This window comes from Carassius auratus, chromosome 7 (genome assembly GCF_003368295.1).
Source record: "Carassius auratus strain Wakin chromosome 7, ASM336829v1, whole genome shotgun sequence".
NCBI classification, from domain to species: Eukaryota; Metazoa; Chordata; class Actinopteri; order Cypriniformes; family Cyprinidae; genus Carassius; species Carassius auratus.
Window position 1 is genome coordinate 28,155,479 of NC_039249.1, and position 72,089 is coordinate 28,227,567.

At 36.8% G+C, this 72,089-nt stretch overlaps 2 protein-coding genes across 5 annotated transcripts; one reads left to right on the plus strand and one right to left on the minus strand.

Moving 5' to 3' along the window:
* Nucleotides 1-4,607: 4,607 nt before the first annotated feature.
* sod3a (superoxide dismutase 3, extracellular a) lies at nucleotides 4,608-8,812 on the minus strand. 3 transcript variants are annotated; one of them, XM_026268322.1, is made up of 3 exons: nucleotides 8,727-8,765; nucleotides 6,903-7,040; nucleotides 4,608-5,799 (listed from the first exon to the last, which is right to left on the minus strand). In XM_026268322.1, exons 1-3 carry the CDS (start codon nucleotides 8,748-8,750, stop codon nucleotides 5,125-5,127), a joined length of 837 nt encoding a protein of 278 aa, XP_026124107.1. In that variant the 5' UTR covers nucleotides 8,751-8,765; the 3' UTR covers nucleotides 4,608-5,124. The 3 variants fall into 3 exon arrangements, with proteins under 3 accessions (XP_026124107.1, XP_026124106.1, XP_026124108.1); XM_026268321.1 differs by having other exon boundaries at nucleotides 6,903-7,058; XM_026268323.1 differs by lacking the exon at nucleotides 6,903-7,040 and having other exon boundaries at nucleotides 8,727-8,812.
* A 4,800-nt stretch (nucleotides 8,813-13,612) lies between these two features.
* Nucleotides 13,613-51,328, plus strand: dhx15 (DEAH (Asp-Glu-Ala-His) box helicase 15). 2 transcript variants are annotated; one of them, XM_026268325.1, is made up of 14 exons: nucleotides 13,613-13,632; nucleotides 15,668-16,004; nucleotides 17,009-17,202; nucleotides 17,341-17,500; nucleotides 21,609-21,827; nucleotides 29,820-29,987; nucleotides 37,760-37,846; nucleotides 38,120-38,269; nucleotides 38,468-38,576; nucleotides 42,991-43,182; nucleotides 45,040-45,162; nucleotides 48,912-49,102; nucleotides 50,520-50,689; nucleotides 50,803-51,328. In XM_026268325.1, the coding sequence occupies exons 1-14, from the start codon at nucleotides 13,625-13,627 to the stop codon at nucleotides 50,918-50,920; spliced, it is 2,226 nt and encodes a 741-aa protein (XP_026124110.1). In that variant the 5' UTR covers nucleotides 13,613-13,624; the 3' UTR covers nucleotides 50,921-51,328. The 2 variants fall into 2 exon arrangements, with proteins under 2 accessions (XP_026124110.1, XP_026124109.1); XM_026268324.1 differs by lacking the exon at nucleotides 13,613-13,632 and adding an exon at nucleotides 13,648-13,820.
* The last annotated feature ends 20,761 nt before the right edge of the window (nucleotides 51,329-72,089 follow it).

Consider the following 72,089-nt stretch of genomic DNA (forward strand, 5'->3'; position numbering starts at 1 on the left):
AAAATCATAAACCAATTCAGATTAAACATAGTATGCAATAATGACGCAAATACGCTTGGTTTTCAATATTTTGGCTATCATTCAAAAATGATATATAGTTTAGTAGTTTTTTCTTGTTTTCCATTTCAAATATCAAATTATTCTTATAGACGAGAAGCAAAATTACTTAAAAATACTGACTTAATATTCTGAAATACACACACACGCAAATAAAAATCTTTCCACAGCGTCCCCTTGGAATTATAGGGTTCTATCTGACATTTTTGTCAAAATTTTGTCATAATCTTATTTACATTATGTGATAGATTTTGTTTATGTTGTATACATTATGGAATTTTAATTATCCATTCTGCACAGTCGAATGGAATGCAAAAACTTTGAATCTCAATATCTTAAAACTGCTCGGAATGCAGATAGAACCTAATAATTCAGGGTAAGAAAAATAAACAACTGTATTTCTGAAGTATCACTATCAAATAACAGTACTTTTAAAATTATAATCAAGTACGTCTTTAGTATGTTAGTCAACACATCAAAATAAATGTACTTAAGAATATAATTTAAAATGTACTTTGAAACAGAACTTGTAATTTGCTACTTAATGCAAAGTGCCCTTTTTATGTGTACTTAAGTGTGTTAAGAAACAGTCATGAAAGAGTCTTTAAGTACACCTTTCATATTATCTGCAAGTATAGTTAAGAAAATTAAATATTTATATAATTATATATATATCATATTTTAAGATGAAGTAGTGCACATTCAATACAACCACACTTCCTTTTGCTGCTCCTGACTGCAAACACGTCAGAAGACATAATCTCTTGTAATCTCCCTCAGTATTACAGGCCCACTGCGGGCAGCGTTAGGAAGGAAGGAGTGGTTTTTGGAAAACAGATGTACTGTAGTCAGAGCTCATGGACTCTTGAGGCTCTCTGCAGGGTGAGGTCAGGCCAGCTCAAGAATTTATTAAGCATATATTGATTTAAAAAGTTTTTGCCCTCTAGCTGTTAAAAATAGAACTGCATGGGAGAAGATATACAGCAGTTTGGTTGGGAAACAAAACCAACATGGAAACATGACATCAGGGGCCGGTTCCAAGTAAACCAAATAAGCCAGGTTTATTTCAGTTAGTCTGACTCATTGCGAGTTGATTTGGTTTAAAATAATTCAGACTGCTTATTTGGTAAACTTGTTTTATGGAACAGGCCCCCGATGAACAAATAGGCTAAATAATGTTTGTTGTTGTTGTTTTTCCACCCGCTGCTTCCCAGAGCTTTGCTTTTTAAATCACCCACATGGTAATTTCTCTCTCGTTCGTTCTGACAACAAACATGACGTAACACGCACGGGGGGATGACATACAAAACTGCAAGTATTATAGGCTTAGTGCATTTTAGTAAGTAAAGATGGATTCTTTGCATTTTTTTCTTAGCCACGACTAAAACATGCAAAAGTGTCCAATAAAATATTTATAATAAATATTTTTATTTAAATATTTTGATTTCTTAAGGGTTTAACATTTCTCTTTCATTCATATGTTTGTTTGTTTATTTATAAATGTTTATTATTTACACTGTAAATCAATAATTAAATTAGTTAAATCATTGTCTAGACAGAATAATTTTAATCACTTTAATTTACCAGATAGATAGATAGATAGATAGATAGATAGAGACAGACAGACAGACAGACAGACAGATATATTATTTGCATTACTTGGGACTTAGTCAATATTTGTGTATGTTCAGTGGACACTGAAAGCAAAATAGGTTTTGTAACACTGAAACTATTTTTACTCCATTTTCCCTCATTTTCCAGTCAGGAATTGCTTGTAAATTTCACAAATAATTGCATAGAAATGGTAAGCAATACGTTAAATAAAGCTTGGAATTTTGAAGCAGAAAGGCTAAAAAAGTATTTTCTTATAAAACATAATCCAAAAATCCAAAAATATATTTGGAAAAAGGTTTATCTACACTCTCAGGGGGAAATTATTTTTGGAAAAACTGGGGTAGTGCCTTTTCAAATGGTATAGTATTATATAAACTTTAGGTAATAGACCTAATATCTTTCTTTAAGGTATGAATATATTTATGTATGAATCCCTTAAGACTGTAAGGTACAGAGTTATACCTTTTGTAAAGGGTACTGCGCCAGTAACATATTTTGTACCATAAAAGTAAGATAAAGAGCATTAGTTACAGTGCAGCACGAGTTCAGTCATGAGTGGGTCTGTGCTGTAGGATCTCTACACAAGTAGATGGTGAAGTGCTGTCATCTCCAGCATCTCCTGTCACAGACGAGTCCCCTGCTGCCACTGACTGCCTTTCACTCCACCGCTGGAACACTTCTTAACTAGGACTAGATGTGACAGCGCTTGAGTCCTCTGCTTCGACAGCTCGTCAGTCACCGTCTGCACTCTCTTACACACATTCAACAGCTGCTTTCTCTTGCTCTTTGGTCCTATTAGACAAGAAACACTAGATTCGTACAGGAGGATGCATGCATAGACTGTTGAATTATTCAATGGGAAACAAAGATATTCAGAAACAGGTGAGAGCATGGTTGTGTGAAATCTTCAGGGATTTATTTGCACATGCAAATACATGCACATGCATTTTGAGAAGCCTGCGCGTGCTGTTAAGTTCATACTCATACATAATTAAAATAATGGATTTTGATGGAAGTATGATGATGGAAGTGTCATTTTTAAGTCACTTTTGTTTGTAAAGAAAAGAGAAATGATAAAGGCAAGCAATTATATTCTTAGTAAAATATATAATATTTTACTTTTAAAGCATATTTATTATAGCGTATTAAACTGAAATACAAAAATTAAGCCATTAATTTATTCATATTTGGCATAACTTTAACCTTAACTTCAAGATAACTTTATTGAAGAAGGAGGTGAAATGTGTAAGATGGAAAGAGATGGAAGTGAGTTTGTTTCTTCATCAGATTTGGAGAAATGTAGCATTGCATTGCTAGCTCACCAGTGGATGCTCTGCAGTGAATGGGTGCCGTCAGAATGAGAGTCCAAACAGCTGATGAAAACATCACAATAATCCACAAGTAATCCACACCACTCCAGTCCATCAGTTAACATCTCGTGAAGTGAAAAGCTGTGTTTTTGTAAAAAAAAAAAAAAAATCCATTGTTAAGGCATTATCACTTTAAATCGTGAATATTAGCTGTTTGGACCCTCATTCTGATGGCACCCATTCACTGCAGAGGATTCATTGGTGAGCCAATGATGCAATGATGCTACATTTTTCCAAATCTGATGAAGAAACAAACTCATCTACATCTTGGATGGCCTGAGCATGAGAACATCTTCAGCAAAGTTAAATTTTTAAGTGAACTATTCCTTTAAGAAATGTACTACAGACACAACTCAAAGTTCTGTGTTTGGCCCTAAGCTGTGAGCAATGGAAATAGCAGTTTTGCTTGTAAGCTTATATCTTCCAATATTTAGGGCCTCCGGTGGAGTCAGTCTCTCATCAGGCTTGTGCAGCGTACATGAATCAGAAAGAGTATACAGCTCACAGCTTTGAATACATCAGCTCACAGTAAAATATTATAATTCTGTTTTAGTTGACGATATATCTGGCAAACACAAGAGCAATCCCGATTCAGACTTTATGCATAAACATTTTTAGTTCAAGCACAGCACTAATCCTAAACTCAAATCTGTTCTCTTAGCCCATGGCGTCCTCTCACAGCAGACATCACATCTCCCTTCTGAAAGTAATTCATTGCATCCAATTATTTCAGCGCTTCTCCGTTCAAGAGCACTGTCCCAAATAAACCTTAAGAGGAAGCGCACGGCACATTGCATTTTATGCCCTTATTTATATTCTGTTTGATTTGTTTATGCCTTGAGAATGGAGGCAGCTTGTCTGTCGGTGGTTGTTCAGCACAAATCATGAAACGGGGGCCGGGAAAACTTCTTGACTGGTTTTAAGATATTATGTGCAAGTGTACGGAAGTCATGGCATTTCTGTTGGCTGGTTCTGAATACATGCATACATACATCAGTATAACAGGTTTGGAAACAATGGAAGTTAAATATATAATAATAACAAATTTGAAGCTTTTTTTAAATACCAGTATGACATGCTTAAACAAAAGAGCATTGTAGTCTTATTGAATGAATTGTGCATTGATGTCGATCAGGTGGTAAAAGTTATGCAATGTGATATTTGGCCCAGTTTCACATCATCTGCTCAAAATACTTTTGCAGAATGGGAACAGAGACAGCTTTTGTCACAGTGGTACAGCAGTCTAGACTGCATCTTGAGACTGTTCATTTTAAGAATGCATTTATAACCACTTACAGCCCTCGTTCTGATCATGTTGTACTTGGTGAAATCATGCTCACTGTGAACTGCAAACTTGGTAAGACTTAAACCCATTAATATTTCATATCACTGAAAACACTACAACTATTGCATTTAAGGTCTAAAAATACCCCATTGTTGGATGAGGTTTAGGTAAAAATGTCTGAAGAGCACTCAAATGTAAATAATATTGTTTTTTATGGCAATGAATCCAGGAATTTTCCAGGTATTTTTAAATATTATATTAATGCAGGACCCAGACAAAAAAAAAATACAACATTTACAACTTTATTGGTTTCAGTGGTTCCATGAAGAACATTTATCTAATGGAGACTTTCCATTAAACAAAAGTTCTTTATATTGTTCTTTTATGAAACGTTCTCTGGGGAACCAGAATGGTTCTTCTGTTGTATCGCTACAAAACTCTTTTGGAAGATTTAACAGGATAGTTCAGCCAAAAACATGCCATCATTTACTGACCTTGTTCCAAACCTTTCTTCTGTTATTTTGAACAATGTTGGTTTTGAACAATCGGTTGGAAACAGCCATTGACTTACATAGCATTTTGTTCCATACTAAGGAAATCAGTGACTGTTTGGTTGCCAACATCTTCAAAATGTCTTTTGTATTCTACAGAAGTTTTTTTTTTTTTTTGCCTAAACGATCTCTTTTTAAAGTTAATAATGGACCTTATTTCAAATATATAGCTTATTTCATCAAATTTAAACAGAATCAAGTATCAATCTAAAACACGATGCATTATTTCTTCTGCTCCTCTCATCTTTCACTCGTTTCCCTCCTCCAACTCTTCCCTAGGGAGCCCTTCAGTCTTCTGCCACAGACTTGGAGTAGTAATGCCAATCACACAGCCAGCGATTCTCTTCCCAGCATTCCCACTGCGTTTGCTTTCCTCATCTGACCCCATTCCCAGATCGTCCTCCTTCTCATGAACCACCACGGCGCGTCCCAGAATGGACTCCCCTCCAAACAGCTTGGCGTCTGGGAGCTTCTGGAACTGCTTTATGAGTCCTTGCTCAGAAACAAAGTTGCCCAGGTCTCCGGGATGACCGGGATGGTCGACCGCCCGTGGATTGTAATGAGGACCAGCAGTGACGCACCCTTGACTGAGGTCTCCATACTGATGGATGTGGATGGCACGCGCTCGCTGATCATCGCCAGGCAAACCACGGAGGTTGATTTTCACTTCTAGAGTTCCATTGGGAAAGACCTGCTTGAAAAGCACCTGCCCGAAGATCTGGGGCTGGCTGGCTGGTAAATTCGGGACGGGGGTTACTTCACAAGTGGCGTAGATTGTGTTGTTGAACTCCACGACTTCTGGCTTTGGAGCTTCGGCGATCTCAAGAACAGGACTGTCAGAAAACTCTCCACTTTGTATATACAGCGTCAGCAATATCAGAGGGAATTTTAGGATGATTTTCTCCATGTTGCCGTTTAAAGCCTAGAATGAAGAGTGGAATCAGTGAAATCATGCAATTTTAGCAATGTAGTGTTTTTGATAGAGGAGCAATTCAGGGAAATAGTTTCAATGAGTGCACATTCAAGTTCTCAGATTTGTTCTTCTATTCTCTGCATTAGGCACATTTCAAAGCTTTCTTGCAGGGAGCTTTGTGAGGGGACATTGCATTAGCTTGAAATAGCACAGCCAGATTATAGATTGCATTAATGGCAAAACAGCACAACTGTTAAAAAAATGTTTAATTGCTGAACAACAAATGTCCTTTGTATTGAATGTGCACTTGTAGTGTGCTTCAAATCTTGAAAGCATATAAAAAATAAAAAATAAACATTTACTTGCACTTAAAGAGAGACACTTTTCTGACTGTGTTTCTTAACACACTTAAACATACTTTCAAAAAGTGAGCCAAAAATGTCAAATTAAAAGTTACTTTTTAGTAGATTTTAAATTAGATCATATTTTAATTATCTTTTGTAGTGCTTTAAAGAAGTACAGTTCACACACTAAAGCACATTACGGTAAAAGTGTTATTCAATATTACATTTAAAGTTGAGATATTTTAAATGCACTGAATTACAGCTCCTTCATTATAAATGTGTTATTCACATTTATTTGCTATAATTTCTTGTCAGGACATACAGCAGTACTTTAACCATATTTCTAAAACAACTGAAGTAATTATAAAATTACATATAAAGAAGTCCTACAAAAGCACTTTAATGTTCAGATAATCACATTTAATATAAATTTAAACTGTAATGGGTTTCATTCAATAGCAGTTATTTTCATAACATACTCTTTTTATGTGGAAGTCTACTTTTTAACAAGAGAAAAGCTAAAAAGAACACTCTATGATATTTTATTTATATAGTAAAATCTTGACAGTTTTTTTGTACATTCTGTCTGGTATTATTAGCTATGCAACCAAAAAAATAAGAAAAGCAAAGGAAAGTTCATACCACCAAAAGCTACACTGCTGATTTGTCAACACCAAATCGATATTTGCATCAGCTATTCATGAAAAAAAACGAAACTAAACAAAACAAATAAAAGAAGAACATTGAAGAACAGTGAGGATACATTACCGTATTGAAATGTTGTCCTGAAACAGTGTGCAGACTGAATATTGCAGTCACAAGGTTTATGGAAAGTTTAATCCGTGTGCTGGCGTCCAGAAAACATCCGCTTGTGATCAAACTTTGTATTATTGATTGGCTGCTCTTCTGAGAACTCATGTAGAGCTTACAAGTTAACCATGATAACACTCCTAGTAATGTTTGCTTACAGTTATTGTTCAGACAGTATCAAAGTTTTAATGTAAATGAGGCATATTAACCCTCATGTTGTGTTCCAATCGTTTTGACCCAGAGAGGATTTTCTTTTTGCCAAAAATGTACATTTATATTTACTCATTTAGCAGACGCTTTTATCCAAAGCGACTTACAAATGAGGACAGTGGAAGCAATCAAAAACAACAAAAAGAGCAACGATATATAAATGCTATAACAAGTCTCAGTTAGCTTAACACAGTACACGTAGCAAATTATATCATTTTAAATAATATAATAAATAAAAATTAAACAGATAGAATAGAAAAAAATAGAGCAAGCTAGTTAGAGAGGTCTTATACACACACACACACACACACACACACACACACACACACACACACACACACACACATGTTTGTTTTTGTGAAAAGTGGGGACATCCCATAGGCGTAATGGTTTTTATACTGTAGAAACTGTATATTCTATCGCCCTTCACCAACCCTACACCTAACCCTAACCCTCACAGGAAACTTTCTGCATTTTTACTTTCTCAAAAAAACTCATTCTGTATGATTTATAAGTGTTTTGAAAAATGGGGACATGGGTTATGTCCTCATAAGTCACCCTCTCCTTGTAATACCTGTGTCATACCCATGCCATTATACAGAGTTGAGTCCTGATATGATACAAAAACATGCCCACACACACACACACACACACTGTAAGGTCCGCCCACTGGTCCAAGGACGGTAGCCAATGGCAAGGTCGAAGGGTTCCTGTCACTGTCTTCCCTTATGCAACGCAACAAATTTAAATTAAATACATCTCTGTATGTGTGTTTTCATCTGAAAAAGGGTTTAACCATATTTGGTTATTTATAAAGTTCACTACATGTTTGATTATTCTATTTAACCCTTAGTTTGAATATACTTGTTGATTCGGAAACCTATAACTTTTTTGAGTCTCGCACAAATCGGGAATACGGTCTCTTCATCACAAACTCGTCAGTCTTGGTCATTAGACAGAGGCAATTGACTGATACTTTTATAAGCCGCACCATGCTTGCTTATTTCTAAAAGTATGTTATTCAGTCCCCATAGATCTGTACACACTTAATTAAAGTAAGACTATATCTATCCAGAGGTCATGACCATTACCATAGAACCAAGCTGATCAATTTAACTTCCTCTAATGGTAACTTTACATAATCATGCCGTGGTTTCCCACGTACACTTAGTTAGAATAATTTTACAATAATCAGAGGTTGAGGCTCACCCTACTCAGATTGATCTAACAACACTCTGTTGCTCTGAAAGGAAAACCCACTATTAGCCTCTACAGTCTAAGTACACTTGACTAATGCCAATGTGTTAGTCGGAGCTCTAAAACTTCAGTCAACGTGCCCCGATGTTCCACAAACTGAGTTTTAGTCCGTTTCTAACCTGAGCACAGATTTGTGATATCATTGGCTTAATATAATTCACTAGAGTTAATCATTTCAGAGTCAATCAGAATAAATTCAAACATAACAATTTATTAACCAGGCAATAAAACAATAATTCAAATCAAATTCCAAGAATAAAACATAAATCCATTGTATACATCAATTCAGAAATCAAAGAATATCAAAGTATTTACCTGGCAATGAAAAGGACTACACATAGCAGTTGTGCGGGAGATCTGTCTACAGATTCCTTGAAACCTTCGCCATCCTTCCTTAAATACTCAGATAATTTAATCTTGTCAAATGGTGGTGTCTGTCATTATAATTAAGTTTTGGTCCCCTATTCAGGGGGTCACAAGTGGTTAATCAGAATTTGAATGGTTCATTGACAATTGTAGAAGAGGACACTTATTTACATACAGGAGGTGGTTTGCATGAAGGACCTGGGGGAGGACACACCTGAAGTGACGCACAATATTTCTTGTTCTCTAGAACTTCTTGGGAGTTTGCACTATGTCAAGAGAATGAGACCATTTTACCAGGCATACTGAGACATTTCAAATGATACCAAACATATATAGTCACTTGTTGTATACACTTAGCATTGCATAGATTTAGAGTGAGTTTAAGGTGAGAGAGAAAGGATTGGGAACATGAGTGAGGAGGGAGTGTGATGGTGAGGTGTGAACTGCTAGGCGTGGTGCACTTCCGATGGCACTGTTACTTATGCAAGGAGGATGTTCAGGAGAGTGTTCAAATGTTGGTTATTAAGAAATTCATTTGTTTGTTGTCTTTGGGAGAAGTCGTCCCTCAGTCCAGACGGTCTGACTCCACACACACACACACACACACACACACACACAATTGCATAATAAATGAAAATAAAATAGAGCACAAAGAGATTAGAAAGGTAGTTAGATTTGTTTTAAGAATAGAATTAGAATGCTAGTTAATATTATCACATTGGACTAAAACTTACTGATTTTGTTCACACAGTGAATATTAACTTCTCTATTCTTTTTCTTTAGAATTGTTGTACTTTTTTGGGATATTTTGTCTCTATCGTTTTACAGTTCTGGTGTTCAGAGTAAAAAATTCACATATATTGTATTCACATACAATGCAATAAATATATATATATATATATATAAATATTGCATTTTGTTTTATCGTTAATAGAAATGTGCATAAAACGAATGGATAATGTTCTGGAAGAAAATTACCAATACATTTTCCTTTTTTTTAACAGGTGCAGGTTTGAATTTGTTTTGGAAATGATTGATCATAGGCTTCATTAATCTTTTTTTTTATTTTTATTTTTTTTTTATCAAAAAATATCCACAATTTTATTTTTTTATTTATTTAACTCAAAAATATAAGCTCAGATCAGTGAGGTCTACGACCAGTTGAGTCCAAAAAGAAATACAAAACCTGTGCTTACTGAAAGAAGTCAAGTCGACAAAAAGATTGATTTGGAAATATTATAAGATAATATTTGATTTACAAGCAGCTATTAAAAGGATGGTCATTTTTGACCAGAGACAACAGATTATGTCAAGGATTATAAGCACAACATTTGATACATCAGATGTACTTTTATTGTTAGTTGTGCTTCAACGGTTAGTTATCTTACAGAAAACTGATTTTACAAAGCAACCAACATGCTCTGTAAATGCATTTCCACTTGAAGTTCATTCTCAACCACACTTCATAAATTAATCTCACAGTTCTTCTGTTTCAAGAAAAACATTTCTACAGTCCTAAGCCACATGCAACTGGCCCATTATTTAATTGTCTGTGAAAGAAGAAATAAAAATGGTCTGTAATTCAGATTTATACAAAGAGCAGTACAAAGTCTTGTTAACGTTAACTTTGTTTTTCCCATCACCATCAATTCCCAGCCACGAGCAATGATCCAGTAGCTATTATGTAGCTTGTTAGCCATGCCTAGACTGTGTAATTACCGGTGTCGACGGCAATGATTGTCTTGTGCACTAGCTGATTCATTGCAGTAGATTATCACAGTCTGAATGTACAGGAGCTGTCTGAGATGTACAAGAGCTCAGTACATTCTGAGACTTCATTCAGGATACTCTCATGGGATGCCAGTTCAGGTTTTGATGATTTCTCAATTACATATTGGATAGAAATATACTAACTGTTGACTAAGCACATTATATGGGGATTGTACTGTAAAGTGATTTCTGAAAATCTTGACATAAATAATATGCATAGTAAAAATTGGATATTTGCTACAGGCAATAACATCAGACTTGTGATAATACATTATAGATCATTTATGTCTGAGATATCTTTTAGTTCATCCAGAAATAAACATTCAGTTATTTACTCACCTGCATGTCAAGTTTTCTGTTCATGTCTGTCTGCTTTCTAGTTTAATAAGTTTAGTTCTCCTCGGGTTCCCTTCTTGTTCATTTCCATGGTTACTGATTCATTCATTGTTTGGTTCATCCTTTGTTCTACTTTGTATTTAAGACTTCAGTTTTCCTTTCACTTTTGTCCTGCATTGATTCTGTTTCTGTTTGCATCGAGTTGGAGTGGTTGTGTTTTCTACTGCTTTATATTTTGAGCTATATTGAAAAGACTTCCAAGGATCTCCATCTCTGTGTGCTTTATTAGAGCCCTCAACCCAGGAGCCTTGAAAAAATAATTGTATTGAGCTTAATAAACTTATCACTTCATCCAAACCGACAATGTGTTTATTAGATCTAGTACCTACTAAATTACTGAAAGAGTTATGTAGCAGAAGAACTACTTCTCAATATTATTAACTCGTTATTATCTTTAGGTCACGTCCTAAAACCCTTCAAGCTGGCGGTTATTGAGCCTCTTATTAAGAAACCACAACTAGATCCTTGTGAACTGGCAAATTACTGACACATTTCAAATCTCCAGTTTTATCCTTCCAGAAAAAAAAATAATAATGAAAAAAGGATATCTATGAATAATTTCCATCAGGTTTCAGACACCATCATAACACAGAAACTGCACTTGTTAAAATTACAAATGACTTGCTTCTTTCATCAGATCAAGGCTGCATCTCATTGCTAGTTTTACTTGATCTTAGTGCTGCATTCGACACCATAAATTATGACTAAAATACTTATAAATCGATTACAAAACTATACAGCTATTCAAGGGCAGGCTTTAACATGGTTTAGATACTATACTTGTCAGATCATTATCACTTAAATGGGGAATCATCTCAATTAACACCAGTACATATGTAGTGCCACAAGGATCTGTCCTAGGTCCTCTGCTATTTTCAATATACATGTTGCCCCTTGGTAATATTATTTGAATATATAGGATTAGTTTCCACTGTTATGCTGATGATACTCAGCTATATATCTCAACAAGTCAAGATGAAACTTCTAAATTATCTAAGCTAACAGAGTGTGTTAAAAATTTAAATGATTGGATGACCAATAATTTTTTCCAATTAAATTCAGATAATACAAAAATATTATTGGTCCAAAAAAAAAAGAAGAAAAAAAAAGAAAGAAAACAGTACATGGAATCTCTTAGATCACAATTAACATCTAGACGGATGTACTGTTACTTCCTCTACAGTCAAAAATCTGGGTGTCATATTAGACAGCAACTTGTCTTTTGAAAATCAGATTTCCGATGTTTCAAAAACAACATTCTTCCATCTTAGAAAAAAAACTTATTCTATAGAGGACAATAAAGAATTTATATATCAATAATAAAATGATCTTAGAAACATTGGCGAGCTACGCAAGCTAAGCAACTGTTAACTATTTCTGATTCAGAAAAGCTAGTTCATGCATTCATGACCTCTAGACTGGACTATTGTGATGCACTTTTAGGTGGTTATCCTGCAACTTCAGTAAACAAGCTACAGGTAGTCCAAAATGCAGTTGCTAGTTCCTTATCAGTAAAAAATTATTATTATACCTATAAGCCCCTAAATGGTTTAGCTCCTGCGTACCTAACTAGTCTTCTACCACACTACAATCCATTGGTAGTTCCTAGGATAGCAAAGTCCACTAAAGGAGGTAGAGCTTTTTTGCATTTGGCTCCCAAACTCTGGAATAGTCTTCCTGATAATGTTCGGGGTTCAGACACACTCTCTCTGTTTAAATCTAGATTAAAGTCACATGATTTTAGCCAAGCATTCACATAATTTATCTCATATCCTAGTACTTCAGCTATACCTGATCAAATGCACACTATCATTCTTTTTCTTGGGTTGAACACATCAGTTTTGGCTTGGTTGAAACAGCAGCTACACTAATTCTGTCTCTATTTGCTGCTCTTTTTCTGCGTAACCAGGAATTACACAAACTTCAGTCTGGATCCAGACCCTACGGAGATCTGAGATGACCGAACACCTGAGAAGACATAATGCCAACACTGAAACATCATACAAAACTACCAAATAATGCTTAAAGTTTAATTGCAACATATACTCATTGCTGCTATAGTGTTGATGTCATTAAATAACTGCATGATTTGTACTGTATATTTCTGTCACATAGATATCACTTTGACAGTCACCGCTGATAAGCTACTGCTAAATATTATAATGTAGAAAGTTAAATTTTCTGTGAAGTTGCTTACGATTTTAATTAAAATTTTAACTCAATATCACATTTAAGGTAAATATATTTTAAATGTACATTTTTATGAAAATAATACAACTGGTTGTTACCTTTAACTACAGTTAATTACTTAAAAATAAAAATCCAGCAGTTACGATTTGCAAAGAAAATCCTAGGCACTAGGAAGAAGAAAAGTAAAAAAAAAACATCTCTAAGCTTGACGTTAAGTATCTCTGTATGTTTGTTTTGAAAGAGAGAGAGTAAACGGAAAAAGAAAAGAAAAAAGAAAATCCAAGGTCACAGACTCTGTGGCTCCTCATGCGGCGGATGCCGGAACTGTTATACAATTGCTTTATTTGGCGCTAGATATCCTCCGGTACAGGATGCAGACAACCCACAATGTGCATTATTTAGTATACATCTCTTGCGACCTAAACCAAAATATACTGCAACGAATACTATGCATAATCTGAGGAGTCTGCTGCAGTGTACCTAAAATAATAATGATGAGGTAAGTGCTTCCGGTCGCCATCTTGTCTTGTAGCCGCGCTCGAGAGCGAGAGAGCAGCGGCTGCGGTGGAGAAACCGACCAAACTCTTTTCTCTTTGGCCTTAATAATATTTATTTTACGATGTCAAAGCGGCATAGGTTGGATTTAGGCGATGATTATTCGTCGAGCAAGAAGAGGTCATCTGACGGGTGAGTTGAGCTGGAGGAGTGTTTTAGCAGTGAGCGGCTAGGCTGTGCTATCATGTCCACACTCTTGTGCTGGTGTGGGTTTAATACTGCAGATAGTGACATCGTTGCTAATACATATTGTGTATAAAAAGCTCTGTTGTGTTCCGGTAGAGGTTACTGTAGCTCGCAGGAAGCGCGTAGTTTGCTCAAAAGCGCGCGAGTCTTTGTGACTGACGGCTCTAGCACCGCACGTGCGCTGCTGCAGCTAGTGACGTAACGTTAGCTTTATTTACATTTCTCTCGTGTGTGTGTGTGTGTTGTGATGTTGTTGGATTAGTTACTTTACACTTCTGGTTTGCAGTGTGTAAAGAAGCAGATATGAAGCCTTGTGTGAGGCGGTTAGGCCGCTAAATGAGCAGCGGATGATGTGTGAATATGTTGTGTAACTTAATCGTGAGTTTACCGGTGTCGGAATGTGACACACAACTAGACTCTGAAACTCTGTCCTCAAAAAACTAACGTTAACTTTTAAAAAGTAAGATTAAAATGTTTAGTGTTTGGGATGTGAGCGAGTAATTACTGGGATATTATGTTAGTGAGGCTGAGTTTTGGCGGCCTGCTTTGTTTATCTCTGGTTTTCCGTGTCTATCTATTATATATATATATATATATATATTTTTTTTTTTTTTTTTAAATATAACGTTTTATTTTTTATTAATTTTTCATTGTTTGGGTTTAATTTTAGTTATGAGTAGTAGTTCTGAATTCTAAACGAGTTGTTCTGTTATGTCGGATCTTTTAAACGATTCGGTTGAATCGGTTCTCGGTTGTGTTGTGAACTATTCTTTAATCTGAGTGAATCGGTTCGGTCATCAACTTGTTGAACTGAAGTATGGATGGATAGTGTTAAGAGATTTAAACGTTGCGGTGCGGAGACTGTCGTAAATGTTACAGATAAATACCTTACGAATATGGTTTATTTGTATTTTATTTTTTTATGCAAAACGGGAGTTTTTAGTAAAATTTGGTTAAAACATCCAAAGATGATTATTATTTTATTTATTTTATTTACCAAAATATGTCATTTTATTAATTTATTTGTATTGCCAAAATGTTTTCGCACTTGGTTACGTGAGTTGATGACCAAACTGGTTTAATCAGGTTTGTGAGCGAATCATTCAGACTCTTTTGAGAGCCGACTCAACTGAATCATTTAAAGAAAAATCTGAAATTCTTTTCAGTTTCAGACATCGCTGTTCACCATTCAACCTAAACTACAAGCATTTACCAAAAAAATTCAAATGCACTTTTCTTTAAGTAATAAAACTAAAGATGCAGCAGAAGTAAAAAATCCCGTTCATTTGCTTCACAGGAGAATCGATTTAGAAAAATAACTTTAAACACTAAAACAGACCTACTTTCAGCTCTATTACATAAAGCCATTTGTCTGCATTATATCAACTTCAGTAGTTAGTTATGGTGCTTGTACTTTCAGAGATTGTTGTCTGAAATCAATTACTGGCCGGTCACTAAGTTGCTATTAAATGGGTCCTACACATTGATGGGGAAGTCGTGGCCTAATGGTTTTGGTGGTTTTGAGTCTTGGGCCGGCAATATCACGCCTGAGGTTTATATCATTATAGGGTGGTTGTGTACACACACTGCCAACACACATTTTTATTCAAACAACATGTAAAAGTGATGAAAAAAGATGACCCCTTTAATAAGATGTTATGGAACCGAGTCATGCAATCGCTTGCATAAATGCATAGTTTGAATATCAAGTTCTCATGAATGTTATCAGATTGAACATGAACTTTTTGCCAGGGAACTAAATCCTTATGTTGTTCTTGATGTCTTCCCATCAGTAAGGACCGTGACCGAGATCGGGACGAGCGGTCGAAGGATCGGGACCGAGATCGTGACCGAGATCGCGATCGAGACCGGGATCGAGACAGCAAGGCGTCCAGCGCGTCCCTCAGCTCCGTCGCGCCCATCGCCGGGATGCTCTCGCTCAAGCAGACGGCCATGCAGCAGCAGATCAACCCCTTCACCAACCTGCCTCACACGCCGCGCTTCTACGAGATCCTCAAGAAGAGGCTGCAGCTGCCCGTCTGGGAGTACAAGGAACGCTTTAACGACATCCTCAACCGCCATCAGAGCTTCGTGCTCGTTGGAGAGACCGGCTCTGGAAAGACCACACAGGTTAGTCCAAACAAGGGCTTTACAGCTTCTCACAGAAGACCTTGCTTTGTCCTCTGTAGCCAGAAGATCCTAGCATTCAGAGATCTGTGAGCGATGGGTATTAATTAGCGTGCTCTTCATTATCACAGAACCGTTTGTACCTTTGGTTAAAGCATAAGAGTTGCAGCATCTCTTGGTGCAGATTTTCTGATTCAATCATTTTTCTTCCATGACTGTGAGTTTGGGTCACTAATAACATGCTTTTAAAAAATGTCACATGCACCAACCATCTTCCCCAAATTTGTAATGATTCATTTTGTAAATCTGTTCTCAATAATATTCTGCAGTTTTCTACTAAAACAAAGCTCTGAACGATTTAAGTTGAACGTTGAACATTTTAAAACAAAGAAATTAAAATCGTCATAGTTTTGTGATCTTACTGTTATCTAAAATAATAATAATAATAATAATATTTCTTATGTTTTATAGTTTTTTCTATTATTATTTTATCTAAATTGTATATATGCTAATAGTATATTATTATAGTAATGATTCTTTGATTTAATTTTTCAAATAAAAACTATTTTTTTGAAAAATAAATGACCAAAACAGCAATGATAAAATAATAAAAAAGAATTTATTAATTTACTTAATTCAAGTATTCAGATAATAATTCAGTCAGTAGTAATTCAAGTATTTTATTAAATTATTAAAATAATGAAATGTATAACTATCGTGCTCTAAAAATTATTTAACAGTGTTTCTGTAGTTTTTTTTTGTCCTTCGTTTATCACAATTTTTAATATTAATCCTTTGCATATCTAATATTTCCCTGCTCTCCTTTCTTGTAATTTAAATTATGCTGTCTGCTAACAGGCTCCGGCAACCAAAGCTGGTGAACCCTCCCGAGAGGCATTCTGACGAGTTTAAGACTGACACCATGTTAACAAATGTTCTTCTTCATTTGTTCAAGGGAAGAGCAGAGAAACAGTGAAGCGCATTAATGAACCGGTGGTGTTTTCCAGATCCCTCAGTGGTGTGTGGACATGGTGAAGGCCCTCCCGGGGCCCAAGCGCGGCGTGGCTTGTACACAGCCTCGTAGGGTGGCAGCCATGAGCGTGGCTCAGAGAGTGGCTGATGAAATGGACGTCATGCTGGGGCAGGAGGTCGGATACTCCATCAGATTTGAGGACTGTAGCTCTGCGAAAACCATACTGAAGTAAGTTACAGTTCTGGAAGAGAACAAAGGTTCAGACAAGCAACGTGTCTGTGGTTTTTCATGATGAGTCGTAGTGTAGGGACTTTTGGACAAATGACATCTGAGATAAAGATGAATAAAGGTGTCTTGTGTTTACAGATATATGACAGACGGTATGTTGCTCCGCGAGGCTATGAACGACCCGCTGCTGGAGCGATACGGTGTCATTATTCTGGATGAGGCTCACGAGCGCACCTTAGCCACAGATATACTGATGGGCGTCCTCAAAGAAGTGGTTCGGCAGAGATCCGACCTTAAGGTACGTCATGCTGATCGTATGCTTGCACCACCTTGTGTTTGTTTATTCTTATAAGCTGAAGGACATGGGGGAAGAATGTCAAGGTCTGCATGAAATGAAAATTCACCTTATTTTTCTACATGCATCTTGATGATCTTCTTGCAAACCATTCATCCATGCATTTCATTTTTGTTTTGTTTTACCATAATGTCTAATAAAAAAAAGTTATTCCTCCATCCAATCAACAACAACCGATGGATAAAATCAACTTCCTGCCATATATATATATATATATATATGTATTTATTGTTTTACTTTTTACAATCATCAGTTACTTTAGTTTCATCACAACTTTAGAGAGAAAGTTAGGCACTTTATAGTAGTCATTTTTTATATGTACATACAATGTACTTAATTGCAATAACTCAATAATAACTAGGTACTAATCTTGAACTTGCACCTAAACCCATGTTGTAACCTTTCATTAGTCAGGTTTTTCTTTGGTAAGTACACTGTAAATTAACCCCAAATTCTGAAATTCAGTTGAATTGAACTAATTGTGCATGAAATAAATCCTGATGTGAGGATAAAACATAATCTCTGTTTTGAGAATCGTTGGAATCAAGTCTTCTAAACAAGATGCAGAATAGGACATTCAAAAATTACATATCAGTTTTCACTCTCAGGAAAAAAAAAAATCCTCTAAAATTCATCAGAATTCATTGTCCATTAAACATATCCTTCTAGATTGTATTACATCTGCCCCTGTGAGAAACCTTTTTTATTCTGTTGATACTTTTGAAAAAGTTTTGAATCAAGTGAATCTGAACATGGTTCTAAGATTTCTAGAAGAAATACATTTTAAACATCTTTTCAATCAATCTTCCTTTGATTGATTGCACTTTAATCTCACCATGAATATAGCCTTAGAAGCTTGTATGGCGTTTAAAAGAAAAGAAAGAAAGAATAGAACTAATTGAAAAATCGTGTAGCATTAGCATTGCGTGCATTTGAGGGACCTAAAGTGTAAGGTATATTTGATCAGTTGAAAACATTTGACTTTTAAAAGCGGTTTAAATGTTTATTACAGGGTTTACGCTGGTCTTAACAAGTTTTTATTTGCCTTTCCAAAAAAATGAAGGCCTTAAAAAGATCTGTAATGGGAGCAGAAAGTCTTACAGTTTTGTCGTTACATGTTGCATACACTGAAAAAAAAAGAAAGAAAAAGAATATCACCCTCAGATTTTATCTTTCCAGTATAAATATATAAACAGCCTTAAATCAAGATACATATATTTGAGTCAAAATTATAAAAAATTCTTGTTTTCTGAGAAATTTTTTCAAAAATGAAATTATTTTATGCTTAAAATTTGCATATGTCCCTTAGTAGGGTTTGAAAACTTAAGTTGATTTTTCTGAACTCATTGGCAGATGTTTGGTCTTGCGAATCATAAAGACTTAATTTTGTTACATTTTCTCAGAAAGCAAGACATCTATGTTTTGTGTAATTTTGCTTCTCAAGTACATGTATCTTGATTTAGATTTTTCTTTATAATTGTTCTTAATTTGTCTATAAAAAGTCTTCATGACGCCTGCAGAAGCTTTCATAGATTTTGTTCTTGGATGTCCAGGTTTCATTTCATAAACAGCTGTTTTAACCACTAGTTGCAGGGTTTTTCCTGGGTCAAAATTGGTCTTCGGTGGTGGCTGACCGACATGGTCATCAACACACAGTAAAGAGTATCCTAGTACCCACATGATCCGCAAGTCCAATATTGACAATAAATGTTACATTTAAAATAAACACAAAGAAACATTCTATCCTATTTAATGGAAAAACGATCATTCATCTTTTCTTGCCCTCTTTGCAAAAACAAAAAACAAAAACGTAGCATTAAAAGGTGTAATAGTGTAATTTTTTCCCATATAAAATTTAAGAAAATTAGCAGCTAGCTAACAACAGCTTGCTTTGTGCTTTGATCTAGTTTCATCTCACTCCAGTCTAACTTTAAATTCTTTTATAGGTTATTTATTACACATTGTCATAGGACTATTTATTAATGCTTAATTTTTCTAAACACTCTTGCTAAATGGGGTAAGCACACTCTCAGATGTGTATGTTCTTCTAAGAAGTAATGATTTGTTATACACTGATTCAGACACTGACGGGAAGACCAATTGCTTTAACTCAGTGGTCACCAACCTTTTGGAGCCTAAGATCACATCCAAAGTCCAAATGTAAACCAAGATCTACCACTTGCAAAAAAAAAAAAAGAAAAAAAAAAAGGCCACAATGTAAGTTCTACTCTGACATTCTTGTTGCCTGTTAATCACTAGCAAATTATATAACTATACAAATAGTATATAACTATACAACCTGCCTACTATAATTCAACATTTTCAACAGTAATATAACATTAAGTATTTCCACAGGCTTATTACTTGTGTATATAAACACAATAATCAGTCAATTACAGGCCTAAGCCAATAATGTACTGTTTCACTTTCCCTTTTAAAACATATTTCAAACACTTCAAAATGGCAATACTCAGGTTATTGCAACTATCATACAGTCATCCTTCAATTCTTAAAAAATATGTTCACACAAATTACAGACCTACATTCATTTTTAGCTTAAGAAATTGAATAATGTAATCAAATGTGAAACAACATCGCATATTTGACTTATAAATTAAAGATTGTTCTTTATTAAAGTTACAAAAGCTTTTCAATTAAGAGCAGTGAGTGATTTCTTTGTTGTTGCTGTTCGATTAATATTAAGACTGTCACTTTAAGAGAATGCAGTGACACAGTGGCCTACGTTCAGCCGGTTATGTCTGCTGTATTATATATATATATATATATATATATATATATATATATATATATATATATATATATATATATAATTTTTTTTTTTCTCCGTTTATTTACAGCTGCATGTGCGGAATGCTTGTCACAAGTTGTAAGAAAAGATAAGGCACATTTTGATTTACTGCAATTCACACCCAGCGGTAATTCAGCAAAAATATTTTCCAAATGCACCACGTGAAACATGTATTCGGTCTTCCGACCTTAGTATCAGTTGATTTTGATGCGAGGTAGAGAGCAAAGACAGAACTGAAGACGGAGAGTATGCGGGTGAGGGGGTGGGGTGCTGTGTTCATTCTCTCCGTCACTCCGTCAGTAGCCTGCTTCACTCACAAAACCCAATTACAGATCAAATATGGATTTGGTGGGACAAAAAATAGTTTTGGCGGCCGCCAAAAACTTTTCAATGTAGGAAAACCCCTGAGTTGTGGATGTGAATTTGTAAAGCAAAATAATACGCACAATAACAATCAAATAATTGGGTATTCTGAATATACAGTGAATAAGGTGAAATTTTCAGAAAACTGAGTATTTTGGAATGTGAATATTGTGTGCATATGCATATATTTGATTAATACACTTCCATATGCACATTAGCAATCATCCCTTTGCTGTTGGAATGAATAACTGTTTATGTAACGGAGAAGAGAGAAAAGCTAACTAGCGAGTCATTGAGTTTTGAAGCCAGATCATGCTGAGCCAGGAGAAATTGTTCTCTTAACAAATGCAAATAATTTTGCGAGTGTGTGGACTGTCGCAGATGAAGCCGCTGACACACCTGACAGCTGCGTGTCCGTTTGTTTGAAGACTAGCGTTAGAGATGCACAGCCAGTCACTTTAGTGGAGGTAAAGCTTCTGCTGCTGGGTCAGCCCATTTGAGAGCCATCAGCCCAAGGAGAGCAGAAGCACAGCCAGTTTTTATGGCTGAAATGTGCTGGAGCGAATCTCATAAAGCAGATGGGTAATGACTACTTGTTGTCAGGAACAAATCAAAGGTTATACATGTGTTCAGAGACTGTTAAATAAGGTGCACGTGACTCCAAGTGATCCCTCAGCCCAGTGTCCCAATGCAGCTTTAAAGTTTAAAATGCTTTAAGACCAATTATAACGCGTCATGAGGTGGAAAGGTGGAGGGTAGACCTCAGAAGGACTCTTTCTTTGATTACAATTGTAACATCCCCAGATAGAATGAGATGTGCTTGCTTACCGAATGGTGTCTGGTGTCAAAAGCCAACCCAGTCTATTTATTTCTCCCCAGGTCATCGTTATGAGCGCCACTCTGGATGCTGGGAAGTTCCAGGTTTATTTCGACAGCTGCCCCTTGCTGACCATTCCTGGCCGGACGCATCCCGTGGAGATCTTCTACACGCCCGAGCCAGAGAGGGACTACCTGGAAGCGGCCATTCGCACGGTCATCCAGATCCACATGTGTGAGGAAGATGAGGGAGATGTGCTGCTCTTCCTCACCGGACAGGAGGTAATGCCGCCTCTGAATAGGGTTCATGCAGAGAGTGCTTGATTTTAACTAGGAATGTCAACGTTAACGTATGCAATTAATTTTACAACCCTTAACCTGTTGAAATAATTTAAAGCAATTAACGCAAAATTACTGAAGCACAATTTATATTCTGACCCTTTAACCCAGTTTTGCTTCTCTGATTGTGATCACAACTGGGAAAGTTTTCAGTCCAATGATCCAGTAAGCGAATGCATTTAAACAATCCATCCAAAGCAGCGCTAATATAAAGGAAATCAAGCTGATTACATCAGAGATTGCAGAGAGAACAGACTAGGGTTGCGTTTTCAGTCAATTATTCATTCCAGTGTGTTTAGATTTTAAAAACGAGCTCTGTCATGTTCTTTGATTGTCTCTGAAGAGCGCGAGCCCTCACAAGTACAGACCTAATGGATTGTCAACATCCCACTGCTGTATTGCCAGTTGAGACTAGTGGTCGACCGATTAATCGGCAAAACCGATATAGCAGCCGATATTTGGCATTTTTCAAATATCGGCATCGGCCGATAAGTTTTTCTGCTTGGCCAATGTGTTTGAGGCGGGACTTTTTGATGGCACTTACAGCGGCAGTGCCATAACACGCACAGTGCTCACACTCTCTCTCTTGGTCATCGTCATCATTAACAGTTCTGTCTAATAATCAGATAGAAGTGTGTATGTGTATCCAGCATGATCGCGTGTTCTCTGTGTGACGGTCGGTCCGTGTGAATTGAATGTTTTAAACTTTAAACTCGTGATTTCAAATTTTGCTGCGCTTTATGCATTTGCCCAGTGTCTTATTCATGTCATTTTCTCTGTGTGCTGTGTGTAAAATGAGGGTTACCCTGGCTTTACTTGAAAAATGTGATTCCCAATGCACACAAACTTCCCAGAAAGCTGAGTGCCCTGTTGGTTAGTGTTTACTTCCTTTTTAATTATATTTGTATTAAATATTTATTTTTTATTGTGAAAAAAAAAATACAGCCAACTAAGGTATATACATGTTTATTTTACACATTTATTTTGTAATCAATTGATCTAAAATTTTTGAAATAATAATACATCTTTTAATTATATCGGCTATCTGCCCCACTGCTGTCCAAGATCTCGGCATCGGCTGTCAAAAAGCTGAAATGCAGATATTAACGTGTGCTGTTGAGGTCTCACCTGTGTGCGTGCGCCTCAGCACCCGGGTGAAGATGGAATAATTGCTCATAAGCCAGCATACGGCATTCACATAGAACAAGCGTGAATGGTTTGTCCAAGGTTTTTTTTTTGTTCTTTTTTTTAATTGCTGTAGTAATGTATTGGGAAGCTATACGTGATACAACGTGATACAAACCGAATTGCAAGTTGAATCTTTCCACCCTAACACATAGGCTGCTATATATTACTATACTACTATATGTCAGTGAACAAGGGCTCTGTGTAATAAACGCTGCTAAATGTGAACACGCAGGTGATGGAGATTTACAGCTGATTACAGAACCGGCTTTACTGACAAGATGTGCATTAAATATCATATGCGATTTATCGTGCAGCCCTAATATGCGTGTATATGTGTATATATAAACTGTGAGTACTTTATTTTGGTTCTGTGTGTGTGTGGCTTTATGACTTCACATTCAAGATGCTCATTATGAGCCACATTTGTCATTTGTGACATTTTTCAAGCCGCCTCACACACAACTGTTAAATAGTGCAGAAGAGATCAATGCTTAGATTGATAATGGCCATGAACACAGCTGGCCTTGGCGCAAAGACAAAAGCCTGTGAGAGATGGCAGAGAATGACCCAGATTCAGCCCTGAAATTAAGCCATTTATTATTTTACGTCTCCTTCAACCAGTGCTCACCTGAGCGCAGTGGAGGCTCAGGGACCCACCCAGGTGATGAATACGCTCACAGATGGAGAATCACCAGTGTTCCCCACATATTTCTTCTGTTCCTTTTCTCCTTTTGCTAAGATCAAAGAAAAAAAAATGCTTAATTTTTTAGATGCATTACATAAAGATAATGAGGAGGCCAGAAAAATCATGCAAATTGCAGAAATCCTACAATTCAGTCGATTTGAAATTGCATTTAAAGCAGACTAGACAAATGAACAAACAGTCTAACTGAACACAGTCCTTTGCAAAGAGAAGTCATATCTTCGCACCATTCACCTAATCAGATAATTTGACACGCTATTTATTAATGGAAGACTCCCGTCATTAGTTTCTCCAGTGGGTCTGCTCGTGTACATCCGTTTTCATTTGCAGGTGTGAGATTGATCGCTGCCTCGTTGCAGAATGAATGAACTCGAAGTAAGTTGCAGTTGGGCTGTCTCCACCAGCATCGGGTGATTATTGAGTGGAGATTTATTGATGCGCAGGATTGTTCTCTTTGCTGTGAACGAATCATTATCAAGTCCAGAACGGATACAAGTGAGCTCGTCTTTATCGCGAACAGCCTGACTCTGTTTGCACTTTTGATATGTTTGTGTGCATTTTCTGTGCTGCTAGTGTTTCAGAAGTAATTGAAAAATTAATGACTGTTTTAAACTCGCCCATTGACCATTTTCTGCCAAACACAGTCTTTCCCCCGAACTCACACCATTGGTTGACCACTTCGTTTTGTGTCAGGCAACAGAGAAATGTTGAAATCATCAGTGCTTATACAGAATATTGACCTACATATGGCATTCTTAAAGGTGCTGTATGTATTTTTTGGACTATACTGAAGAATAAAAATACCGTATGTTTGCAGATATTTAGGAAACATGCCAAGTTCAATGTTTGCACTGTGTAGGGATGTCTGTTTTTGTTTTGGTCTGTGTAACTCCACCCGCTGCTATTTTGCTCAATTGGATTTCAACACCCCGGGTTGCCAGTTGGTAGAAAACAGCGTATTTTAGGCATGGAAGCCAGCAGACGAACTGAGTCAGAAATGGCAGATTTTACTTGACCTAAAAAGCCTCGACATCCATTTTAAAAGCTCTGTGACCAGAGGAATACTAAAACGCTGATAAATCAACACATAAACTTGCCGTGTAAGGCTCATTTCCTTCCATTTTGAATTTTGCTCATTCTGATTGCAAAATATAGACAAAAATACAATGTAATTCAAAGGGAACCAAAACTGTTTGATGACCAACATTTGTGATATTTGCAGAAAGTCATAATAAATGTTTGGAATGACATGACGTTTTATGTAATGACAACTGGATATCCCTTTAATTGGTATTTTTACTTAAAAGAAATGACAACTTAAACTCATTCTTACAAGCTGACTATTTGGACATCTGTTGGCTTTGTAGTACCAGATCTTTCTTTTTAATGCATATTCGCTTTATTAATGTGCTTTTAATTGGGTTAATGGAGTTCATACAGACTTGGCCAGTTCAAATGGTGCAGTGCTTCACATCTTAAGCATGTGATGAGACTAATGATCACAGTAGAGGAGTTGGCCATTGTATTTCACCCATTTAAAGAATGATTGAATATGCTAAAATCTAGGCCAGGAACATGGTTTTTAGGCAGGTCACATAATAGCTCAGTTTGCTCCTTAAGGTCTATGAAGGTGTCTCATTTTAGTTGAGCAGTTTATTCTTTGTCCACTTCATTTTAGCTTCTTTATCTTTTCCTGGTTCCTGCTAATGCATCGAAACTCTGCAGAAGAAATGGACGACTTTACTCTATAGGCTTTCCGCAAACAGCAATTAGTTTTAAACCACACAATCTTTCAAAACGAAAAAACACACGCTGATACGGTTGCGGTTATTTGTTCAACTTTGCTCGTTCAAATCAGGCCTAAATTACCACTGATTAAGATTAGTTTTCTCCTTTAGATCTGTGCCAGCTCATTTGCATCTGCAGCATGTAGATTAAAGCGTCCATTTAAAATATTTTCCTCCAGTATTGTATCGTGCCTCTGCGAGAAGCGAGGGTCTCGATTTGGCGTCCTGCTCCAGGTGCAGGCTCTTCTGCTTTGGCACAGCCGCGTGTCCCTCTCTCTCCGGTGCCTTGGCAGCACAGATAGCAGTCCTCCTGACAGCTGCCGCTTCCCAAGGGCTGATGGACTATTAATACTTTGGCTAATTTGATCAATCCATTCAGATTTGCCTTGTCCTGCTCCGTTGTGGCAGAGCTTTGATTAAGATGCACATGGCCACCGGCACCATTTTCTGTGCATATTGTGCCCCAGGGAGCGATTCGGAGCGTGCACGGACTACCGTGTCTGGGATATCAGCATGCTTATGAGCTTTAATGCTTTTATGGGTAAATGATCAGCTATGGCTGCTTAGACACCCAATGAAAAGGGTCTCAAGTGAAGAACTTTTAGGGCCTTTCGATGTCGCAGTGCATGTCATGATATCGATAAATGCTTTATTACAACAGCCTGAAGTTTTTCTAGAGATTTATCATTTATCTCTCTCCTGCTCAGGTCGCAGTGCACACTTTGGTCTGAGGATGGCGGTACTGCATAAGCTTTGACTTCCAAATCAGTAGGACTGTGCCACTTGTCATGAGTGCAGTGTGCTCATGCATGAAGAAAAGACAAAGCTTTGCAGTAAATACTAAGCATTCTTCATTTGTGTCAGAGTGAATATTTCTCTTGACTTGTGAGAGAAGGCATTTAGTGAACACTGGTTATGGTAGTCTAGATTAACTTTGACACATTTCTTTTTCTTTTGTGAAGTGCGTGCTTAAGTCTGCACTACACTATGTGCTTTATAAAACCCATTCGAACTGCTCGAATCTCTTATTTTCTGAGATGACTGGCATGTAGTTATAGATCTCAAGCCACAGTGTTTGTTGCATTCAGCTTCACTTAACTGATCTGTTATGATTTGCTTCTAGTTATGCATCATTGCAGCTTTCTCATCTCACATTAGCTCTACTACATTGCCATCTGGAATAATAAAGCGTGTGTGTGTATGTACACATGCCCTTGTGACTGCCGCGGATGGCACAGCCATAGAGATCTTACCCAAGCACCACACACGCCTTGCACTCCAGCTTTCGTTTTCTCACTCTGTTGACACGACTGGCACGTCAAGTGTACCACAACTCAGCCACCCGAGCTTTGGTGGTGCTGGTGTTTCCAGAATGGGGGAATTGATCCAGCAGTTAATGATGTTTGTAAAAGTGGCTAACATGGAGCTTAATGGGTAGCTGATCCAAAATCAGTTGATGTGAGGAAGTTGGACAAAGAGAGGGTCGATTAACACAACCCACTGATTTGGAGCTTATGAAAGCAAATTAATATAATTGTTTTTTTTTTTACATACCCAATGCCTCCCGTTTTTAAAGGGAAAAAGATTGTACAAAATGACAATTCTGTTATCAGTATGTCGATCCCAACCTTTATGACACCCTCTTTTTTTCCATGGAACATAAAGACGTTGTTTTAACTTTAAGTCAGTGGGGTCTGAACAACATTGGACCCTAATGACATTTGCTCTATGGACAAAAACAGTTGAAACATCCCTAAAAGCATGTTCTAGTTTTTATTTGGTGGCTTTTGGGTCCAAATGGAAATCCGGAGGAAATAACTTGTCATTCTAGACTTAACCTTCATGAAATAACCAAGATTCTTTGGAAAAACATGACATCTCTAGAAAATATAACATTGCTTCTTGCAGGTTTTGGGACACTTTCATAGCGAAATGTCCAATGAGCCAAAAACTTGATTAGTTTCCAAATCCTGCACATTGTTAAAAGTGTTTTTAGCTCATAGCCTAGTAATTTGTAAAGAACTGTGCAAAAGTAAGTCTAATCTGCCTTGTAATCATAATCAGGGGTGATAGCGTTCCGGCACCACGCCGGATTTCCGGCGTAGGCTACTGTGGCTGCGAAAAAAAAAAAAAAAAAAAAAAAAAAAATCAGGTTCTGGTTATATTGGTCTACGGCGGCGTTTTAGTGCCATGTTAAAAAAATAATAAAAATAATAATAATAAAAAAGATTGTCTAATGTTTATTTGATGTCTGTTTTTAAAAGCACGGAAGAGAATATGTGCTGTTATGTTAGACATCGTTTCAGCTATTAAAATAGTTCCGTTTTGTATGTATGGCAAAATGATTTCGTTTCTGTTTTTATTAATTAAGTTGTAATGAAGATTTTTTATTAGTCAGATATACATAAGGTATAGGCGCATATCCAATGGTTTGTGCGGAGAGTGGAAGCTTGCACAATGCAATACAGAGGCGCAAGAGCCGTCACTTGCACTTTTTTTTATCCAGTAGAAACGAATTATCCTCAAAACAATACATGCCTTACCAACATCAAATACATAGATGGGGAGATTTAAATTATTGCTTAACGAAATAAAACAAATCAAACCAAAAACTCTTTCATTATATCTGTAAAGATGCATTTCTCGCGTCAAAGTGGAGATTTCTATTAAGGATCTTGTCACTGATTTAGAATACACTAGTTTATTCATAAATAATTCAAATATCCCCTTACCCTCCGACACATTCATTGTTATGTACAAGGAATACAAGTTGATGTAGACTAATATAAATTTAAAATACATCGTTTTAATAAATACAAATCAGCAAAACTGTTTCAAGTGATAGGCATTATTCAATTAAAAGTATCAATGAATAAAACATTATGTTGACCAGGTGGATTATTCATTGAAATCATGGAGAATGACATTTAGTTTTATTTTCATCATGAATGACAGCGCACCGTGTATTTACAGACAAACAATCTGCAGACGTCTCTTTACTGCGGAAGTGAACTTAATAAAACAGAAACGAAATCAATGTGTCATACATACAAAACGGAACTGTTTTAATAGTTGAAACTATATCTAAACGTTTTGCTATGTTCTGTCTATGCAAACAGAACAGCAGTAGGCTACATAGGCTAATAAATCAAGTGCGTCATCGTCACAACCATAGCCTTGTTTCCGCACGGAATAAAGTATTTTATTCTCGGAACATTTCGACTTTATTCTCCGACTTTATTTTTATTATTAATATTATTATTATTTTTTGCAGAGGTTAGATATTTCGACTTTATTCTCTGAATATTCCGACTTTAATCTCGGAGTTTCGACTTTATCTCGGAAACGTAGATTTTTTTTTTATTAAATAATTTTTTTTTTTTTTTACATGGCACTATATGTCGTCGTACTGATCTGTCATTTAGATGTGAGATGCGCAGGTCAGAGAGCAGCTTTAACGCTCAACGACTCATGAGCCAATCAGAAGTAGTTAAGGGGCGGGCCTCGTGTCTTTGTCAAATAGATTGATACAGGTTAAGGCAATGCTCCATGCGCGAAGGTGTTTGCAATTGTGTCTCATATTTCTCAACTCCAAACGTAAGTAATGGCACTTACTGACCTGTCTTGGTATGACTGTAGCATCTGCAGCATTTACTTCCAGTGATTGTACTAAGATGGGCTAATAAGGTCAATGTAGGCACTGAACATATTGAGAAGAAAATGCTGTGTTTTCTTGAATAATACTGAGGGCATAATGCAAATATGAAAATATCTAAAAAAGAGCCACTTGTCAATAATGATGATCAGGGTTATACATACTTAGGCTGTTTATATATTTGGGCCCAGGGGCCAACAAGTTGTGTTAAAAGTGCGTCGCATACATAGTACCCTCTCGGGGGGCAAGGAAAAAAAGTTCAGGCTCAGGAATTTTTTTCACTATCAGCCCTGCATAATACATGTGAAAAGGAATAAGTTGTTGGTGTTTTGCTACCACCAGTGTTTATTCCAGCTGGAACCTGCAGAGAATTGTATGTATTAGTATGTTTTTGGACATTTGGACATTTTTCCAACGAGCCTAGTTTGTGTTTAAAAAGATGTCATTGGCAAATGTCATCCATTTATTCCTTGTATTATGTTGCAGTTCCTAATTCTGTTACAGTTACTTGCTAAAAATATCTTTTGGTACTCGCCAGACATTCATTCGTTGCACCTGCTTTCGGTCTGTGGTCTCTAACATCAGTCTTTTTTACCTTCTAGGAAATCGATGAAGCCTGCAAACGGATCAAACGTGAGATTGACGATCTCGGCCCTGATGTTGGCGACATCAAAATCATCCCGCTGTACTCCACGCTTCCACCACAGCAACAGCAGAGGATCTTCGAGCCGCCTCCACCCCGCAAACCCAGCGGAGCCATCGGCAGGAAGGTAAAGATTAAAATCGTTCATATGTCTCAATACATCCTGATCATCACAAGATCTTAAGAGGGTTACACCGCAACAAATCCAGAATGTCGGTTCAAGAACTTGGAGCCAATCAAAAGATCCCGGAGGCGGAGCAAGTGTTTCAAGCTTTTGTTTACAGTAGCACGTTGGGATGGAAACTTTTTTTATTTGACAGCAACATGTTGAAGGAGGCATTCTGTGCTGCACTTCATTCCTAAACGCTGCATCTCATGTTTGTAGACACAAAGATACATTCTGTGTGAATGGCCTTGAGACTGTGATTCATCGTTGAAACTCAAATTTTAGGATTCTCTCTTTTTGTCCATGCATTAAAAGTCCACTCATGCAAAACTTCTAATTCATTAAAACTACATGTAGCTATTGTAAAAGTAGTGAACATTTTATATTTATTTTAACTACTTTTTTTCAGTGAAGTATGGTATCAAAGAATCAAAATATTGATGTGAGTGTATCAGCACAGCTATAGTAACCTCTTCAGTCCGTTTAGAGAAAGAAGATGATGAGAGAATGACTCAAAGTCTGTCAGTAGTGGGAACGATGAAGAGCAAGGAATGGTGGAAATAAGGTTTTCTTTTTTCTCTCCTTCCTTCCTTTAGCTTTGGTAAAGCAATGACTCATAGCATATGCTGCCTTTGTCAGCATATGATTCTTTTCTCTAATTTTGGAAAGGAAAATTACTCATCCTTCGATGGTTTGAAAAGTGTTGGAGCAGTAATGTTTTTCTCGAGTCGGCTTTTTGACGGTTTGCTGTTCTGCTTCCTGACTTGAATATGGTCGTTTGGCATTTTTGGCATATTGGCTTTGAAAAAAATGAAACTCACTTGATGTTTTATCAGAGCTCATCCACTGTAAAGTGTCTTTCATCATCTGTCATCCGTTACTCTTAGCAGGAGGTTGTGCAGATGCAATCGCTCTTGTTTTCTCTACTCCCAGTTCACTTCTTCGTCTCTCAAACAAGCCTGATGACTCCTGCGTGGCTGGCCAAAGATCTCACAGAATATCACATCTGATCAGCGGCTAGGAGTTTGCAAACATTTAGCTGAGCATCTGATGAGGAGCTGATTAATGAGTCATCGCTCCCCTACAGAATCAGCTCCCGCTTGTCATTATTGCCAGACAGAGATTTCTGATGTCCTAATGAACGAATGCAAGCGTTCACTGAACTGCACATTTCCGCATTCTTGTTCCTTCAACATGATGGCTCTATTTGTAGCTGAAACGAAGGCTTAGTTGCTGCCTGGTTTGTGTCGTGATGTACCGAGCAGCATCAGCATCCTCCTGCTTCACATATCAAGTATCTGCCTCCTCCATCCCCCTCCACTAGGGCATTGTGTCATTTCATCTCTCCCCTGACCACTTCCATGTTTAAAGAGGCTCTGGGTTTCTCAGAGGCTTGATTACTCGTAAGCCCGGGCATAAGCTGCTTCAGAAGTTCAAACATCCGCCGCTGTTTGTCTGCGCTGTTCAGAAGAAAATGAAAGTGGACATGGATTCACAGGGGCTGATGTGAATATGCTGCAACCCCTGTGATGCAAACCAATGTTGGGAACTGAGAACTGCTTATTATTCAGAATCATTCTGTTTGATTAAAACAAGGAAACTGACTGTTCCCAACAATTGTTTTTGGTTGCAATCAGTGATATTGTATTGAAATGAATAAAACGGTAGTATTTTTGAAAAAAAAAAAAAAAAAAAAAAAAAAATATATATATATATATATATATATATATATATATATATATATATATTATAATTATTATTATTTTTTTATTTTTTTTGCGTAAAGTCATTTTTTGAGAACGAGGTAACTCTACAGTGTCTTGAATTTAGTTTTTTTGGCACCTTGCGTTTCTGTCCTTCAGTGGCAGCAGTACATAAGGATAGGCTCAGATTACCTTGTAAAATTGTCAACTCTTCACACCCTCTGGCATGTATTAAATGCGATGCATAAAAGCTACCTTTGGAAGATACGGGATGTGTGTGTGTGTGTTTGTGTGGATATTGTGAGATCCGCACCTGTGCAGTCACATCCTCCTCCAGGACAAATCTGCACTGCTGATGCATGGATTTATTAGATGGGATTTAACATCACGTGACTCTCAGCAGTCACATGTAGGGAAATCGAGGACTGTGGCATATTTCGCCAGCGACTTTCTTGTTGATCCTGTAGTTAATTGGGATGTTGAAAGATCTCCCTTGTGCTGAATGGAGGGTTATGGAAGAATTAAGGGAAAGTGAGGCTGTCGTGTGTGTTAACCACTTAAAACAATCGTTAATGAATACCTACACTTAATATTGAATGGCAAATCTAGCTTCTTAATAACTGTGTCTGGGCAGAAAGTCATCTTCATGGATATTTGATACCCATCTAACCTGATAGAGACCATGTCTGTGCCTAAAACATTTGGTACATTACTGTCCACTCTGAGCAAAGTCAAAGCATGTCTGTTTTAATTTGAAGGAGAGTCCATCAGTTTTAACTGGTTGTCGATACAGCCCAGTAATAATAATAATGTTTGGAGCTCCTTCCACTCATGCTATTTAAAACCCAGAGGTTCAATGAAATTGTGATATTTCTGATGAAATGTCTTTTTTCATGCAGTACAGAGTTAGACAGACAGGAGCCGTCTCGGCTTGTTTGTGACTGCGATTGCTTCCATAGTCACTTTTAATTCAGTGTGATTGAAGGCAGTGTCTCGCTTAACTTTGTGAATATGAAATGTGAGCGACTGGTCAACTGCTGTCGTGGTGGAGAAACAGTTTGAAGAGAATCTCGCAAAACAAGCTTAAACTGTCAGCGTGTTTATAGCTAGTTACCTAAATTGCAGCACATCTGATTTAATAGCATGGATATTTGAAGGTAACTTTATCGCTACAGTAATGTAAAAAAAAAAAAAAAGTGATGGTGAACATTTGCAAATTTGGAGTACTGGTTATTTGATTAAAAATACAGTATTACCATTTAAAATTAATTTTTTTCTTTTTAAATATATTTTAAAATGTCATTTATTCCCATGATCAAAGCTGAGTTTTAGGCTTAATTACTCTAGTTATTTCGTGTCACATGATCCTTCAGAAATCATTCTGATTTGCTGCTCAAGAAACATCGATGATCAATGTAGAAACAGTTTTTACTGTGTAATATTTTATGGAAACTGTAATACACTACAATTCAAGAGTGACGTAAAGAAAAATAATTTTATTTCAAGGAAGCAATGAATTGATCAAAAGTAACATTTGTTTCAAACTAAGTTTCTGTTTAACGAAGAGTAATGAAAAAGTTGTCTTTCACGGTAATATTAAGCAGTAAAAACTGTTTTCAACTTTAATAAGAACTAATATTAATAATTAAGCACAGGTCAGCATATTAGAGTGATTTCTGAAGGATCATGTGACATTGAAGATTGGAGTTATAATGATGATAAATTTAGCTTTGCATCACAGAAATACATTTCATTTTAGAATTGTTAAAATTTAAAACAATTGCTTTAATTGTGATAATATTTTAACCATTACTGTTTTAGTTTTTTTTCTTCTTTCGACCTATAGTGTATGTGTCTGCCTTAACACAAAAAGAACATTGAATTAGAGATTTGAAATTGCGCTTATTCAAGTGAAATGTTGCTGGTATTAGCCTTGTTCGGTCAGCCCACCTTTTTTTTCAGACAACTTGCACACGGATCATTGCCTCCTAAAAGATGCAATTTCTCAACACCTCACGGTTCAACAACTATGACTAAGTACTGGTAATGCATTTAGTGTTTTTGCTGTGCAATTCATTCCAACGGTGCTCACCTTTCGATAATTTCCATGGCTACCGCTCTGGAATACATTTCATCTCAAAGGTCTTTCCCAGGTGGTCCTATTTTCTGAAAGGATGCAGACTGGTTAGGAACCCTCATTTCTTTTTATCGTCTGTCTGAAAAGCTCCGGACCCTGCTGTCATTCAGTGGTCTGTTAAGAGCACGCTCTGTGGGCATTGGGTCGTAGCCCTCAGTCTCCAGACTCCAGATGGCCTTTTTTCAGTGAATTCTCCCAGCCTTTCCATGAATATATAGGCAGATGATTCTTTTCAGCAGCTGAATTACATCAGGTCAAAGGCTTCATGAATAGACCCTCTGCTGCATTACCAAACCAAGCCAAACATTTGTGGCTGAGGAGAAATCCATTTATAAAAGTAGGATTTAAATGCCTCCGAGGTATTTCAGGAGGCTGAATTACATGAAATATGAGTTTTGTTTGTTTTCTGTTAGTAATAGGGGCCTGGAAGTTTTCTGAAATTTAAAATTTACACTGCAAAAACTTCTTGGTAGAGCTTGCCAAAGCACTTAGGGTGTTTAAACAAGCCTAACCCATTTAATTAAACTTTGGAGCTTGTTTCTGCTGGAGGCATGAATTAAAGCACAGATTGTGTATTACTGTAAGATATTTGAAAAAATTCTCTCCGTTTCAAGGGAAGCGTATTTGTCTATCTGTTTGTTAACCGGGTTATTTCAATTAGGATACTTTTCAAATCCTAAGTTAGCACGAAATGGCAAGTTTTCCTATCCATTTTCTAAATGCATGTTATTGATCTTTTTGAATCGATTTATCCGTGCATTTGTTTTGCTTTTACAGTTTTCGCTCAACTCAAACTTCCAATGAATCGGCAGTCTTTTTGTTGACACATACCAGACTTTTCCAGCCATTTACTACTCCATTCCTTTATTACGATTGACTGCAGGCTCACACTCAGATCTGCCTCCATCCAATCAACAACCGATGCACAGAACCAAGTCCTCGCTCTACATTAAAGAGAAGATCTGTAGCTGCTTTTGCTACATTAACTTTATTAGCATTCAAAAACATGCAAAACCATTGTTATCTGCAAATGTGCATCTCACACCTCCATAGTTGTCTGTCCATCGATCACATCCAGCTACAGCTCCGTTGGTTGCTCATTGTTTCAAGAACACTACACAAGGCAAACTTTTCAATTAATGAGAGACTCTGTGCTACCTTTGACTTGACTCGGATGTTTCTCGTCCTGAGATTCATGAACCCCATTTTGCTCTTTTGGACTTGGCCAAGAAGAAACCCTTCCCTATGCAATGTTATAAAGCTCTTCCGAAGCTTCTTGTATTGTATCATCACAGCAAATCGAAGATGGTCCATGGTCTCTGGCTCAAAGATGATTTAATATGTCACTAGCACATATGAATAAGGCCACCTGTACTGTAAAGGGACAGAGAGAGTGAAGGAGCGAGACTTGGCATGAATAATGGAGTTTCTTAGAGGTGGGCATCTCTAGGGAGGGGAAGATGGCTGCATGCTGTGCACAGACATGTATCTTTCCGCCAAAAAGAGTAGTAGTAATGTGTCTGGACGGGCTGCTCGGCGGAAAGCAGTGCGGCTCAGCCGGCACACTCCCGATTTGACTTGATTGCAGCAACTGTTGCCTTACTCCCCTGTTGGGTTGTATTAGTCTTCCAGCTTGAGACAGCTCACTGAAGTGTCTTTAAGGATTTAATTCACACTGATTTTTTTGTGCCTTTTTTCACCCCTCTCCATTTACCACAGAACTTTTTCCTTTTAATTTGATTTTTGGTTTGCCCAGAGCAGCGCAGAACTGTCTAATCACCAATGAAATGTGCTAAAAAAGCCACCCTGCTGGTGTAGAGAGGTTAGAGATTTGAATAAACCCATTAGGCTAAATATTCAACATCACTTGTCCTCCACTACGTGTGCAACTGGCATGAATGATGTCTCACATTGTGCAGCTTGGTTAAAGTGATATCTAAAGTAGGGATGCACCGGTTGACCGGCCATAAATCAATGGAACCGGCCGGTTTTTGCTTAAAATACGCGATCGGCAATTGGCCGGTTTTTGGTCTTTTTCCGGCCAATTTTTCCGGAAGTTCGCTCGCGTGCACAGACTACATTGTAATCGTTCGCTGTGTCGTTTGTGTGGAAGTATTTCGAAATCTGTCCGCAGGACACAGGCAGCCGATCAGTACTGGAAATGCTGAGTTTGATGTCTGAGGCACAGATAGCAGGAAGCGATCAGCCGTTGTTGTACTGGCGCACAAATAAGAGTCTTTCCTGCGCACTGAAGCTGCCGGAGCGTATACTGTACCGGTCCGCGCCCTGAACAGGATTAGACAGTGAAGAGATGTTCAGCTCAACTTCTCACGTGTTGGATGAGAAACGAAACGGACTAAACTGTGACAAAACAAAGTTTTTTTTTTGTTTTTTTTTGCATACACATTTGAAAAGCCAGAAATAAACATAAATTCTGCATTAGGATGATTATTTTTATTTTACCTTAAAATTACATAGACTTAAATTGATTTAAAAATCACCTGCTGTAGCACACGGATTACTTGAGACAATAAGTTATTTATTTTTAATTGGCTCAAGCAAAAAAAAATATAGATGTGGATCATTACCCTATTTTTTTTTTTTTTATTGGATGAATGAAACACTTTGCATCTTTATTTATTCGCACCAACATTATTTGATTTTAACATTTTGGGAAATGTATTTATATAGCATACTTTTATTTAGTCTCACTGGTAAAGACCTTTTTTAATTTAAAACCAAATTTAAAAACTAAAATACTGAATGCTGATTAAGAAACCTCTTGTTGAATGTGTGTTGATTGTGGTGTTTGGATTGTAGAACTATGCAGTTATTGCCTTTAATTTCACATAACAGTTAATCTTTTAGTTAAGGCCAGTTCTCTGTAGTTTCAACCCAATTCAAAAACAGAAGCTAAATGCTGATGTCTGTACCATCTATGTTTGTATTGAATTGTAGGCTACTTATTGTGCAGTTACTGCTGTTAATTTCAGATGGTTACAGTTATTGTTTTCAAAAGCCAAAAGCAAGTTTGGCCTATTAAATACCAAATATCTTGTTTATGCACACTTTCCTTCTTTCTTGTTTGTTGCTTAAAATAAAAAAAATAAAAAAAATTGGGTATTGGAATTGGCCAGTTTGCTTGTAAAAAAATCGGTATCGGAATCGGCCATGAAAAATCATGATCGGTGCATCCCTAATCTAAAGTGTAATCTTAAGATATTTTTTGAAATGTGGCAAAAATGGACTAAGCTAAAGGCCACAGTATACTTTGGTTTTTACTTGTACACGAGGTTCAGCGTACAGTGTGCATGATGCAAATTTTGGACCAGAATAGTATGTGCAACCAGAGCTGGGTACATTACTTACAAATTGTAATCAATTACTTTTTTTACACATTACATGATACACTGTAGTTAAGTAACATGATCTAGGTTACTAATTTTGGGTAATGTACTGTGACTGCTTTTTTTATTTACTTTCAGATTGCGTTTTATCTAATGTGTTTTAAACTTACTATTGAGTGTAAGACAGACAGGCGAAGACAAAGAAAATATAGGCTATTCTCTTTTTTAATCCTTAAATGCATTAAACATTACATTAAACCAGAGGTTCTTAAACTGGATTTAATACAAGAACTGCAATGGGTTTGTGAATTGATAGTTCATTATTTATCAAACACTAAAGTATAAATATTTAATTAGTTTACCTGCATGTTAATGTGACAGTTCAGTGATGTATCAATATGTGAACATGCAAATGTATGGTTAAATTATTGAAAAATGAAGAATTGAGGATGGGCTGTTTTGTTTGTTTTTAAGGTGCTTTTTTGCGTGTGATACAAGCTGTCTGGTCAATTTGATCTTTTGATCGTATTGTCTTTGCTCTTGTAGGTTGTGGTTTCTACAAACATTGCTGAGACGTCTCTGACCATCGATGGCGTGGTGTTTGTAATTGATCCTGGCTTTGCCAAGCAAAAGGTTAGTCCTCTCCTCTGCCTCACTTGTCTAATCTCGCCCCATCATCTGTTTCTCTTGCCTCTGAAATCCCCAGATAAACCCAGTGGCGGGGCTCTGACAGCGACTGGAGATGGAAAAGCTAGTTATTTATTCTGCTGACATTTCCCTAGCCCAGCTGCTGCTGTCATACATGTAGTCCAGTCAGAGATGAAGGATGGCTTCTCTTTGGCATATTGCTGTGGTGCAATGGTGTGCATTTATTATTTACACAGCTCTTTCCTTTTCGTCGCACAGGTGTATAACCCTCGCATTCGAGTTGAGTCGCTGCTCGTAACAGCTATTAGTAAGGCTTCGGCCCAGCAGAGAGCCGGCCGTGCTGGACGTACGCGCCCAGGAAAGTGCTTCCGACTCTACACTGAGAAGGCCTACAAGACTGAGATGCAGGTTTGTGAAACCAATGCATGCATTTTGATTTTATTATACGCCAGTGAAATTGGTTGGATCGTGTTTTGGTCGATCAGCAGGTGACCCTGGTTCCTTCAAGTCTTTTGGTCACTCCTAGCCTCCTTTTTGTATATAGAACAAGGCAAATTTCCATCTAAATTTTTCTTTTTCTTTCTGTGTCCTCCCTTCTTCTGTCAGGACAACACATACCCTGAGATACTCAGGTCAAATTTGGGCTCTGTGGTGCTACAGCTCAAGAAGCTTGGTATAGATGATCTAGTGCACTTTGACTTCATGGACCCACCAGGTATGAGTTTTACAAATACTTTTATCAATATCTATATCTGCAGTAGACTTCAGCAGAAGATTTTGCTAAATCAACAGAATACAGGGAGAAAAAGCTGTTAGTTAACACAACATTAATATGACCATAGTTTAAAGCCTGTAGTATTAAGTACATATTAAAAACACAAACCAGCACTTTCTTGTCTGTGAAAGTTTATCCTATTTCTTTGGGAATTAAAATTTCGGTGTGTATTTCTTTTTTTTTTTTTTGGTTCCAGCAATTTACTCAGAAATCAATAGCAACCATATAGCAACATGTTAAAAGTGTTGAGAACACCATAGCAACACTGTTAAAAGCACTTATAAAAAGCTGCATTCCAATTGGCATACTAGCCACTCTAATTGGTATTTGAAAATAGAATCGGTGTGTTCCAAATCAAGGTCAGGTGAAATGAATGTGTAAACCTGGATGTTTTAGTTTTTCCAGTAAAAATTCAGATCCTTGCACACACTGCTAATATTAGCCACTGATTTGATGTGGATTCGATTACAAATAAACATGACTGGCGGTTCAGTAAAGAAGTTTATAAAAATATGTTTGGTCATTAACTTTTAAAATGGGTCATTATGTAAACCCAGTGTTCTCGGTATGAAAGACACGTGACTAGCAGATCAGCATGCCTCTACATTTCTCTCCAATACAGTAGGAAATTAAAAAAACTAAATGTTGAAGATGTTAACCGTGACAAGATGATTGACAGGGCCGTTTAACTGGCGATGGAATGCACGTAACTAAGCAACAGAGCATTCCAGTAAACCAGCTGTGATGAAGTCACATGGCCCAAATCTTGCCTACTTTTCTCACGCATACATATATATCTGTAAAACACACGCATACTTATATTTCTGTAAAAATGGTTAGATGTTCTGAGTGTTTAAGTACATTTTTGTAAAAATGCTTGGTATTCACATTTTCTTCCGAAATGCCAAAATCTGTTTAGTTCTTTTAGTATCATGCATAGATAGTCCGGGTCATTTTGGAGTATCTGGTGCAGCTTGGGTAAAAAAGTAACTGGACACTGCCGTTCCTAAATTGACTGATATTTCTGAGTCTAGCTTTGCTTTGATCATGTAATTGCTTTTATGCAGTAGGAAAGACTGATGTGGACGTTCATTAAAAGTGCATGATGGCCAGACTTGTAACCGCTGAATGGCAACGACTGGAACTTTTTCATGTGATTGGCTCATCTTCTTTTCTGAAAGGTTCATGACCTTAAAAGAGCTTTAAAATTGGCTTAAAAATGTTGGAACCTGTTTATAAGCTGTCTGCTTCCTAAAGCCGAGGTCACACTAGACTTTGAGCACGTCAAAATTGTTTGCAACAGTTGTAATATGACATCTTTTTAAAAACTTAAATTGAACACAACTAAAATGTAAATATATACAAGCTAATAATTCAGTTGTGAGGTCATGCTGTTAGGTCACGTTTCACGTAATGCGAATTTGCAGGTCAGTGTTCAATAAGTTTAAACTTTGCAATGCAGTGAAATGCTAAACTTTTCATACGGGGTTGCGTTTCCAGTATGACGTATTGCTTGCGTATGAATGGAAGTCAATGGAACAAAAAGTGCAGTGTGACCGCCTCTTAACCTATCGTTGCGTTTCAATTAAATTAATAGAACACTAGTATTTTCACCAGCTTAAAAATAGTTTGAAGTCTTATTTTTATCTTTATAAATATAGAAATAACTTAAATGCACTCAATCAGACACGCAAATGAAAAAAGAAGCAGGGATTTGTATTGCTGGATGAAGACAATGGAAGCCATTTGCCTGGTGAAATTAGCCAAATTCTTGCTAATACATACCTTAAGCTTTCTCTCTCATTGATTTTGCCTTCAGTTAACACCGGCACATTCCCTGCTATAGTTCATTTCTGATGTGTTGTCCACATGAATAAATTACTTTTTCCAGCTGAGTTCACTGCATGGCACCTATACTTAATTTGTACCTCAAACATATTACTTGCTTTAGCTTGAGTAATGCAACACCCTTTCACAATAAATAGAAAAAGTATGTCTGATAAACCAGATCAATACTCATTCATAATAACAGACTGACCGCTGCTCTTTTTTTTATTTTTTTTATTAAGTTTTCCTGACTCCTTGATAAAGACAGCCACAGTCTTTCATCTTATTCAGCAAACTCCTCCAAACCTTAGGCAATGCTAATTTTCAGTTAACATGCAACTGGTCATTAGAGCCAAACTCTCTAGAGCTAAAGGTCAGTAATTGAATTTGTTGGTGTGTGACCAGTGTTGATGCATTAAGTAGAGTTTCCTCCCTATAATTGAATTAGTGCGCTGCTGTTTGGAACTACTTGCATGTCAGATGAAAAATTAGCCCCCTTTGTCTTGAATTAAAAGTTAGTTGTCCAGGAGACCACGGCCACAATGTGTTTCACAGCAAGAAAATGGCTTTCATTATGTCCATTTTTGTTTTAAATAAGGTATCTAAGACAAGTATAACAATAACTTTTCCTCATGCTTTGGGTTAGATTTGAAAAACTATATACGCAAAAATAATGCAATTTTATAAATGTATGAAATAAAAATTTTAATATTAAACTATGAAGTTATTTCAGAAGTGAAATAAACCTGAATGCATAGGGAATCCTTGGTCACATCTTTAGTTGGGGACCAATTCTCACTGTTAACAATTAACTGTGACTTTTGCCTCAAGCTCCTGCTTTACTGCTTATTAATATTTAACAAGGTTGTTGTGAAGTTTAGGTGTATGGGGTGGATTAAGGGATCTAAAATATGGTTATGCAGAATAATGCCTGGTTCACACGGGACGATTTTAAAATTGTCGGCAGATTTTCCAAACCTGAGAGACCCCACACACGGCGATAAAAAATCACGGGTCTAACAGTTTTGGTCGCTCCGTGTGTGGTGTGCAGCCACACGGCAATATCAACACATCACACACGAACCGATTTGACTCCCGAGCATTCCCAGGTCAGACGGGAAATCTCGCAAAATCCCTCGAGATCAAACGTGACTTTAGAGTAAACAATCATGGCGGACAAAGAGGATGCAGTGGCCATAGTTTGTGCTTTGTTTTTAACGGGGAAAAAAACATAAGAAAAATAAGAAAAGGCGATGGTCAAAGAGGTGGAGACGACGCGAGCATGGACTATACTTGCTATATCATGATATGGAGATAAGTTGTTGTTTTATCTCATAGAAATGTTGTTACGTACTACACAGATTAATAACCGTTGAAATAAACGTTCATATATTAGTTTCCATGTACTCTGGTGGACTGCAGTTGTGGATGTAGTTATGCCCATCGACTTTATTTGTATTTGTTATATTATATACGCCGGCTGTTTTGATTTTGTTTCCCGGTACTATCACTGCCTCGTCACCTCGCTTTCTGATTGGCTACACCCACAGTCCACAGGCTGCGTGATTGTTTGTCCTCGGGGGACACCACACACGAGAAGAAATCGGGCAAAATAAATCCAACATGTTGGATATCCCCGATTTGAGATCGGAGCGGTCCCGACATTCTTCCGAGCAGAGGAGATTAGTCTTAACACACCACACACGGCAGGAATATTTGATCAGATTATTTTACGATAATCGGAGCATCCTAAAATTGTCGGAAGGGCTGAATCGGGGCTAAAATCGGCCCAATTATCCTGCCGTGTGAACCAGCCTTAAGGCAACATGTTCTTTCTAAGTAACAATAAACAGTCAGCCAATGTGCTAGTAATATGCATGCTAATAAGCAACTAGTTAAAAGTGAAAATTGGTCGTTAAAGTGTTACAGAATTCTTTAATTCATGAAGAAACAAAGTTTGTGACTGTGGGACTGTCCCATTACCCACACTTGCTCCTCTTAGGTGTTTGTCTCAGGTGCTGCCAAGACTGCAGGTGTGGGTTTTGGGACGGGCCCACAGTCACATACTTTGTTTCTTCATGAATCAGCGATTTTGAACAAACTGATTGAATGAATGACTCAGTGACTTACTCATTAATACAGAGACTTTCTGTCCCTCACTGGCACTTAATATATACATATTTTTAAATGTTTCATTAATTGTTAATGGAACTGTAATTTTATTAATGTATTTAATTTTGATAATTATTTAATTTAATGTAAAACTTCACTTAAAATGACATACATTTTAATAAGGGAAGTAATTGGGCGCCAGGCCCCACACCAGGCCTAAACCAACACTCACTAAACACACTGTTAAACTAAATATTGTCTAATTATCGTCATCAACAAAACACTTCCCCCAAAATCTTTTTTCTCCGTCTTAATATTACATGCTTTTACTCTGAATGCCCGTAAGCTCTCGTAGTATTTTCTTATTTAGATTCACTTTTCAATTTCATGTATCGTAATATATTTTTTCTGCCAGCTCCTGAAACGCTGATGCGAGCCCTGGAGCTGTTGAACTATCTGGCGGCGCTGAATGACGACGGTGACCTGACGGAGCTGGGCTCCATGATGGCTGAGTTCCCTCTCGACCCCCAGCTCGCCAAGATGGTCATCGCCAGCTGCGACTTCAACTGCTCCAATGAGATCCTCTCCATCACCGCAATGCTATCAGGTAGTATAAGGCTAGTGGAATATGAAATATTAATTCTTTGTAGCTCACTCATTATCAATTAGCAGAGAAAAAATGTTTTGTCAACATATGCATAATTTCAAGTTGCCAACCAAGTTCGTTATAATGGTTGCATAAACAAACAATCTGCTTATGCTTCTAGCTGCTTGGCTGAAGCCATTATCTAGAACGACTCTCAAAGGAAGTGCACAACCAGTCCAGTGTCTTTATGTGGCACACTGTTGGACTGCCAAATCAGAATGGAGCTTGAAGCTATTAAATGTCTGATGCAGAGGGGTGGGGGAGAGAGGGACATAGGATACGATCGCTTACTAGTGCTTTAGAGGTTTAGGCTTTGTCCATCAGTCTGATCTGACCCGAGTAAATCATCAGAACGTGTATAGTATAACCTAAACTCATAAACATTTGAGCCTCACTTATTCCTAATCACACTGAAAATGTATTTAGGTCTAAATGTAAGATTTGTTTTTGAATTGCATCTAGAATTTCAATCTAGAAACTTAATGTGATGCATATTTATCAGTCACAGTAACCAGATTTAGTATATACCTACATTTCAGCTAATTAAATATTGCTTGTTCAACAGCTAGCCAAAAGGTAACCATGCTTATGTATTTAAATTAATGTAATGGTTTGCAGGTGATTCTAAGCAATTTGATTAAACACATTTTGAAAATATTTGCATATGGTATGCTGTTATTTGAGTACAGAAATCTGTATAACTTTACATTTCTTAACCATTTTATTGATGAATGATTGGTAAATATGCATCATAGTAATTTTATTCGATGGGTAATATGGTGTGATCAAGTCACTTCGGATTGTATTAGACTTAAACTAAAATGAAAGTCACTGCAAAGTGTGTCAGTGTGGAAACCAGTCAGATGCAATTGATGTAGTATCTGCATTCACAAACTTGTTGAAATAAATGAAATGATCAATTTTTATATATACAGTATTATATAATATCCAAATTGCAGTTCTGCAAAATATGACAATTGTACAGTTAGACCATAAAGTTTCAGTTTACAGCACCTTCATAATGATATTACTCAGAGATGTTTAACTGATACATTTAAAAAGTATCACCTAATTGTATTAGTTTTTCTTTTGTTTTTGTTTTTTCCTAGTGTTAACCTTAGATGTCTCATATCTTCTTAATTATGAGTGTTGCTATTCTGTTTTCGCCATAAAGATTGCCTTGCCCCTGACATGGCATTAAAAAAAATACAGCACCTTCATAAATTGAATAATCACAAAACGCAAAAACACACTGATTCATATTGTTGATTCATTATTTTAAAGTTTAAAAATCTTATTTTCTATTAAAGGTACATAGCTATCCTGTGCAAATGGGTTTAATGTATCATTTGAATAATTAGTGCTCATAAACAGCTGTTGAGACAGTACTTTTGAAATAAAAGGAGTAGAGGCTTGGACCCGGAAACAGCATTCTTTGCACCATGACCTAACAAGCGGATAATGACTTTGAAGTTTCCTTCAACACACTAAAGTTCAGATGCATACATCCTAAATTCAGGCCTAAGTATTTTGAGGGCATGCTTTGTAAATGAACACACGTAACATCAATCGAGTGACTCCCAGAATAATATAAGACCCCAAGTGTAACTTAATTTGCACAGCCGCAGTTCCTCTCTTCCAGAAAGACAAGTCAAAAGCAGAGAGAAGCGTCTACCCCCCCCACCCCATCCTACCGTTTGGTATAGCGTACCCTGTGCCGTGCTCTAGCCTCAGAACTAGGCCTTGTGTCCTGTCTGGGTGAACGCTTGACTCATCCCTATGGGCGGCTATGTTGGGGCCCATACCAACCTTGTTTAGTCCCACAGTGCTTTGTGCGGCCCACCGAAGCTAAGAAGGCAGCCGACGAGTCCAAAATGAGGTTCGCCCACATCGACGGGGACCACCTGACCTTGCTCAACGTCTACCACGCCTTCAAACAGAGTATGTATACATTACACACACACACACTAGCATCTTGTGATTGCCTTCACCTGTTTTTAATTAGCCTAATTGCCTAAATCGCTAAATTATAACACATTTCAGGTTGTTTTTGTAGGTGGCCAAAAATCTTAATTGGTTTCATCAAAATCGGTGCTATTAAAACTGTTCTGTAAGGCACAGCGACTTGCGTACAGTTAATACGTCATGTCAGCTTCCATGTTTTCTTCGAAACTCTCATGGGTTTTCTCGCACCTCACTGGTTTTATCTAAAAGTCATTGCTAAAGACTTTTCTAATTCACCATTCAAAGAACTATGTTAATCTGTTGTATTGTGCATCAACACTTGACAGATTAACACATTTCTTTTGAAGCATTATTAATATTAGTCCTAAACCAATAGGTCTTAATGATTTAAAATGATTATGAAACAACATTTTATTGGATTGTACTGTTTTTAATGTACCATATTTTTCGGACTGTAAGTCGCACCTGAGTATAAGTCGCATCAGTCCAAAAATACATCATGACGAGGAAAAAAAACATGTATAAGTCGCACTGGACTATTAGTTGCATTTATTTAGAACCAAGAACCCAAGAGAAAACATTACCGTCTACAGCCGCGAGAGGGCACTCTATGCCGTTAAGTGTAGGTTACAGGAGCACTGAGCAGCATAGAGCGCCCTCTTGCAGCTGGAGATGGTAATGTTTTCTCTTGGTTCATTTCTCTCGGTTCATGTCAAATTAATTTTGATAAGTCGCACCTGACTATAAGTCGCAGGACCAGCCAAACTATGAAGTGCGACTTATAGTCTGGAAAATACGGTAAGTTGTGAATAAATACCTATAACCAGGGTTCTAAATTAACTTTTTTGATGACCAGCCAATGTGGCTGGTAACTTTCTAATCAGAATTTCCACTAGCAATTTTTTTTTTTTCGGTAAAAATAACAAATGATGAGTGCCACTGAATGAATTTGATCATTTTATTAACATTGTTGGCATGAAAAACACAAAGTACAATGCATACAACAAAATATAAACTGACTCAAATTTAAAATGATTAGTTCCCACCACGAAATTGCTTGGTTTTTTTTTTTTTCTTTCACGTAACTTACATGCGGCAATCCTGACAAAAAATTATGACATTCTTGTGATCAAACACAAGCCATTCATGACCCGTCAGCCATTTGGCATTACATTTTATTTTCTTTGTTTCTCTGTCGATATCATACGGAGCATACGGACGAATATCCAATCAGTGCGCACAGATTTTGTAAACCGTACCATCGGTTTTTGAATCCGTACCCACAAATTCATAATCCATGCGCACGCTTTCACAATCCGTTCCCACGGATCTGTAAACCGTACTCACGGATTCATGCAGCAAGCTCCTGTTAACATACAGTTTTATTGAATATTATTATGTGGAATAGGTTTAATAATAATCAAGGAATAATCTTATAATAGCACTTGATTATTATTGTACAATAAACCTGGCATTGTGACTAACCCTGGAGTAATTTTTTCCTCGGTTGTAAATTGTTTTGGATAAAAGATTCTTATCTGTATAATAATATATAATATATAATATAATATATAATAATGATAAAAATAGTTATTTTTATAATTTTAATTTGTAGGCTAAATAAATACAAGAAAATAATTCATGAATTGCTTTATTTTTAAATAAACTTTGACAGTTTTGTAAATGCTTGTGTACAATTCTTTCTTAATATGCATGAAGACTTATTTTTCTGATTTTATTATACTAAGCTCCATCCACCCCACCTGCCTGAGTTAGATGCATGTTTCACTGTTAATGTTATTATTAAATAATGAGGCCAAAAATAACATTGCATTCAGTTAGAGAGAAAAGGAATGAAAACATAACCGGCATATTATTTGTTTTGTTTTGCTTTTTACCCTTATTTTCTTCTTTTTAGCGTTTATTTTTTTGGCCATAACACACAGCCGGCTGTGTCTTATCCTATTGGTGATTAATGTAAAATACGCTCAAAGACTCATTGGATACTATGAAAAATAATGTTTAATAAACAGGGAACGGATTGCGAAAGCGTGTGCACGGATTATGAATTTGTGTGTACGGATTCATAAACTGACAGTACGGTTTACAAAATCTGAGCGCACGGTTTGGGAATTCGTGGGCACGGTTTGTTAATCCGTGGGTACGGTTTGCTTAACCGAGGGAAAAGTTTATGAATTTGTGAGAACGGTTTATAAACTGAGGGGACGGATTGCAAAACCGCCGTCACAGATTGATTTTTTTTCTCCTACAGGTGACGTGCAGGGCTGCGTAATATCCTCAATCCCCTGCCTCGTTCCTCTTTTCGCCCCCAGAAATCTGTCTCAATCACCGCCGCATTTAGTTTAATCTTAATTTTTTTCTTTAATAGCTAACTCCCTCCTCTTTCAGTGTATGATCCATGATCTGGCTCCAATCGTTCTTCTTCCTTGTGTTTTCTGATGGACGCTCTATTCCTTTCCATGTTTTTTCGCGCTGGTTTCACTGCAAACTGCGTGCAGCCAATGAGCATATGAAACGTCATCAGGTAGGATTACAGCATAGTGTTCATGGGAAATGTAGGAAGTGCTGCCAGGGGGATAAATGACCGAGAACAGAGCCTCATGTCATGCGTCACCAGCCAAACTGGCTAGTAAGTTTTAATTAACACTTAACTAGTAAGTGTTAATTTAGAACCCTGTCTATAACTAATCATTATTTATTATCTGTAATCTTGGAATTAATTTAAAATTACATTGAATAACCGTTGAATAACATAATTGAATTAGAGCTTAGATAGTTGCATTGACATTCATATATATTTTTTTCTTTTCACCCTTTAGCATGTCTTTTTGGACAGCTTTAGTTTTAAAATCCATTCCATTTTGGCAGAATTGGGGTGTAACTAGGAAAAACATTGCAAAAATGCAGCGCTGGCCTTTCAGGGTGGCAAATTTTGTTGACAATTCAGCACACATGTATTTGGAAAATATATTCCAACCAGTTTGGATACAGTTATGAAAATAAGGAAATTTCATTAAATGACCAATTAAACACTATTCATAAGCAGTATCAAAAGCGTATTTTAAACCATGTGGTAATTATTCTTTAACTAATAAAACTACAATAATAACTTGCATAAATAGTTTTACAGGCTCTATATTTTGATATGGAGCCATTGCAAGCTTTGCATTTTTGCTATTATTAGAAAAATGGTCTAAACTTTATGTACTTTATAATTCCAGGACATAACTAGAAATAAAGAAATCAGTTTGTTTGTTTGTTTGTTTTTTTTCTTGACCTGTATTGTCTTTGTAATAAACTTTAGCAATGTTTTTACCGATGTTTAGTGAAAATTAGCTCTTTAAATTGCTCTATACAATGCTAATTCCTTGAGGAATATGTTTCTTCCAGCTAAATAACTGCATGGGCCAATAACCGGTATGTTTTCGGTATCACAATATTTTTTGCATTCTTAGTACTCAACAGTAAAGTTCATGGTTCCATTTGAAGGTTGATTTGTTTGAAAGCAGAAACAGTTTTGAGGTGCTTGTGAAAGTTCTTTTAGTTTGAACATCCTGACAACATTTACTCAACGTGAGATTGGCAATATGTTTGGTCTTCCAGGAGCAGATAAGTGGAGAAGAGTTTGGGAGACCTGTTTAGAAACTCTTTTGCTTGCATGTTGCTCTTAAGCTGGTTTTAATGTAAAACCTTTCTGTTTCAAGACCACGAGGCGGTGCAGTGGTGCTATGATAACTTCGTTAACTACCGCTCGCTGATGTCAGCTGATAACGTGCGGCAGCAGCTCTCACGCATCATGGACCGCTTCAACCTGCCGCGACGCAGCACAGAGTTCACCAGCCGAGACTATTACATCAACATCCGCCGCGCTCTCGTCACAGGCTTCTTCATGCAGGTGCGTTTGCCAAAAATATAAACTACTGAACAAAAACACCCCAGTATGCTCAAGTCCTGGTTTTGCCAAGGTTTTGATTCAGAGTGATCTGTAATGTGTGTGATTGTGGATCCTCCTGAATGTTACTGCGCACAGAGATGTGCTTTATGGTAAATTGTGATGTCCACTGCGATATTCCTCTCTTTATCCTGTGGAAATGTCGTCAACCCAGAGGCCTAAAATATAATGTGTTGGCATATCAACAGAAAATGGATGTGGCCTTGTGGGTCACTTGAACTGATCTTGATAAATATGCACTGACTGTGGTTATACAAGTTTAGAGATTGCCTGAAGACAGTAATATAAAACCAGTTCTGGATGCTGATTGGTCAGTGTAGTGTTCCAGCTGAATTAAAATGTTCAATATATGAAGCACACCTCTTAAATTTACATAACATTTTCATGAAAATATTTATTGGAGTGTATTTTTAGAAAATTCTACTACAAAGTTTAAGTTTGTTACTTGTGGAAGCCTGTTTCTGCCACTGGATAAAAATAAAGGTAATTGCAACCTTTTTATCTCACAATTTGGACTTTGAAGTTTCTTGAAATTCTGAGGGAAAAAGGCTTGTGTTATTAAGTTTTATCTTATAATTCAGTTGTTTTTTCTGTGAGAGATATACCTAAAATTGCAAGGAAGAAAAGTTAGTGATTACCTTTCATTTTTTGTTTCCATAGTTTAAACGCAATATTTTTTAGCCTTTTCTGATGTGAAAATGGTTTCAAATAAAATCCTACACCAATTTATCTAAATTAATTTACTAGAATCAGAAGGGTTGTCAAGACAGTAACACCCTTTGACCATGAATATAGTATGATAAAACAGCATAGAGTGATCATATAACTTAAGTTAATTCTTAGTCAGCTCTATTTTTCTTAATCTTAAACTAAACTGCATCTAGTTTCAAAGCAAAGCTTGATTTCTCTGTCTTAATTAAAAGTTACAGTGTCTGTTGGGAAAACAGGATCACTGAAGCTTGCTAATATAATGCATGGCTTTCTATCAAAGTGTGACCGTTTAAATGCACATAAGAAATCACAGTAATTTTGGTCCTGCATAGCGTAAATAAATGACGTTTTTTATCGAGTCGCTCTCCGGGAGGGGGTTCCTGAAACAAGTGACCTGACTAGTTGAATCACTCCATTAATATTGAAATATTTGTCAACATTAACCTTTACCAATGAGACAAATTTGCGCCTTAGTGTACGAATTACTGGGCGCTCTATTGCCAGTGTCTCTATTTGAGTCGGCCATTTATTGAGACTGATTACCCAGGTTAATCTCGACATCCTTACGGTGTCTGAAGAAATGGGCGCATATGCGTTTGGTTTGCTTGTGGTTGATTTATTTCTTAATTTGCGTCTCTGGTGTTATCAGGTTGCTCACCTGGAGCGCACCGGCCACTATCTCACAGTGAAGGACAACCAGGTGGTCCAGTTGCACCCTTCCACCGTACTGGACCACAAGCCCGAGTGGGTTCTCTATAACGAGTTTGTGCTGACCACCAAGAACTACATCCGCACCTGCACTGATATCAAACCCGAATGGTAAGATAAAACGTGCAAATGCTTAGAATTTGATTGTGCATTGTTGGCAAATACTTCTGCAACAAAGAAAGCAAAAACCAAGCAAACATTCTGCGTATCTTCTCATCCTTCAGGCTGGTGAAAATCGCTCCAGGATACTACGAAATGAGCAACTTCCCTCAATGCGAGGCTAAGAGGCAACTGGAGCGCATCGTCGCTAAACTTCAAACCAAGGAGTACTCTCAATACTAAACATGCGCAACGGTGTAAGGACTGTGCGTTTTGAATTATGAGCTGTGCAATGCTTCTGAAGTTGTACATTGTCACACGTCGACGTTAGGTTTTTGTCTGTTTCATTTTCTGTTTTGATTTGTCATCAAGATATAATTTTTTTTTTTTATAACTGTTTGCTCCCGGCTCCGCCGCGTGTTTTGGCACCTGGCGAAAGCATATTGTTTAATTGGTCACTCTAGGCTCTAAGGATTGGTTGGGAGCAAATGCTTAACAGGGATAAACACCAACTGTTTTTGCATGAGCATTCATTTGGATGTTGACATTCCTTATCGACATTAAAATCTTCCTTCTATGTTATTGAGTAGAAAAGTCCCTGTTTATTCTGTGAAGGAGCTTTCACTTCAGTAATAAAATACCTTGATATCAGTCATGCTCAAGTTCATTCTTTTTGTTGACTTTTATATAAATGGTTAACTTACGAGGAGGACCTAAATTGCACAAATGCATTCAAAGCTTAGGAGCTTGCATTTATCAAAATAAAGTTTATTAATAGTTTGGGTAGACATATTGGATGCAAGTTCTGCTCTGCCATTATTTCTGTAAATTGCTTAATACATTTTTGAAGTAGTACAAGAGTGGTCATCTTTGTTAGGGTTGAGATGAGGGCAGTCGTGTTAATGTGTTCATTTATGAGGTTAATTGCATGTGTTTAACCGCATTAATTTTTTAATCACCCAATTTAGGATTCCAACAGTTTCCTTTTTTTTGTCTGATTTCTTAATACACATACTTAAAGGGGTCATAAGACGATGCTAAAAATAACATTATTTTGTGTATTTAGTGTAATACAATGTGTTTACATGGTTTAAGGTAGTAATAATAATAAATAAATAAAAAAGATTATTTTCCACATACCGCACATTGTTTCTTCTCTCTTCCCCACCTTTCTGGAACACATCGATATAATAAAATCAAATAATTGAGTCTAATAAAAGTAGTAGTATTGGCCATGCAAGAAGGACACCGGAGACCAGTGAAGGAGTTACAAGCTTCGGAGAGACAACTGTCATCTAGGTGCAGCAGTCACAGCTTTATGGAAGAGTGACCAAGAGAAGCGGCTTGAAAATGTCATATGACATCTCTGCTGTAGTTCGCCAGAAGGCATGAGGAAGACTCTGAAGCCAGATGGAAGAAGAGCCTCTGGTCTGATGGGACCAAAATTGAGCTTTTGGCCATCAAACTAAATGCCATGTTTGCTGTTCACCAATTTTTGTGCATCATTGCGAATGCACCATGAAACCTGACCGTGAAGGGCGATGATGAAGTTCTGCGGCAGATCCTCGAAGGATTGTGGGGTGTAGCGGATGAAATCAATGGAGCGAAACACGGGGAAATCCTGGAGGAAAACCTGATGCACTCTGAGACACCTGCGATCGCCTCAGGAGATGATTTATTTTCTGGGACTGCAATCCAAGCACAAAGCCAAAGCTACACAAGAAGTGCTTCTAAACAATGTTGAAGTCCAGGAGTGGCCAAGCTGAGATCTCAATCCAACTGATTCAGATCAGATCTCCGTGAAACCAGACTGAGCTTAAGCAGTTTGTCAAAGAGCAATGGGGAAGCATTGCAGTGACTGACAGACCCAGACAGACAGACTTGAAGTTTGTGAAATTCTTGGAAAGATGCATCTATGTAGAGCTGTGTGTAGTTCAGAACTGAATTGAGAATTGCTTTTCAATTCCAAATCAGTTACTGAATTTGAACTGAGGAATGAAATGGGATGCAGATTGCAATTCAAATTTGAAAGGAAGTAGAATTTACATTCATTTAAAAGAAATGAATACATGAACCTGGAGCACAAAACCAGTCTTGAGTCGCTGGGGTATATTTGTAGCAATAGCCAAAAATACATTGTATGGGTCAAAATTGATTTTTCTTTTATGCCAAAAATCTTTAGGATATTAAGGAAAAGTCGTGTCCCATTAAGATATTTTGTAAACTTGTTACTGTTAATATACCAAAATGTAATTTTTGATTAGTAATATGCATTGCTAAGAACTTCATTTGGACAAATTTTCTGTACCCTCAGATTTATCTGTATCTCGGCCAAATATTGTCTGATCCTACTAAACCATTCATCAAAGGAAAGATTATCTATTCAGATTTCAGATAAGGTTTAAATCTCAATTTAGAAAATGTTACCCTTATGACTGGTTTTGTGGTGCAGGGGTTACATATGACAATTTTGAACTAATTGCAACAGTCAGCTTCCAGATGTAAAATTAGATTTTCTCCATAGGGAAACTGATAATAATAATTTATAAATGATAGTAATCATTTAAAGACGGATCTGTTGTCAGCCTTAAGGTTGTTTATCGATGATATCTGCCGAAGCCATCTATTAACATTTTTAAAGTAGTCCTGTTTAACAGTAGAATCTGTGATGAAATCTGCTTTACCCAAATTTTTGCCAAAAGAGCTTGTTGTGAAACTTCTTTCCCATAGCAAGTTGGTTTTCCTCCGCTCTGAAAATACTTGTATATTTGTACGTATATATGCTTTTTTAATACATATATAATCAACTTTAAATCCATGGTTTTATATTTAAACTTTTTTTATTTTTATTTTTTTATTGTCTTACACGATGCTTAATAGGATTGCAGTTCAGTCCCTCACTAAAGCCAGGAAATACAGAATCTTACTTTTTTTTGTTTTTTTTTTGTTGCAAATTTCAAATTCTTTGCTTCAGATCGAGGTTTATAATGTTTTGATTTGCCTCGTAGCTGATTGGTTTATGGCAAATGTTTTAACAAAGGCTCTTTTGAAATCCCTTTGGGAAAAATGAAGGGCGAAAACACTTCAGGAACCAGGGTTGCCAAATGCACCCATTGAAAATTCAGTACAACTTTTCAATGCTAATTCAAATTCAAGCTCATGAACTGAAAGCAAGCCAGCTTTTAAAACTCTGTCCTACTTGTAAAAACTTAAAGTGGGTTAAATTGCTTATTTAGTTTGTGAAATACATTTTTGTACCAGTTTTTTTTTTCTCATTTTTTGGTTGTTCAGTATTAAAAAAGAAAACCGAAATGAATTATTCTGTGGGTCAGTGTTGTAAAATGATAAAACATGAAAACTTAAAAACCATGTGAAGTTCTCCAACTTTCATCCTGTAGGCTAGTTCCTGCTGAGTTTGCTGAAGCGTGAAACCATCAGAAATTGAAGAGCTGAGCTGGGCATCCTTGAAAATAGTGGCTTCCTTTAGGCCCCGGTCAGCTCGGGTCCACTGTAATGGTGCATCCGACTGCCGGTGGTCAAAGTTTCATTGTTGTTCCTTTGTCATTCCATTTTAGTAGCGCCATCATAAAACGAAAGCATCACTTGGAGCTCAAATGTTCCCAACAGATGAGAAAAAATAGCTTAATGCCTCATTTTCAGTGTCTTCTGAAAGTGCACACGCATTTGTTTAACCATTTTTCCCGAGACGTACAGAAAGCAGTGTCTTATTAATCCACGGCAATGCCTTTCCCCTTGGCCCTGAGACTTTAAAGTTTCATTGTTGTGTTTTGCTGCACTTTCGATAAGAGGGAACACGGCACCCAGGGGGTCTTTTTGTTCTATTTCCATATTAATCCATTAGTCGTAGATGAAGACCAAATCCATTTTTCACCTATGGCATTATACAGCACGGTTATGTGTGAGGAGTTGGGATGAGCCATTGGCAAGGTGACACGTGAGCGAGATGCGCAAACTTCAAAAGCGACCTCAAGTTAGCATTTGCCCTCAATTGAAGTTTCAAAGGAATATCAGCAGGGAGGAGGGGTGCTTGTGTGGAGTAGATGAGAAGAGAGGAGGAGACCACGTGTGCCATATGCAAACGGCAGAGATTAGCATGTTTATTTTGATCTTTTCTGACTGTTGGTGGAAAAAAAAAGTGTTCAGCCCAAAGTTTTTAAATAGATGGCTTTCTACTCACGAGCACACATGTAGCCGTGAAATTGTGCCAGAGATTACCGTGGTTCGCTGAAGCCAATAGAAAACACATTAGTTTGAGCTGATCTAGAAATTATGTGCAATTGATCTCGAGGGAAAGGGGTTTTGTCATACTGAGTGTTTCCAATTGATCTTTCCCAGCATAATTACCCAGGAAAATCATTATTTTTCTAAGTAGTCGCTTGTTAGACTGGTCACTGGCATGAGCTGGAAACAAACCCTACAATTTTGGCTTTCTCTTCCCGTGTCCCGTGTTCCCGTGTCAAGCGGTTTTGTCGTACAAGGTTTAATTTAACCCATTTTTGACCACATCAATGTATAATAGATCCAAGGTCAATTGATAAGTCTTTTGCAATTAACTTTTACTGTTTTCTTGCATTGTTTGGGCTGAATTGCATTATTTGCTGCAGCATCATATTGACAGTGTTGGAAACCACTTTTGTAATAAATTATTAATCTAACAGATCTATGATGAGTACCTGAGTTATCCTTTAACCATATAAAGCCTAATGTATCATATTTGCTAAGAACATTTTTAAAGCCTCTAAATGATCAACATGATCGAAACGTAATAAACATAAAATGTATTATTAGCAGAAATAGGGATAAATGTGCATTTACATTACAGGCTGAATTTCATTTTACTTTTTGTGCATATAAATATCAGTAAATGTGGCAAATTGCTTTTTTTTTTTAAATATTTTTTTTACCTCAAGTTTTAGCTCTGTATTCTCAATGTGAGCCATAAAACCTTGATGTATCAAATATGACACTCAAAAAAACATCTTGCAAACGTTAACGTTTCAATAAACTGTTTAATAAAATGAAAAAAGTACAAATTTCTTCATGCTTTAAAGGGTTAATATGATACTTTAGACTGGGCTCAGATGCACTGATCATGTTTCTCAAACTTGATTGTAATCTTTCCTCTGTAAATGGGTTGTTACACCTGGAAATTATTCATATAACAGAAGTAGCTAAATCATTCATAATTTTATTGACTCTCCCTAACTCAATTTTTGTCAGCCAAAATCACTTTGACATGAACAATTTTCTGGAAATGTAAGAAAGTTAATCTTTCAGAAATTTACCAACACAATTATATGCTTACAGTTCGATCTTAGCTTTTTATCGATTCACAAACCCACTGCAGTTCTTACATTAAGCCCAGCTCAAGAAACCTTGGTTTATTTGAATATCTATCGCATTTTATGATGTTGAAAAAAATTAATAAATGGAATGTTTTCTTTCTCTTTGCTTTTTTACATCAATATGTTGTTTAATGGTAAGTTTAAAACAAGTTAGATAAAAAGTAGTCAAGGTAAATTACCTAAATTAAGTCACCTAGATTACATTACTAACAGTTTTCATCATGTAATGTGTAATTGGTAATGGATTAAATTTGTGAGTAATCTACCGTTCTGTATTTATATGCAAGATACACAGTTTTATAGCAAGTTTTGAGGTCCATAAATGTTTTATAGATGAGTTTACTGAGTCTAAAGTATAGACTAAAGGAATTAAAAACTGCACACCACTGACATCATCATGCATCAAATGTTTCTTTGATCAAATGAATGAGTTTGCATACTTAATTTCATATGTTATTCAGGCCTGAGAGTATTAAACATAACTTTAAATTAAAAATTGGGAGCAATTGTAGACACATGCATTGTTTCCTGCAAATATATCCAACTTTCACAAACACTTCAATGACCAAAATATCAATCAAGCTGATGCACAGGGTCTACAGGAGCACCCGCAGCACTCTGAGGATGGTTCCTACAATTTGAATTGTTTTTTTTTTTTTTTGAGGACAACTCCGCATTTCCCTGCCTCTCTTTCCATGTTGTCCTCCACCTGTTGTCCTGAATGAAGCAGAGACAGGTGTCTTATCTTCATCGCACAGTGTTACCCGAGCCAATCTCGGAGGAAGATGTCGACTGGAATGTGACAAATCCATCTGTCCTGGTTTGAATTTGTATGCTAATTTGAAGTAATGACCCCTCTGGTGACAGAGCGATGGAACAATTCAATCAGGCCATCTCTGACAGGAGCTCAGCAGCCTACCCTACCTGTGATGGGTTCCTGCGCGAGGCTGCCGTTGATATTTTAGCCCTACAGGGAGAGGAGGACTATCCTGCTTGTTTGAAATAAACTGCAAATGGTGGATCTTTGGGAAATGAGTCTCAGCTCAGTTAAAAGACAGTTCAGGGAGATTTGCCGCCATCTGCATTGCTGCAAATGTGAGAAATGAGATCTTAACACGAGACTCTGGAGCATATGCAATGACTTCCATTAGCTTTACATAGTTTCTCAGGCTTCGATGTGCATATTGCTAAATAAGCAGTAGGAGTGTGCAATATTGACAAAATATCATTTCAGTATTTTGGGGGATTTTTCAATTACGATAATTAACGGCAGGTCTAGGTGATTAGTTATGCTGGTTGAAAGTTTCTTCACATCCTGATAGCAATCACTAAGTTAAGTTTGCATACCTCTACACCCTGTTTGTACAGACATGATACGTCTTCAGTGCATTTGCAGAGCGAGTGAGCATGAAAAGCATTACTATTGTAAAATGCTTTTGTTTTGCTGAAATATTTCTCAGTGGTAAATAAGACATGAGGTAATCTGACAATATTATTGACACCATTTCTCATCATGTGACTGGTTAATAAATATGACACTTAATCCACTTAAAGTTGGCTAGTCCCTTTTTGAGTGATTCATTGAATCATTCATTCAAATGATTTCTTCAAAAAGGTGGATTCATTTAGAAATGTAGCAAGTGGCTGTCGACTCAAATGATTAGTTCAAAAACAGATTCATGTCAGCTTGCATATTGTTTAAACAACTTATCATTATATTATTGTATAAGATAAATATTGCACACCCAATATGAAGTGTTAATCTGATATTGTGACATCGCAATACAGATGATGAACAAACCAATCTACTGTTTGTTTTAATCACTTCTTGCAGTTTAAAGCCCAGAGTTAGCTTCAAAATAGGCTTTTTTTTTGATAATTAGGAAACTTCTGTTGGCTGTAGATTTATTCAGTTTCAATATCTACATTTGTTCACAAAGCAAAAGGAAATATTGCATGAAAGGGCTCCCTAGGAATCCCTAAAATTAAAGTCAATAGATAACATCTGTAAACTTCCAAAAGCACTTACCGAGCACTGCGCCTGTAAGATAAAAAATACATCTGTTAAAACATTTGATCAATGTGTCTGTTCTCTTTGATATGTAGAGCAGGCTATGTAGAGCTGTTATCAGGCAATTCAAAAAGAAACATCAGCACTGAGGATTTTGATACATGACTCTAAATGATTAATAAAACAATGTCAATTTTATTATTCTTTTAATTCAGGTGAATTTATAATTCAGCGTCACTGATGTCAGACATGGCACAATGCATCTACAGGTTTTTCACCAAAAGTTACTATATGGATTCTTTTTAATATACTTTCATGCACATGCATGACATATTTAGATAGTAATTGGATATTTAAGTCTTGATTTCAATGCAAACTTAAAATTGCACTTCCTACGAATGACCTCAATGGCTGTGTATTAACAGAACCTTTTTTTCTGTCCTATACCTAATTTTACATCAACAGATAATCCAAAATGTTTTTCATCCATCTGACAGATAAAAGCTAAGGTATATGGTCTACAGTGTCTCTCTACTTAAAGAAACACACTAGAGAACACTAATAGAGATTAGAAGTGAATATAAAGGGAAGAAAATAACGTTTTAAATTACTTTCAAGAACTGCAGGAAATAGATATGTGTGAGGATTTGAGGAGCAAAATTAGATTCTAAGGGTAGTCCAGTGAATAATTAATGAGATATATTTTATTAAACCAGTTTAAACACAGGGTCTGTTGTCTCTTTCACTTTGTAAGAGCAACATATGAAGAAAAAGCCAATGCAGTTGGTGCACCATGGAAGAAGGTCAGGTTTGGAGGCATATGAGGGTGAGTAAATGATGACAGAAATTTCATTTTTCTTGATCAACAGTCCCTTTTAAATTCAACAATCAATCTTCAGCCTCTCAGTTCCCATATGGAAAATATACGTGGACTTCAAACATTACTCTCAATCTAAATGATGGTTTGACTTTGCACTTTTATAATCTATAAGGAGCTGCCTTGACTTTTTGGTTTCCAGAATGTTATTTTAAGGTTTGCTTTTGGTTAGCCAGGGACGTTTCTTAATGGAAATAGAATGTTAGTTTTGGTTTGCAGAATGTTATTCAAACATTATCTTAACATTCCAATATCATTAACCTGCTGTGAAACAATAATCATCCATCACACCCACGACCAACTAGTATAAGCGATATGGATGATGGATGTATGCCTATAATCAATATTATACAAATCTTTTTATTTATTTATTGTTTAATTAATAAAAATCATTTGAGCACATCAACCTTGATATGGAAGATTACATTTGTCCATGAATGGGTCCGAAGTGAAAATATTATTCAAAAATGGCCAAAAATGTATGGATCTCATCAAAGTCAAACACAATTTGGGGTTTAACTCAAACTCAATTGACAGAATTTGTGGGATGTTACCCCAAGTGAAAGAAGTATTAAAGAATCATTTTTAGTGTACCAAGTATAATTTTAATGCACAAAGTAGCCTATATTATGGAAGTGTACTTTCTTTTTCACCTGGGACCTCAGAAAATAATTTTCATTCAGTAAAGGCAAACAGTGTAAACACTTAAATGTTAAAATATAAACTACAGATAACAACATTAAAACATAAACCAAAAATGAAACTGTAATAATCTATAAAGACCTAATGAGTCCAGAATGAAAACTGTATTTATTATTCATGTAAAGAAATCCACAGATATCTCCAAGACAGTTTGCTATCCATCCTGATGACTGTAAGAGCTCAGGCCTGATTAGGTGTTTGAGGCTAATTAACTGTAAACATGAGACATATTACCTTTCTCTTCCATGCAGTTTGATTCTCAACATCCCTGTCTAACCCAGGCAGCCCCTTTACTCATATATTTGACAGTAAAGGCATTATAAGCAAGAAGATGTAAACGAGAAAGAACATCCCTGTGCCGCTGGAGAGATCCTGATTTTTTTTTTTTTTTGGAAGCGACGGCGCGCACGTGACGGAGTGGAGCTGCCGCGCTCACGAGCCGTTCGTTAAACCCAAGGACGACGGAGAACCGAACCGAACCGGCTGAGACTCATCACAGGGAAGAAACAGAGGTTTTCTCGGAAGAAATATTCAAGCATAGAGACGATGGACGGTTATGGGCTGTGGGATGACGAGCTTTTCTCCTCATGTCTGCTCAACTTCACCTGCGAGGATTCATCTGAGCAGGTAAGAGCGTCACACCTCGGCATGCCTCCTCTGTCTGCCCCATGATTGCGTTTATGAGCCTTTTATCGCTCCTAATTCAGTTTGCGAACTGTACAGCGACTTTCAGCGGTGTCTTAAGTTAGTTCGTTTCTTGAGGTGATTTGTCCGTTGGGATTTGCCGCGCATTGCGTTTTGGCGCCCCTATCTTCATGTAGCCTACTTTTTAAAAAGTTATTTATTTATTTATTAGTTAGTTATATGAATCTATTATAAAGTGGCTAATAGTGACATAATGTTTTATTTTGTGGGATGTAATGTTTAATATAAATAGTATAATTATAAATAAGTGTCACTGTTGCTATTACATGGATGATTTACCCAAAAATTTGTCATTAATTACTCGCCTTCATGTTGTTACAAACCCGTAACACATTCTTTATTTTTTGGAACACAATTTAAGATATTTTTAATGAAATCTGAAAGCTGACCCTCAATAGACCGGAAAGGGTCGTACTGCGATCAAGGCTCAGAAACGTAGCAAGGACATTGAATAATCGATGTGACATCAGAGGTTTAACCGTAATTTTTGAAAGTTACGAGAATACTTTTAAAATAAATATATATAAAATAAAAAATAAACGACTTTATTCAACAATTCGTCTCCTCGGCATCACCCTGTAGAGCCATTTTGGAGAGTATTCGTTGAAAGTAAAGAGTGAATGCTGTTATTATTATTAACAGTAATAAAGTCATTATTACTGTTTTCTTCGAGTACAAAAAGTATTCTTGTAGCTTAAAACTCCTGATGTCACATGGATTATTTTCACGATTTCCTTGCTACGCTTCTGGAAATTGAACGTGGCAATATCCTTGCTGTCTGTGGAGGGTCAGAGAGCTCTCGGAATTCATCAAAAATATCTTAATTTGTGTTACGAAGATGAATGAAGGTCTTACGAGTTTGGAACGACATGAGGGTGAGTAATTAATGACAGAATTTTCATTTTTGGGTAAACTAACTTTTTAACGTTACCTCACAAGGCCTTTCACTTTTACTGAAGGTTGTCAAAAATGCTATTGAAATGTCTCTGTATATTTCAGTGGCATTGCTGTCAAAGAGTAATTAACTGGTGAAGTGGGTTTAGTTTTGTAGAGTTAACGAAAGTTGTCATGAGCATTGTAATGTTTGAAGCGGATGCCATTATAAATGTCTGTAACATGGGAAGATTTTAAAAGGAGCAGTTCATAAATTCGTAAGATGTTACCTTCATGATGTGGATATACAGACCAGACGACAGAAGACGTGTGCAGTGCTGAAAAGGAGCGGGGCTTCATAGGTCTGTAGTTACGAAGTTGTAGATCTCGTCAAAGTTTACGTCTCCCGTCATCAAAACCTTAGAACGGTCTATTCACGCATACATTTGCACAACTTTAAGGTTCAATTCAAGCTCAATACACAGAACTCGTGGGCTAATAGAAGATCATTTTGAATTGAAACGCAGTAAACACATTACAGTAAACTAGGCCTGTATAATATATGTAATCACAGCCAATAAATGAATGTTACAATACACTGTCCACAATCTAAACATTAGGTTTAACACATGCTGACAACATGAACTGCACACTTATCTTCTCTGTATAAAGTTTTGTATCCACTATTTAGATATTGCTTCCTTGTCATGATTGCAAAAAGCAGATCAAGCCAGTAAACCATGCAGGTAACTTTTACACGGTGTCCGTGAGGGAGGATGATGTAACTTCCTTGTTTACATGGATCTAGTGCTTTGACTGAAATAGCAGAAACATATAATCTTGCCTCCTTCCAGTTGGCTGCGTGCATTCATAATTATCTGATGAAGAAAACCAGCCAAAAAACTCCCAACAAATCTTTACCGGATTTAAATTACATCGCTGATGATGAATTAGAATTTAGGTATAAGCAGAAAAACTGAAGGTTTATACAACTTTATATATCAAATTATATATCACACACAACACACCACCTCAAATATGGCAAACAGAAGCTAAGATGCATTTGCTAGATGCACAAGCCAATGAAGTTTGTTCTTGCATGTCAAGCAAGCATAACACAAATCTTTGGTGCAAAGGCCTTTTTTAAATCTCTCAGGCTTAATTAAAAATATTTGTATTTTGAAGTCTTATGGGTTTGGAACGATACGAGGGTGAGTAACTGATGACAGCATTTCCATTTATCATACTGAAACCAAGTTGTATAACTTTTTAATATAGTCCTCAAGCAGCAGAAGTGAGTGAAGGGTGACCACGGTCACATCGTGTGCTGGACCACCGCTTGTTTTATCAATCTGACTGATGCAGTTCGCTTTCAATTCATAACGCGAATGCCTCGGTGAGGTTACTTGGAGATCAAACCCCCTTCATGTCCTTGATATCAATAATGAACACAATTGACTGAATAGGAAAATCCATAGCAGCAATGACAACTATGAAATAACAGCAAAGAGCTTCATCGTCCTGTTTTGAAGCAATTCAAAGCGAAATGTGATTTTGGAACAAATCTACAGAGATGTAAGGTATGGATCTGTGTGTCAGACTCACTTTGACATCAGTGCTCTAGAGATATTTGAAATGAAATTGCATTTGACACATATCAGTTGAGACATGTGCTGGGCAAAGTTTAAATGATGTATGAGTCTGTTGGTTGGAAAAGGCACCTGACATACAGGAGTATTGGATTGTGCGATTTCATAGCGCAAAGGCCTTACTTAAGACAACTTATGCTGGAATGTAGTGGGTGGATGAAGGCATTCTTCTGATGTTTGTGTATTTAAGCACTTGGGAAATAAGCTACTCACCTGAATGTTGTGAAGTTACGAGCTAGAAGGATCGTTTGTCTTTCAAAAGCTTCAGTTTTTTGTAGTGTTCAGTCAAGTGATGAACATTGTAAAACGCTTAACGTTGCTGCATGTACTAAAACAGTGCTATTAAAGGATCAAATTCAGTATACACCTGATTGATGATGCATAATATACTGTATGGAGACAAGCAGATGAGCTCTGAATATGAATGCAGCTCACACGTGAAGCATTTACTTTATAATGATTTTCTATGTGAAGATGCTTAACATGGATCTTTGTGTGTTGCCTTCATATGTTGAGTTCATCTGCTTGCCTGTACATATGTTTTATTAATAAGGTGAATTTGTTCACTTTGGTTCTTCCACTGTATTAATGCATTGAGACATATTAAGCATTTTCTTTATAATGGCTTTCTATGGGAGAACGCTTAGCGTGCATTATAGTGCATTGAGTTCGTAGTCTGGGTATCATCAGCATGCATCATCAGTAAAGTGTATGCTGATTTTTGTCTTGTGCTGGACTTTCAAGTTTCAGTGGCTTTGATTCTGATATTTCATTTGGAGCATGAATTCCTCTTAGTTTCCCCATAGTTTCCTGTTTTAAGAGGAAGTAGGCCATAATTGTCCAGGACTGCAGTAGGGTGCTCCATGTGGTTTTGGACATACAGCTCAATCTTAGCTTTCAAAGCCCTTTGAAATGCGATATCTGTAAGTGATTCTGTTTTATTTATATGTGATTATTTTAAATCATTTATTTTGTGTGCATTAAGTGAGTGATCTATATTCATGTAGCATTCACTTGACTCATGCTCTAACATGTTTGTAATTTTTCTACTCATATCTCCAGAATATCTGTATCTGTGCTGTTGATTTATGAATTCATTGTTGTTCTTTGGTATTGTGTTTTTGAGAATGATAATTTATCTGATGGTTTACTTGTCATTTATGTGAAATTCATGTTTGTACATTTCCTTTTCTTTGTAGTTTCACACTTTTTAGGGAAACCTTAAAGTCTTTGTGGAGTTTATTGTGGAAGGATTAGTCTAAAACATTCAGTGAGGCTAGTGATGGATCTTTTTTTGGAACAGTTAACCCCAAAATTTAAATGTTCTAAACTTATACTCACCCTCAGGCCATCCAAGATGTAGATGAGATTGTTTATTAGATTTGAAGAAATGTAGCATTACATCACTTGCTTACCAACGGATCCTCTGCAGTGAATGGGTGCCGTCAGAAAGCGAGTCCAAACAGACAGTAATTGTGGATTACTATGATGTTTTTATCAGGTGTTTGGACTCTCATTCTGACGGCACCCATTTACTGCAGAGGATGCATTGCTGAACAAGTGATGTAATGCTACATTTCTCCAAATCTGTTCTGATGAAGAAACAAACTCATCTACATCTTGGGTGGCCTGAGGGTGAATAAATATTCAGCACATTTTCATTTTTTGGGTGAGCTGTTCCTTTAATATCACTGTCTAATTACATTAGTAGTTAGTAAAAATAACCGAGGGGCTTTGTTTTGCCCTCCAGTTGAATGTTGCTTTATGGGTGTGTGACATCACAGCTATGAATTAACTGCCTTTTCCTGTCCTTTCTGTTAAAATCAGAACTGTGAAAAACAAGAAACTATTGTGGATAATAATTGTTTTTTTTTCTTAGCCTCAATAACATTGCGTTTTCCCTTTTGCTAAAAATTTAGACAAAAGATTGTTCATGCAAAATAATCTTGAACTGCTAATAGGCAGTGCTCTGAATCACATTGCTAGTGTTTAAAAAGTCAAATTTTAACATGCCATATGATTGCACCATCAATAACCCCCAAAGGATTCACTGTTTAATTGGTGTTCAGCCCTAAATTTAGAAAGGTAATTAAAAACCAGAGATGCCCCTCATTTCCAGAAACTTCCAGAGCCGATTACGCTGCTAATGCACTGAGCTCCTTCACTGTCTGCGTGCATGCAATCCGCTGCTGGGACCCAATGGGCTGAAAGCCTCCCAAAATATGCTTTTTTCACTGAAAAGAGGTGGACGAGCTAAAGAAAGAAAAAACTTTAGAGTGTGAGAAAGTGGGCTTTTGCCTTCTGCAGCCTTTTTCCTCCGGTCTCGGATGGACTAGAGAAATAAATAAATAAAAATAAGTGCAGTGTTGACACACTGTGTCCTTGTGGCCAGATTATCCACTCATGCCTGAGCAGTGGGTAAAGCCTCTACATTATTCAGTCAGCTGTGTGTGGCGTGCTGTGCCTGGGCTGAGAGAGAATGAGATGTGGAGAAATGCTGGGAATTTCTCTCAGAGAGACGTTCACTAGTTAAAGTTGGACTTCCTGTGCTTTCAGCACACATATCTGCCTTGCAGTCTGCAGGAGGGACGACAGGTTAGTTTATGTAGTGTGCTGTATTCTCTGGGGAAGCTCAGGTTTTGTTGGTGGGTAAAGCGTTTTCAAGGCCGCCTCCACTGGAGCGTCTCGTGAGGCTGCTGTCCAAGGTGCTGAAATTTTAATTGTACTTTTCATGTGGGCCTTAGAAATTCCACACGCAAACAGTTGTCAGTCGTTCTGTGCTCTTAAAAACTGCATGTTCGGTTTGTCTCCACTGATCAAACAAGTGCCTTGCACGAGGCTTGACAGTCTTTCAAGAAGTGGAAACAATGGCAGGCCTTATGAATACTTTGTTTAGCTTTCATCTTGCTTTTCATTGTGTGAGAGTACATGCGAACAAACCAATATAATTTTGATTCAGCAAGCTTGCAGAAATGCACCGGTCCTTCCTCTTTGTTTATTTTTGTTGGTTTATCTGGGAATATGTGATATATTTAATTAAATGGTACACACACACACACACACACATTTGCTTTGAAACAGTTTTCACTCAGAAATTAATAATTAATTTCTCAAATGATTACCAAGAAAAGGCAATGCATTGAATTAAATGTGCAATAAAAGATGGAAAGTAGAAAGATGGAAGTGTTTGTATTATATACGACTTTGAAAAAGATTACAGTGTGGATTTAAAGGTAAATTTGGACTTGTGTTACGAGCTGTATAATACATTATATCATACATTATACCATACATTTATAATTCATATCAATAAACAGCTCTAAGAAAATACACTGTACAAAATACAATGTATTTATTTATACATTTCAATGATACATTACAAAGGTAAAATGAAAAAAGCAGAGACAAAAGAGAAATAATAACAGTGATAGTGAGCAAATACTATGAAGTTTTTGTTAATAAAATACATAAACACTTGAGAAATGGAAAGAGATACTTTCAGAGTCACGTAAAAACACAATCCTACAATACATTCACCAAACAATACAGAATTGGTAAGTACATTAAGACTGGAGATGGTGGGGAGGATCAAGCTGGAGAGATTGGACAAACATACTGCTGGGTCGATGAAGAGAGTAATCTAACTTTCTCTCATTTTGTGAAGTAAAGAACATCCCTGACCCGCACTGAGCCCTCTTTCAGTTCAACAGAATTAGACATCTTGCCAGCAGAGTTAGAACGACTACAAAGTCTGAAAAATGCTCTTTATGTTCATCTTACTTTGATATTATAACACAGTATTCTTTGCTATTGAAGTGTTCATAATAAGCCGCTCAGTATCTCATTATCAGATCATGTTGTCAAATAGAGGTCCACAGGTGCCTAACCAAAGTGTCTAATGGCTGAAATCACCTCTTTCTTTGTGGCATATTGCCGTGCCATGCATGAATGCCCGTCTAATCAGACTCCTCAAAAGATCTGCGGCATGTTCACTGCTGACCTGTTAGACATCTTTTTGTGTCTGTCTGAATAGTTTGGTGTGTGTAGCATGACAGTCTGAGCACATAGCAAATGATCTGGAGACACAATAATAGCACAGAAATAACAGACCAGTGAATTATTCTCTTTCAGTTCATCCACAAGTGCTTGAATATATAGTCTCTTCTGCTCATCAACGCTGCATTTATGTTATCAAAAATACAGTAACATCATTGATATGGTGAAATATTATTACAATTTAAAATAACTGTGAATATATGTTTTAAAATTTCAAAGCTGTATTTTCAGCATCATTGCTCCAGTCAGTGTCACATGATCTTCAGAAATCATTCTAATATGCTGATTTATTATATCAATGTTGGAAACATTTATTTATTATTTTTTTTATTTTTTTATATTTGTTTGGAACCTGTGATACTTTTTTTTAAAGATTATTTGATGCATAAATAAAGAACAGCATTTATTCAAAATAGAACTCTTTTGAAAGAAATTAATAATTTTATTCAGCAAGGATGTGTTAATTAATTTATATTATAATTTATATTTAAAAAAAGTGATAGTCAAGACTTAAGGAGCATATTAATGGAACTGAAAATTCAGCTTTGCATCACATTAATAAATGATATTTTTAAGTATATTAAAATAGAAAACTTATTTTAAATTGTTATAATATTTCACATCTTTTCTGTAAATAATATACATCTTTTCTGTATTTTTGATCAAACAAGGGAAGCCTTGATGATGAACAGAAGAGACTTCTTTCAAAAAACTTGCTGATCCCAAACTTTATTTGTAGATAAAGTTGTTGTTGTTGTTTTTATATTACAGATCAAGAAGTTGTTTAACACCGTACAACTTGTACTTGTTGCATTTCAAGACCTAACAATGCAAGCCCTGGAAATACATGGCATTAAAAAGCAAGCACTGTTAAGGAAATGAATTGTTTTTTTTTCAGTTAGTGCTATTCAACATGCTTTTATGTTTCAAAGACATATTATTTTTCTTCCATAAGTTTCTCACCTTCAGGTCAGTAGGTCTGATGCTTCTTCAGATTATCAGGGCTTGTTAGAAGAGGAAAGCAGCAGCATTATGTGAGCCTGAAGATACTGGGGTGGTTTTGTGTTGTCAGTACAGGGAGCATGTGTTTGATGATTGCTTTCTCTAAAGCTGATAATGGGCTCTTAGATCCAGCGCTTTACATCTGTGAAGCACAAAGAGTATCATCTCAACAGCACCTTCACTGTTCTGTGTAAGTTCAGGATGTGTTTCTGTGTGCGTGAGAGGGTTTGTGTCTGTACTGCCTCACTGTGGACTGGACACACACACACACACACACAAACACACACACCTCCGAGCGAATCCCTACTATCTCAGTCTACTTTGCAATTACCTCCCATCCCTCTTTCATTTCCATTTATTTATTTATTACCTGTAATGACTCCGCAGGCTCTTGTTTTGGTGGCAAGCCTGGTCAGGTCTGGCCCGCATGGGTATATTAGTTTCCAAGGCCAATCTGCAGCAGATAGATGAAATGATTTTTTGGTGCTTTCAAGCTTCTTTGCCACATAGATGTATTCAGTTATAAAGCAGCAGCCGGTAGAGCAGCTGCAGGTCATTGTGAGAGGTGGTGAAGATTTTTATGCAGGGAATATTACGCTGCCACTTCTTGAACTGTCCTTATTTTGTGATTAAATAGATTTAGGCCTTGAGTTCTGCTGCTCCAGCACTTTCATCTGTTTGCTTTCTCCCTTGCGTGTTTTTGCTCCAAACACTTTTCCTCCTGTTGCTATTGAGAGGCTCATCACATGCCCGCTTTAAAAGACAGAACTGCAATTAGGTGAGATGAAGAACTGCAACTGCTGTTTTGTTCAGAAACAAAAAATAAAAAATGAATAAAGCAATGGGTTATAATATAGATTTTTTTTTCATGAATGAATCAATGGTTATTAGAGTGTGGCATCATATTTATTGAATTGAAAATTTTGTCTGCATGCATCTTTTCTTATGTTTTATGCTGAATTCTTATATATATAGAATAATATATTGTGAAAGATTTTGTTGATGAAATGTAAGTCCTTTTGATGTTTTTTAAGAATCCTTCAAAAAAATCTATGTACAACCCCAAATCAGGAAAAGTTGGGACAGTATGGAAAACGCAAAAAAAAAAAAGAAAAAAGAAGTGATTTCTAAATTTACTTTGACTTGTATTTCATTGCAGACAATACGAACACAAAATATTTCATGTTTTGTCTGGTCAACTTCATGTCATTTGTAAATATGCATCCTTTCCTGTCATTCAGACCTGCAACACAACTCAAAAAAAGTTGGGACAGTAAAGCATTTACCACTTTGTAATGTTGCCATTCCTTTTCAAAACACTTAAAAGACGTTTAGGGACTGAAGACACCAAGTGATGAAGTGTTTCAGGTGTAATTTTGTCCCATTCTTCCTGCAAACAAGTCTTAAGGTGGGCAACAGTACGGGGTCTTCGGGGTCTTCTCTATTGGAGAAAGGTGGGGACCCGTACCCTCTTCCTCCGCAGCCAGGACTTTGTAATGTGTGCAGAATGTGGTTTTGCATTGTCTTGTTGAAATATGCATGGACGGCCCTGGAAAAGATGTCTTCTTGAAGGCAGCATTTTTTGCTCCAAAATTTCTATGTACTTTTCAGCATTAATGGTGCCTTCACAGAAGTTCAAGTTACCTTTGCCAAGGGCACTGACACAACCCCATACCATGACAGACCCTGGCTTTTGTACTTGTTGCTGGTAACAGTCTGGATGATCCTTTTCTTCTTGGGTCCGGAGCACACGGCGTCCATTCCTTCCAAAAAATACCTGAAATACTGATTCATCTGACCACAGTACACGTTTCCACTGTGTGATGGTCCATCCCTGATGCCTCCGAGTCCAGAGAAGTCCACGCCGCTTCTGGACACTGTTAACATAGGGCTTCCTTTTGGCACAGTACAGTTTTAACTGGCATTTGTGGATGTAACTATGTATTGTGGTACTTGACAAAGGTTTGCCAAAGTAGTCCTGAGCCCATGTGGTGATATCGCTTATAGATGAATGATGATTCTTGATGCAGTGCCGCCTGAGGGATCGGAGATCACGGTTGTTCAGCTTAGGCTTGTGCCTTTTACCTTTACACACTGAAATTCCTCCAGATTCCTTGAATCTTTTAGTTATGTTATGCACTGTTGAATGTGAAATATCCAAATCTCTTCCTATCTTTCTTTGAGGAACATTGTTTTTAAACATTTCAATAATTTTCTCACGTATTTGTTGGCAAACTGGCGATCCTCGGCCCATCTTTGCTCCTAAAGGATTAGACCTTTCTTGGATCACCTGGTGACATCACCTGTTTCAAATCAAATCATTATTTAACCATTTTACCTCATTACTAGCCCTAAATTGCTCCTGTCCCAACTTTTTTTGAATTGTGTTGCAGGTCTGAATGACAGGAAAGGATAAATATTTACAAATGACATGAAGTTGACCAGACAAAACATGAAATATTTTGTGTTCATATTGTCTGCAATGAAATATGAAAGTCAAAGTAAATTTAGAAATCACTACTTTCTTTATTTCTTTATTTGCATTTTCCATACTGTCCCAACTTTTTCTGATTTGGGGTTGTATATACATTGAAATATTATTAGTACTGTTTGTATACTAACATTTAATAAAAAAATAAGTAAAATAAAAATAATATATATATATATATATATATATATATATATATATATTAGTTCATCAAGCAAAATTGAAGAAAAATGTATCAAAAAGTGATTACATCTATAATTTTACAAGAGATTTCTGTTCCAAATAAATATAAAGTTTAAAAGAACAGCATTTATCCCCCCAAAAAATTCAAAAAATGCAAAAAATTATAAAATAAATAAATAAAATCGAATGATTAATTAATTAATTAATTAAGGTTTTAACATTAATACCATGCAGCAACAGTTATAGTTAACTAAAACTTAAATCGTAAATATATTTATGTATACATTTTAAATTTAAAATTTAGTTAAATAGAATTTTTATCTCAATTTTATAATTTTCGGTAGTAGTTAACATGCTTTGAATAAATAGCCTTTTTTTTTTTTTATAAAACATGACATTTGGAAGTCTGATCAAATTATGGGTTAAGAATGAGATGTTAATCACAACTTATGTCTGGTTCATTTATGAAAAAGTCATGCAGAATGCATTATGAGATGCAGAGCATTCGCACAGTATTTATACTACATACTGCAGACATGGTGAGAGTGGTACGGGTGTATGTTATTCTGAACATCCAGTGCTGTCTCCTACACTAAATCTGCTCAATTACTCATTGAGGAGTCAGAGACCTGCAGCTACTGTCCGACTGCCTTTATTTATTCTTTCCTCTAACTGAGCCCATCAATGAACATCAGTAGGATTCAGCAGATCAGCAAGTATTGCTGCAGTCCAGGCTTGTTAAGTCCGGCTCTGTGGGGCACCGATCCATAAGACTGGGTAATGCTGCGGGCCGTCGGGACACACACACACACACACACACAGGACGCTCGACCAGTGCTGTCTCTCTCTCTCTCTCTCTCTCTCTCTGTCACATGCTGGATCCCCCTTCAGCAGAAAGAGAGTCTGCTAATTGAGCCAGGAAAACCTGCGGGGAAAAAGGGTCTTCTCAAGTTATTCCACGTCACTTCCTCTCAGTCCTCCCATTAAAAGCACACTGTCCTTCTCCATTAACTCTGTCGCACGCAAAACCAGGCAACTGTAAAATGGATTGCATGCCTTTAAGTCAAAACAGCAAATTGGTTCTCATGTTTGGCTTTCAACACGTTTCTAAATGAACGTCGAGGCTAAAAACAATGTGGAGCGGAGCGCGTCATTCAGACAAGGCAGCTGGTGCTTTGTATGTTGCTATACTGCAAATAAACGCAGTGGCAAAGGCAAATGAATATGATCTGAGTGTATTAAGACGATCTATGGCACTCGCTGGCCCTAGAGGCCAATAGTAAAAGTCATGGCAAGCTGTCGAAGGCAAGACTAGATGCCTGTTTAACCGACTGAGCTTGAATGTGACTGATTTCAGACGAGCGCTCGGGCAGATCAGGGAGTGTTTCTTTAGTTTTTTTTTTTTTTTTTATGAGAAGGTATGTTTGAAGCAAACCAATTTCAGACAAGCTACCAAGGCACTGTTTAAGACACAACGTTGAATACATTTCGTCAACATTC

Bases quoted from the DNA above. Each gene is read 5' to 3' on its own strand.
- sod3a (XM_026268321.1), bottom strand. From the start codon at position 8,750: ATGTGTAGTCCTTTTCATTGCCAG. The intron at 7,059-8,726 runs GTAAATACTTTG...TTAACTTGTAAG, and splicing joins GTAGTCCTTTTCATTGCCAG to CTCTACATGAGTTCTCAGAA. The intron at 5,800-6,902 runs GTAATGTATCCT...TCTTCATTCTAG, and splicing joins CAGGACAACATTTCAATACG to GCTTTAAACGGCAACATGGA.
- dhx15 (XM_026268324.1), top strand. From the start codon at position 13,753: ATGTCAAAGCGGCATAGGTTGGATTTAGGCGATGATTATTCGTCGAGC. The intron at 13,821-15,667 runs GTGAGTTGAGCT...TCTTCCCATCAG, and splicing joins AAGAAGAGGTCATCTGACGG to TAAGGACCGTGACCGAGATC. The intron at 38,270-38,467 runs GTTTGTGAAACC...TTCTTCTGTCAG, and splicing joins CCTACAAGACTGAGATGCAG to GACAACACATACCCTGAGAT.